General features: G+C 37.2%; 3 protein-coding genes and 1 pseudogene across 3 annotated transcripts in view; 2 read left to right on the top strand and 2 right to left on the bottom strand.

Moving 5' to 3' along the window:
* LOC113100857 (sodium-coupled neutral amino acid transporter 5-like) overlaps positions 1–2,538 on the bottom strand; it is a 7,836-nt gene extending 5,298 nt beyond the window's left edge. The window contains exon 1 of the mRNA XM_026265377.1: positions 2,437–2,538. Within this exon, the coding sequence (XP_026121162.1) occupies positions 2,437–2,528 (92 nt within the window). The 5' untranslated portion in view covers positions 2,529–2,538. The remainder of the gene's footprint in view (positions 1–2,436) is intronic.
* A 23,809-nt stretch (positions 2,539–26,347) lies between these two features.
* LOC113100853 (serine/threonine-protein kinase 38-like) lies at positions 26,348–35,114 on the top strand (annotated as a pseudogene).
* A 721-nt stretch (positions 35,115–35,835) lies between these two features.
* LOC113100856 (transmembrane protein 81-like) lies at positions 35,836–38,392 on the bottom strand. The gene is made up of 2 exons (XM_026265376.1): positions 38,319–38,392; positions 35,836–36,662 (listed from the first exon to the last, which is right to left on the bottom strand). The coding sequence occupies exon 2, from the start codon at positions 36,616–36,618 to the stop codon at positions 35,836–35,838; it is 783 nt and encodes a 260-aa protein (XP_026121161.1). The 5' UTR covers positions 36,619–36,662; positions 38,319–38,392.
* A 1,950-nt stretch (positions 38,393–40,342) lies between these two features.
* On the top strand, positions 40,343–70,197 carry LOC113100855 (phosphatidylinositol 3,4,5-trisphosphate-dependent Rac exchanger 1 protein-like). Its single transcript, XM_026265375.1, has 9 exons — positions 40,343–40,947; positions 61,134–61,199; positions 61,299–61,421; positions 63,810–63,914; positions 64,244–64,345; positions 64,865–65,026; positions 66,856–66,989; positions 67,188–67,303; positions 70,022–70,197. Exons 1-9 carry the CDS (start codon positions 40,792–40,794, stop codon positions 70,195–70,197), a joined length of 1,140 nt encoding a protein of 379 aa, XP_026121160.1. The 5' UTR covers positions 40,343–40,791.
* The last annotated feature ends 1,892 nt before the right edge of the window (positions 70,198–72,089 follow it).

Here is a 72,089-nt window from a genome sequence, read left to right as displayed (position 1 = left end):
TAAGTAACCCTAGAAATTTCCCTTATTTTCAATGTTGACTTAAGCTATATAAATTAGTATTCAGATGTTATGGTCTCCGTGATCGCGCCTCCAAGCAGGAAAGTGGTGTAAAGTTAATCCATTCTCATTTTATTTTCCCCATGGCGATTATGTGTTGCGCTATTACACCCCACAATACAGCAACGGTTTACCATGGTTGAAACAGATTTTTAATTAATCAAATTAAGACACACGAATGAGAGGGAGTATGTCTAAACACTGCGCAGTAGACCGAGTAGCAGTAAAGGACGCTATCAACGTGGCGGCCACGCCAAGTAATGACGTCACGACGCCCAAGCCTTATTGATACAGACAGACATACAGAGAGAGAGACAAAGATACAGACAGACAGACAGAAAGAGATACAGACAGATTAATAAAATGTAGCCAAATGCCAAAGAGAGATTTATTAGGGGCCGTTCACATGTCGCGCCTAAAAACGCATGGAAAAAGCTAGGCCCGCCACTTTCTCCTTCTTTCCAAAGCGCTCGGGCAGTTGCGCCCCTGAGGCTCTGCCTTTGCTAAGCAACCATGACGTGCTCTCTCCATGAAGACACGGAAATTTCAGCAAAAGATAAAAGGATTTGCAGCTCTAAAAATCGCTTGCAGTTGCTCTGCTACTAAATTTATTTAAAAATGGCAATCCATATACAACTATATTCAGCTGTTCCTTCATCTTGGCTGAGCTTTCGACGTTGTTACGGGAAAGAATGAAGCTGATTGGTTGGTTCTTGTCACATGACCCGCGGTGCGCTTGCGGCATTCTGAAAAGTTGAAATGTTTTTAACTCGATGCAGTGTGGACGCGTCCGTTTGAGCGCGTCGCGACCGCGTCGCTTCCATTATGAGCGCACATACTGCGAGTCTGCATTGGAAATAACGAACTTGAGCGTGCAAAAGACGCAATATGTGAACGGCCCCTTAAACTTCTCCAGAACCTGAAATGTTCTGTTTACATTTGTAAGTATGAGCACCAGTGTTGGGTATAGTTACTTTGGAAAGTAGTTAGTTAGGTTACAACGTTACCATCAATTAAAAGTAATCAGTTATGATACAGCGTTACCTATTCATAAAAGTAACGCGTTAGAGTACTCATGCGTTACCAAAAATTAAAAGCCGTTTGCAGCGGCTCACACATGACAGACACAGCCCCTGGTCCCTTTAAATGCACCTAGAAGTCGTGACTCCCGACAATGAATAACGTCAGTCATCCGACTAAATTAACACTGCAGGATAACAATAACAGGAAAGACAGTCAGCAATCGGCTATTCCACATGGCGTTTTATTTATTTATTATCACAGAACATATTATTAATCAAAATTCGCACCTAACGTTACCCAGCCCGGGTATCCTAGGCTACTGTATATTATGATCACCACAAGATAACTGCTGATTTTTCTTTAACTTTAAATAATGCAGTTATCAAAGTACAAGTATGCTTACTTGTAAACACAACCTTAAACAGGCTTGCAGATTTAAATCCATTTAGAAATGATGAACAACCAGCCAGCCAATGATCTAACAGAAATTAACAGCTGCCTGTCAAACAAAAATGATAACAAACAGAATTAAATCCTTCACTGCCACACAGGCAAATGACAAATCGCTTAATAGCCGAACTAATTATTATTAAAGTGTCACTCACAGTCACAAGCCTAAATTCGCTTTAACACAGTCCTCTTACATTTACTCTTCAAAGTAGCGATTAAAACGTAGCGTTAAATTTGAGGTAGAATTTTTGGCGGTCGACAGAAGCTTTTCACCAAAGCAGAGTGTGCATTTTACCGTTATGTTCTTTTCTTTTTCGTTGACAAATTGAAAATAATGTGCGTACTTCCATAAACCAAACGCTGTCCTCTCTGCTATCTTGCCGGGAGTTCGAAAAAAAAAAAAAAAAACCCACACACACACAGGGTCAGGCGCAGGGCACAGACGCATCACAGCCATTGACTTTACGATCACAGAGCTTCGGCTCCGCTGATACTGTACATCCGCAGGTGGCACAGTAGACCTAGGCCTACTGTCTGACAAAAAGCAGGCTGCAGTCGGGATTTTCCTTTCCTTAAAATAACGGATTACTTTTTTTAAAAAATAACGAAGTTACTGATTACTTACGCACGAAACTAACGCGTTAAGTTACACATTTCAGGAAAAAAGTAATTAGAGTACTCTAACGCGTTACTTTGTAACGCGTTACCCACAACACTGATGAGCACATACCAGAAAGACTCACAATTTACACACAGTACTCATTATGTTTATGACATAAAAGAAACACTTATTTGTTAGAACTAATTTTTACTAGCACACCTTTAATAACCTTTATTTTTATTATCTATTTATACCATAAATCAACCTAAATGCAAATGCTTGATTGGAAGTGTAGTTTGACTTACACAAAAAGGATGATTCCGGTGTTGGCCATGGCATAAGCCAGTCCCAGAATTCCACTGCCTATAACGGCGTTACTGAGGTTTAAAATAGACATTCCGAAAGAAGTCTTTTCCTTGAACTGCGATAAAAGTTGAATGTTGTGTTAGTCAAGGATTGTATGTCAATTTATATGAATAAGTTATTTTAATTTAAATAGTAGATTCACTTTTTCTGTGTATTAACGCCACAAACTATTACTAGGACAGAGTAGTTAGAAGTTATTCCTACTGTTACACATTATACTTAACTGTAATATAGAGAGGGTCTATGTTTGTGAATCTTTTACATCATTCGAATCAGTTTCATCCAGCTTTATTCAGCAAGTTTTTGTGAAGGCAGTTCTGAAATCTGGATACTCACATCTGTAAATTGAGTTTCTGTCTTTCCATTACTCTTACTGGGGAGGAAGGTATCACCCTCTGTCATGTTTTCAAGGGCATCAGATCTGTGTAATATAAGCAAAATAATTTATTTATTTATTTTGCAAAGTAACAATGGTACATTTTAATTACTCTGTTTTGAGCTCTATTTCATCTTGCATTGAAAATGTTTAAAAACAAAATGCAGGAAAAGCTACTGATTCTCTTTTTGACCAGGTGAGGACCATCAAGATATAAGATTTATCTCTAATTGCATTAATGCAGCAGGTTTGTGAATGCTGTATTAATAAATGCGTTTAAAACAGTGGTTGCAGGCTCAAATTACCAAGTGATTACTGGATTGCTTTTTATTAAAAACAAAATGGTTAATTTAAATGTTAATAAAGCTGAAAAAAAATATAAGATGAAAACATGTATAATAAGCTTAAGTACTAAAATTACTAACTGATAACATATCGATTACGAATTGATCCTAATGGAAATAAAAACTTTAACTAAATATTTAAATGATATTTTATTAAAAACGAAATTTAATAAAACATAATATTACTAGATATTACACTAAGATAAAAATGAAATAGAAAATATAAAAAGTTAATTTAAAATATTAATAAAATACTGATTTGGTGTAATATATTATATATAAAAAACATACATGAGATAATATTACTAGCTAAACCAACATGCAAGTGAAAATTGAGGTCTGATTTAATGATAGTCTAATAACACGTGAGTTTCAGATCCCTAGTATCAAATCCCCATGTCAAATTTGTGAACTTTTTAAGCAGTAACTTTTTTTTTGCAAAAGTTCCTCTTGTTTTGAAGTTGAAACTTACCCATTCTCAAGAATTCTGTCAGAGTTGAGAACATAGTGACCGTTTGATACATTCTGTAGTTCCATTTTACACTGTAAAACACTTAACAATCCTCCAAAGAACACTGTCTGCAAGCTCAAGCTCTGTCAACACAATCTGAAACACAGGGAAAAGGTTCTGGGATAAATTATCATTTTACTGACAACTGAAATCAACATGAAACATGAGTGCTTTGCTGAAAATTGTTCAAAAATGTCCAAAATCCAGAACATAAATTGCAGATTCAGTACATGCTCAAATCTGCATAAGCATTGAGATCAGTGACAATAACTTTCAACAGGACCATATCCTTCATGTAAATAATATTAAGGTCGAGGACAAGACAGGGGAAACGTAATGGTAAAAACATTCTGCAGAGCGTTACTGCATGCTAAAAAACACCTAATGGAAAGATTAGCCTTGATAGAAAACAGCTTTGAGTGTCTGTGTGCATATTTTTCCTCTTCATCATCAGATTTAGGCTGGCAGTACAATGCTTTGTGTTTTTCACAAAAAAACATTTGATTACTTTAAACAAAGTAAAAATACACTATAATTTGAATATGTGGGAGGTGCAATTACATACTATATAAAAACTAAATATATTCAGATCTTCCCAAATAAGAAGAGTATCATGCTACTGAAAATTCTGCTGACTGTTTTCACACAGGTTTCCTGTACACAATTGCCATTTGTCAGGTGAATGGATAACTCTGCCTCCAAATTCTTAATTTTGTTTAAGCCATTGTTGCTGTTTTAGTTGGTCTGGATGATTAACCAGGAGGTCAAGGTTTTACTGTTTAGCATGGCCCTATGGTAACAGCTTTCTCTAAGTATTCTCTAAGTATTACAGGCCTATAGGTCAACTAACAATTAACAATTACAATCAAGTACTTAATATGTATTTACAAATCATAAAAATTGCCTTTTATTTCATTCATTTTATATTTTCTTTAAAAAGAATACTTTTTAACAATTTGAAGTACACTAAAGTGCACACTGAATACAATTTAAGAACTCATCTGTTTCACAAGGGTTATTAAAGAGATACTTCACCCTAAAATGAAAATGTAGTCATTAATCGCTTACCCCCATGTCGTTTCAAACCCGTAAAACATTAGTTTGTCTTCAGAACACAATTTAAGATATTTTGGATGAAAACCTGGAGGCTTTAGACTGTCCCATAGACTGCCAAGTAAATACTGTGCTGCATATGCTTTTCTACATAAACATAGAAACAGTGCATCCTTGTGGCGCAGATGACACAGAAGAACACACGCAGCACGGTGATATGGAGTGACACAGAGGAGACTGTTGACAAAGGAATTATTGAATAAAGTCGTTATTTTTGCAAACATTTTCCCGTCGCTTCATTTAACCCAGATTGCATGTCTGATTGTAGATGGAGTATTCTGATGACAACTTTTCATACCTTTTATTAATCTTGACACTGTTATTTACTTGGCAGTCTATGGGACAGTCTCAACCCTCCAGGTTTTCATCCAAAATATCTTAAATTGTGTTCCAAAGAAGAACGGGGCTTTTACTGGTTTGGAACGACATGGTGATTATTGAAAAAAAATTCATTTTGGGGTGGAGTAACCCTTTAAGCATGAAGCTATAGTGTTGATGGACACACCACAGTGTGAGTCATATGTTATTATTATTAAAAAAATCAAGAATTGTATTTGTATATCATATAGGCATCTTTTAGTACAAATAGCATGGCTGATGCAACTTTTTTTAAGCTTGCACTCTCGGCATGACAAGGAAACATTGTGAAAAATGTGCCAGTTCTTGTATGTCAAGAAATACTTAAATCTTAATCTTCCATTCAGGATACGGGCAGTAGCCTTATAAGAGAAAATGTCTGTATTCATTCTCTGCTATATTTGGGTTTTGAATCATAATTCCCTGAATACTTTAAGTCTTGCTAAAGCTTGGCAAGCACAGAACTACAGTCTTTAAAGGTCAAGCTACTAGCAAAATAAGTCGGTGAAGATTAAAATATCAGAAATATATTTAGCTTTAGAGCCACATATTAATTAATGCTCCATTTAAAACACTATATTAAAGACCATCATACTCTGCACAATCTATTTTGTGCTTGTTTAAAGTGAAAGCAAGACAAGAGATATACAGTTCAACTGAAGTTTACTTTAACAGTATACCATCATTCATGATGTAAAATATGTAAAAATATGTGATGTGAATAAAAAAAATCTTACAGAAACTGTAAAACAAGGGAAGTTAATCCTGTGAGGCAAGTTTTGGTTACATGACTCCTGTAGGATACAAGACTTTATCGGTATTGAAACAGAATGAACCTCCCTACACACCCTTATTCAAACACACGCTTGTATTCAAGCAGTAAAGAGAAAATACTCACACCTGTTGGATAAAGAGAAACCTTGAGAAATTAAAAAAGTCTCTAAGTGTAGCAACAGTGGTATCCTGAGGTCAGAGAGTCCTCATTCATTCGTTTGTTAATGTGTTAAGTGAAGCTAAGCAGCTTGTGTGAGAAAACATTCAGAGCTCACCTGTGTTCTGAGACAGGAAAGGGGAGGAGATGAACTCCTGTGTGGAGGAGTGGACATGTGTCTGTGTTTAGGGACGCCCTGGTCTGAGTCTTCCATAAAATAGTTTAAAATCGTGAATCGGCAGAGGTTTTTTTTTATGTATGTGTATGCTTATACATGAATACAAATTATACTATGGTAGAAAAAAGACATCCAGGCATTAGAGCACTGAAGAATGATCATGCCTGAAATTTATAACAGTATGGGGGATTTTTTTACTCTTTCACCTAGACTGTGTCAGTTCCCCGAACTAGAAAATACAAAAAACGTCCAAACCAAGTTAAGATTAACAATTTAATTGAGGTTCAACAAATAAAAAACAGATGCAATATGGATAAACAAATGATAAAGCTTGGCTTATTGAATATCAGATCCCTTTCTACGAAAACACTTTTTGTAAATAATATGATCACTGATCATAATATACATGTGCTTTGTTTTACAGAAACATGGCTAAAACCTGATGATTACATTATTTTAAATGAGTCCACCCCCAAGATTAGTGTTATACTCACACTCTAAAAAACACTGGGTTAAAAACAACCCAAATTGGGTTGTTTTTAACACAACTGCTGGGTAAATATAGGACAGAACCCATATGGGGTTAAACTAACCCAAGAAGTTGGGTTATTAATTTTAACCCAGCAAATGGGTTGTTTTTTCTACCCAAAAATTGGTTATTTTTACAAAAATAATGGGTTAATTTGATTTCATAAATGGGTTATATTTTCAAAGGAATTTTTATTCCTTTTAACATTAAATATACCACATAATAAACAAACAGGACAACATTGTATTATCTTTATTTTTCTTTCAGCATATTACACTTTGTAATTACACTTTACCTCAACCAAAAATTCAAGAGATCATACAAAACTAAAAAATAAAATTCCATTTATAAACAGCATTTAAAACAATTTCTTTCATTTTTATGGTTTGCCTCTGTAACTTTTCTAAACTGTAAATGTTTAGAAAAAAACATTTGAATTCATAAACTCCAAAGAACCACAAGGTTTAGTAATACATTTAACAAATAATTAATATTATTTTTAATCCATATGCTCATGAAATTCATGAACTCCAAAAAAACCTCAAGGTTTTTTTTAAATATACAAATAAATACTTATTTTTAAATAATCCATATGAACATGAAATTAAAACTAAAATACTTTACCTCAAGAACTGTTTGTTACAAAGCACATTTGTTTTAAGTCTACATTATGGACCTGTTGTTTTAAGTCTACAAAATGAACACAAAAATAAATCTATGAAATACAACGTATTGGCAGTAAAAGATTTCTACATAAAAATGGAATTGATAATCATCAGTACGCATAAAGTAATACTCTTCCTCAAGCAATAAAACAGTTGTTTATACAAAAAAACCAGAACAAAAATCTCATGTGCAAATAAAACTTAAACTAAAATGCTACCTCGTGTTCTTGAACCACTGTTTGTTCAAAGAACCTCTTATAATCTACTTGCAAGAATGTAGTGCCCAGTGCAAAAATTTCACTGTTGGGGATTCACTTCCCTCCAACTCAAAAATATTATGAATAAACTCCCTAATATAGAAACAATGTTTCGGTTAGTTTACATCAAAAACATAAAACGATTTGAAACCTACATTTACTGTCCCAATGAAGTGAAGTGAAAGTGATGTGACATTCAGCCAAGTATGGTGACCCATACTCAGAATTCATGCTCTGCATTTAATATCCCGGAGTAATTCATGTACTCAAACAGTACATTGACTGAACTGCTTTGATGAACACCAAGCCGAGCCAGATAACGAACAATAGACTGACTCGTTCACGAGTGAAGAACCGGTTGCATCGGTGTTCGGATCACCAGTAGTTCTTTCGGACAGTTCGATTCAATAAACCGGTTGAAGAAAACGGTTCACCAGTTCTTTTGCGCTCGACGTAATGGCGTCATTGGCGATGATTGCCCTTGATTCAAGCCTTCGGTTTACCCGCACCCATAACACTAGCACAGAATCAGTTCAGAATCAATCACCAAAAGAATCAGTTCAGTTCAGACGCTCTGTGTGTCGGTCTGCTTCACGCTGAATCACACATGCGCAGTATCATCAGCTCCTCGGTTCACGAATCGGACACGTCTGACAGAAACGGTTCTTCACTCGTGAACGAGTCAGTCTATTGTTCGTTATCTGGCTCGGCTCGGTGTTCATCACAGCAGTTCAGTCAATGTACTGTTTGAGTACATGAATTACTCATGAATTATATTGGTTTGTTTGAACTCAGAGGGAGTGTGAGCCACATTAAAAAAGTTAACAGCTTAAGTCATTTGTGGATTAATGCGTATTAGAGATGCGAACCGTTTAATCACCGATTTGGTGAACTGAATGATTCGTTCGCGAACCGGAAATCCAGCTGCTTTGATTTGAACTCTCTCTCACACAGACACGGAAGAGAAGACAATGCTGAATAAAGTCGTCGTTTTTGCTATTTTTGGACCAAAATGTATTTTCGATGCTTCAAAAAATTCCAACGGACCCTCTGATGTCACATGGACTACTTTGATGATGTTTTTCTTACCTTTCTGGACATGAACAGTATACCGTACACACAGCTTCAATGGAGGGACTGAGAGCTCTCGGACTAAATCTAAAATATCTTAAGCTGTGTTCCGAAGATAAAAGGAGGCCTTACATGTTTGGAACAGCATAAGGGTGAGTTATTAATGACATAATTTTCATTTTTGGGCGAACTAACCCTTTAAAGGATTTTTAGGCTGCATTAATTAGGTAAACCGGAACCGGGAACACTTCCCATAACACCCTATGTACTTGCTACATCATTAGAAGAATGGCATCTACGCTAATATTTGTCTGTTTCTCTCTTATTCCGAGGTCACCGTAGCCACCAGATCCAGTCTGTATCCAGATCAGAGGGTCACTGCAGTAACCCGGATCCAGTACGTATCCAGACCAGATGGTGGATCAGCACCTAGAAAGGACCTCTACATCCCTGAAAGAAAGCGGAGACCAGGACAACTAGAGCCCCAGATACAGATCCCCTGTAAAGACCTTGTCTCAGAGGACCACCAGGACAAGACCACAGGAAACAGATGATTCTTCTGCACGATCCGACTTTGCTGCAGCCTGGAATTGAACTACTGGTTTCGTCTGGTCAGAGGAGAACTGGCCCCACAACTGAGCCTGGTTTCTCCCAAGGTTTTTTTTCTCCATTCTGTCACCGATGGAGTTTCGGTTCCTTGCCGCTGTCGCCTCTGGCTTGCTTAGTTGGGGTCACTTCATCTACAGCGGTATCGTTGACTTGATTGCAAATAAATGCACAGACACTATTTAAACTGAACAGAAATGACATCACTGAATTCAATAATGAACTGCCTTTTTTACTGCATTTTGCATTATTGACACATTGTTTTCCTAATGAATGTTGTTCAGTTGCTTTGACGCAATGTATTTTGTTTAAAGCGCTATATAAATAAAGGTGACTTGACTTGACTATAAAGTTGGGTTAGGGGTTATAAAATATGTGGGAGAAAGCAGGGGTTTGTGGGTTGTGGTAAGAAGTGGGATTAGAAGATCAGTGCTTTGTTAAGGTTAACTGCAAGCATTTGGACAAAACCATTAGACATTGTAATCCATGTTAAGCAAACATGCTGTATTTTTTATTATTAATTTTAGACACCATTTTTGTCACAATTTCAAGTCATTCATGGCCAAATATTTTCAAGCCTCAAGTTTGAGTGCAAATAAATCCAAAATCCCTTTTGATTGTTTAATGTGCTACAAGTTTTATGAACCAATTAATTTAATTAATTTAATGTATTTGTAATGTATAATTTCCTGATTAATTAAGTCATGTTTGTCAAAAAAAGTGTGTGAAAAGTCAATAAATGGTTTAAATCTTTTAAAATCTCTTAAAATTTGCATTTAAGTTATAGTTATAGTTATCTTCTACATTGGCTATTAAGAGACTGTTTATATAAAATGAAATTTAAAAAAGCATTGTCAATTTTTCTTTCTTTCTGTAAATGCCCACTCATACACAAAAAAAACATTCTATTGGCTTATATTAAGGCAGCCCCTTGATTATTTATGTATTCATTTAATTAATTTAATTTAATTCATGTTTTTGTTTCAAAATAACAAGAAAAACAACAACATATGTATTAAATGTTTAGTAATGCTTGATTGGACGTCATGTTGTCCTGTATATTGTGGTTTTAAAGACATGCATGGCGCAGAATTACCAAAAACAGCTACTGTATTAAAAAGGTCAGGAATCTTCACTGAGACTATACACCACATAGCACAAGATGTAATTCCTATGCATATACTGTAAATCCATTTAAGGAGAGCAAAAGTATACGTTTTAAAGGTGTAATAAAGAAAACAAAGGCAAAGTATGAAAAACGGTATTCACACACACACACGTTTGTTTTTGTGAAAAGTGGGTTCATCCCATAGGCGTAATGGTTTTTATACTGTACAAACTGTATATTCTATCGCCCTTCACCAACCCTACACCTAACCCTAACCCTCACAGGAAACTTTGTGCATTTTTACTTTTTCAAAAAAAAAAACATTCTGTATGATTTATAAGTGTTTTGGAAAATGGGGACATGGGTTATGTCCTCATAAGTCACCCTCTCCTTGTAATACATGTGTCATACCCATGTCATTATACAGAGTTGTGTCCTGATATGTCACAAAAACAAGAGCACACACACACACACAAGGCATTATGCCAGTGTTTGCAGGCACATGGCCATTTGGTCACATTTTAAGCTATAATAAAAATATTTATTTAAAAAATGTTGTGTGTTTATCGTCATCAAACAAGATGTTGTCACACAAAGACTAGCATTTTGACAGGAACTTGTTCGTGTGAGTGCAAATAGCCTAATTCTGATACCTGTGATGACTATCCATTATGACATGTAGGCAAATATATATAAAAAAATCTTATGCATTGCAATCCTTTAATTTTTAATATTTGGCATGTTTGTGTGCTGCTGTGCGTCCCTGTGCTTAATAAGCAGCATGTACGCTCCCAACACAGTCTCACTCTCTACTCGTCAAATGTCTGACGCATGGTCAAGTGATCTGGCGTCACTTTTTTGACGCACTGGGTATACCTTTGGCGTTATTTTTCAACGTGCAGGTTAGTCCGATAGACTTCTATAGAACTCAGCAGCGTTTAAATTTGACGTCTTGGTTCAGCACACCGCAACGACACTGAATAAATAAAAATAAGTAATAGGCTACAAAAAAATTATATATGACAGAGATCGTTTTTATCTGGCCCTCCAACTTGTTTTTGAGGTTTAAATATTCTCGCAATCTTTTATCAAAGTGATCTCTGTGCCAAAGCTTAGCGCGTTCATCAGTGGTGAGTTTAACAACACTCAACTGCAGGTAAAACAGCATTCATCGGTGAGTTTGACCAAAGCAACACTCAACTGCAGGGAAAACGGCATAAAAAGGTGAGTTTAACAACGCTCCAAGGCGCGTGCAAGTAAGCAGTTTAACCGTTTTCTTACCACCCATTTCGCTTATCGCTTATTCATAGTTCATCATCTCTATGAAATCACGTTCAAGAAGTCTCATTCAGGACACATCGCGATACTTGCCATCAGTTTCCATGTGCCACAGGGTCGGTGAGTAACGTTAGATATAATTACGCTCTTTTAATGCCTGTTATAAAATGTATTCTGTCTTCTTTATTAATCAGATTAGCGCCGTATTGTTTACTCGCTGTATTATATCAGTCATCCGAGGCTGTCTTTGAGTTTCATTGCGTTTAACTAAATGAACACACCTGCTAACTAGTGTGATTAAACCCTGTCGGTCACGTGACGTGCCATAGACTTTTAATATATTCATTTCATGTCAAAGATGTAAATTTGTAGTAAAATCATGGTAACCACGGCACGTACAATAGTAACAAATTAAATTTGAAGTTAAAACCCAGGAACGGGACATTTACCATGTTTTTACCTCAGTAACTGTAGTTCTACTATGGTATATTAATAACCAATACAACAATACAATAATCATCAAACTAACTTTGGTTGTACAACTGTAATTGTCGTTTTTGATGTGCTTTTATATTACAGATATCACACATTTACTGTATCATGCTTTTGATACCTTTTTATGTAAATCCAAAAAAAGTAAATAAATAAAAAGACACATTTTTCCCTTCCTGCAGTTCATTCATATCAGTTTATATTTTAAATATTTTGCTCACAAAACATTATTAAAATTCTGTTTATAATTTTATTTTACCCCCCTCCCCCTTTCTTATTTTTATTATTTATGTATTTTTTTTTAGCTGAAAAGATGTAAAGGAAGCAGTCATCCCTGTGGTGTTTGTGGAGAGGTTTTCCTTCAGAAATGGAGAAGACTGAAAGCTGAGGAGGCAGACATTTGCAGCAGTAAGTCTGTGTTGGTTTTACCTTTTTATCAAACTGCTGTTATAAATTGCACAGCATTTGTTGTTTCTTAAACTTTTGCACTGTCCAAATACCCACACTTGCCATCTTTGCACTTGACCAATCGATTATTTATTTGACGTATTTCCTAAGTTTAGGCCAAGTGTTCGAGTGAGCATGGTGACCACAAGTGTGTGTCGAACTTTTCATGACCTGATGACAGTGGTTCCCAATCCTGATCCTGGAGAACCCCAGCACTGCACGGTTTTGGTGTCTCTCTTATCTGCCTTGGAGTCTTCACTGATGAGCTGATGAGTTGAATCAGGTGTGTTTGATCAGGGAGACATCTCAAATGTGCAGTGTTGGGCTTCTCCAGGACCAGGATTGGGAGCCACTGCCTTATGGGACACACTTAAGTGTTTACAGAGATTTTTAGTTTGATTATTCAACTTTGCATTTTAAAATAAATTTATTGAAAAATTATTTGCAATATCTAATTATTATTATTATTATTATTATTATTAATATTTTACATACATTGTAAAGGTTTCCGTGACCCCTTGTGAGATCTCGACAAAAAGTCTCACAATTTATTCCAAAAAATGATGCATGATGGGATACACTAAGCCTGGTATAGAGCTCCGGAGCGGTATTGGAGATAATTTGGGTTTAGTGTTCATTAAGGGCACTGTGCTTTGGCATTATTAAGACTTGCGCACTACTGATAACAGTCCTGTTAGCTCGTAATATTTTTTTTTAATATATATATGAATATAGCTGTATAATTACACACACACATACGCACAGTAATGTATAAGATGCATGTAATGTAGTAATATTTTTCTTTCTTTCTGTCTTACAGGATTGTTTGCAGATAATGCTGTTCAAGCTCAACAGCTATTTTAAGAGCCAACCCTCACAAACCTTCCTAAAAACTAAAAGAGCTATTACTGAGTCTCAGCGAATCTTGCCATGATCAGCTCTTCCCAGGTACATTTGTTTAAAATATTTTTGAATCAACATTTACTCATCAAATGCTCTGGTCTGAATCTTATTTTAAATTAACTTAATTATAGACGGTTTCAACGGCAACAACATAAACAAACGTTACTGCGCATGAGCGCTTTTGTGGACCTAACTTAACTTCCGGTAGACTTCCAAATAGAATCAATAACAACAGCCAAGTCCCTCTAGAGTAGATATTTTTTGATAACAAACAAAATGTTTTTCTGCGTGGATCAGGCGGACTTAATGAAAATGCAAATTCTTTATTTGCCAACAGGAGATGTTTTAAAGCATAGACATAAAGCGCGAGAAATAGAGGTTTCCCCAGTAACAGCTGTAAACAAAGCAGAGCTGGTACGCTCATACGCTGCTATCAGGCATATAACATGCAAGTCTTCCTTCAGAAATACAGCGATATAAAAACACCTGTGCCTCGCTTTGATATTTAAACATATAAATGTAAGGAATTATTATTATTAAACGTGCAGTAAGTAACGTTACTCATGTTTATTCAATGAAGCCTTTTTGAAAAAAAGATCAGTTTAAAAATTGTGGCGAGTCTCCAAAAATAAATAAATGTATGGGAAACACATCCCACAGCACAACCACCTGAGCCCAACTTCAGTCTACTCATCACCTTGCCTTTAACTGCATTTGTAGATGGCACCGCAGCCAGACCGATATACACAACACAGACCGGAAGTTAACTTAGGTCCAGGCGCGTGCGCCCGATGAAACCGTCTATATGTTTAATGAGCAATGTTAATTGCACACAGAGTAAGATTATCTTGTTTTTCAGAAGAGAAGGAAGACCAAGGAAATGATTTGCTCATGAGGAATGAAGACGGCCATCTTGAGCCCAAACAAAGACAGAAGTCCTCTGGTATGTGTGTGTGGAAGCAATGCTGTGCAATGCTGTGTTATGTGTTACAGCACTTTATGATTTTATCTCACAGGACTGTTCATCTCAGCCGTAATTTATTCTTTCAATGTTTTTATTCTTAATAAAAATAAAAAATAAATTATATACAGCTATTACAATTACAGCATGTTGGCAAAGTGTGACTGGAATATTTTTAAACTTTAAGTAAAGAAAAAAAACAAAAAAAAACAACTGTTTGTCTTAAATAAAAGAATACAAGTTTTATAAAAGTGGTTTACATTATTTCATTGTTTCATAAATGTTGTATTATAAATTGTGGATTGATAGTTGATTGGTTTGAAGCCAGGCCTTACACTGCACAGACTAAAACACATTTGTGAGAGAAGTCAGGAACTTTGAAGATAGATTAGAGAGGGAAAAAAGACACATTTACTGCAACAATAGATGAATTATAGAGGCAAAAATTTCTGTCACATGCTAAGGGGTGTCTCATGAGCAAGTCCTTTGCCTTAATTCTTGCAGAATGTAATTTTTATTGCAGTATTTTAATTTGTACAGATGATCTCATCAGCCAAATGAGGGGTTTTGACCAAGTGATGCTCTTGAAAGGACTGAAAGAAAGAGAGAAAGAAAGAAAGAAGAGGATGTGGTAAATTGTCTTCAGAGAAAAACCTTCTCTAAAGGTCTTAAAACAGCTTGAAGAATGGTAAGTGTATAATACTACAAGGGTCATAGTTGCTCACCCTGCTAAAATCACACAGAACATAAGCTGAGCTCTCTGTCCATTAAACAACTTAATCTGGATTGTTTGTTTCACTTTGACCAGGTCTGGGATCTTAGGACTGACAGATCCTCTGGCTGAGAACAAGCTACACCACACCAGTGCTGGATATCAACCACAAACTGTTTCCAGACACGAGAGAAGAAGAACACGATGGGGAGATGAAACCAGTTTAGATGTGATGATGGGAATCATTATTTTCTGGAACAGTATCACATGTCTTATATGTATCACATGATCTGTATCACAGTTGACTGAATGGATTCTTTTTACTTTTAAGGACATTTCATCACTCATCTGTGTGAACTGATTAATTTATGATATTAATGAATTTTTGATCCTTTATTATTTTCCTTGAATTGTGTTTGTCTTGAAGCTACTTTATCAACTTCATAGTCTATGCTTCAATAAAATTAATATGGTGAATATTGTGTGTTGAAAATTCTTGGTAAATTCATAATTTTACTAGATACTGTAGGCTACTATGGGTTTATTCTACACTTGAAAAACTACATATTAATTACCAGGATTATTTTTTGCTTAAACATTAATGACATCTGGAAGAACAATACACCAGAAAGTTATTATTGTATATATTTAATCACAAATATGCCTATATATATCTATATAAAGGGATTTACTAGATGAATTATTTTGAAAAGCCATTTACTTTATAGTTACAAACACTTGAGGGATAACTGAGAATGTAGCAGGAATGATCAACATGGATCTTGTACTGCATTAAATCCAAGAGCATGCACATTACTGATGTCCAGCATCTGAGGACCCAGATAAGGGGATGAGGAGGACATTTTTACACTGATTGTTGCTAATTAGTTAATATATATAGTATTCTGAGTACTCCATGAATTATTCCTTGTGGAATAGTGAAGTATCACAATGTGTATAAATTCCTTTCAAGTCCTTGATTACTGCTTAACAGTGGGGAATAGATAATGGCAAGTTGTTGCAGGTTTATCTATTATATTTATTACTGTTAACTTCAGAAATAAAATAAATAATCTATAATTTTTATTATTAAATCATTTCTTTCTAATTTTGCCATGTTTCATCAGATGGCCTCACCATGTCCTGTCAAAAGCTTTACTGCTCATGACATAAGAATAAGAAAAGGTTAGTCTGTGAAAACTGTCAGATATAAATGTGACTCAGCTCAGTTTGTTGTCCATGATGGGGAGAATACATATATGTAGGTTTTACTGCCCTTCTACCCCCAGGGGCCCAGTAGCACCCCCCGGAAGAGCCAAAAACTGTACATTTGAAATGGCTGTAAATCAGAGTCCAATTAATGAATCAAAGAGAAAACCAGAAGGATTTTTACTTATGCTATGCTGATAAAATAATGTCGGGCACAGTTTTCAGAAATAAATGGAAATGTTTCATAAAGCCATTTTAAATATTGCTCACTCTAAAATACCAAATTTCACTCTGTCTTTCAATTATATCATAGAGGTTTACACAATTAAACTATTCATATATCCAGTTTTCCATTAAATATATTATTTCTTTCATTTCGTCAATAAAACGATTTAAACTACATTACCCACAAGCCTCCGTCGTTCTATATATGGAAAGGCGAAACTAGGGGCTGTTTTTTGTAGTTCGTCGAAGTTATGATTAGGGTTAGGGTTAGGATCTCGCTAAAGAGGTAATTTTCCTCAACATAGCAACCCTTAATTATTGACTTAATATATTACTAATGTGATAATAGTAGCAAAACGTACTTTTGTAACACGATGCGCTGTTTAATATGGGTTAAAGGATAGTCCAACCACAGACAACCCTGCGATCACAAGGGACATTGACAGCCAATGATATCAAAGCTGAGCAGCGGCGTCACGCTTCCTTATCCATTTATGACCGATGTCTTTCGTTTTTCGGCTGAAGGGATAGATTGGTTAACAATCAATAACATTTGCTACCTATTAGATTGTGTTTCATTAACGTCTACACCTTCCTCCAACAATAATGCAAATGCGCTAATTATTGTTTTCAGCTTTGGGCAATATTGGTGAGCACATGGCCAGCATTTGCAGTTCTATCGAACCGATTCCTCTCATTAAATCTATTTTTTTTTTTTCAAAGACAGGTGCATTTTCTAATCAAATGATTAGCTTGTAACATTTAAATTGCATGTTATGTTTTGTTTTAAAGCTATAAAAATTATTCACTTTTGTTTTTCTGTGATTTGCCATTCTTTACCAATTGAACTCTAGCAATAAAAACAGAGTTCAAAAAACTGATTCAAAGACAAATTGCCCATATAACTGCACTGCATCCTCTGTCAATAAGTTGTTTTTGCCACTATGAAGAATAAAAATTCTTTGCAAATACTTTTATTTAAAAAAAAGAAAGAAAAAAAAAGTAAATACAGATAGTCTTTCAGAGAACACTGGAGAATTTGACCAAAAAGTGATACAACACACTGTTTCAAACTCAGAAAATAAAAACCATGAAGACATGCATGTCAAGTGTGCAATATCAATCTATAAACCTCCATCAGCACAGCATTAAATAAACACTGATTGTCTGAACAATGGAAGAAAGAGAAAGTGTTCAGGAAAACAAACACCTGCTACATAAAAATGCAGAAATAAAACTGACAATAACATCATTCACTTCATGACTGGAACTAGGGGATGGCTGTGCATGAATACGTCCTTTACGAAAACTCCTGATGAGAACTGATGTTTGTTTTTTTATGATAAAAGCACCAGAAGTAAAGTTTACTGTATGAAGCTTGAAAAAGAGAACACAATGCTTTATCAATATAAAAATACTATTTTCAACCATTGTTTTGATCACTGGTTCTGTATACAATATATGGGTTGCTGGAAGGTCACAATGTATTCATTATAAGCTTAGAACTAAAACAAAATTGCACTGCAAAGTCTAAACACTGATAAAGGGAGCATTTCTGTGTGTGTTGGGAAGATAAAGAGTTAAAGAGGTGAGTCCTTGTGCATGATCGAGAAGAACATCATTATCTGCGAACAATCCTGAAAGACAGAAAGGAAGGAAATATTATTACATGCTACTTTTAGACCATAAAAGCAGCCTCTGTAAAGATGCTGTATAATTAAAATGTTAAATGCATCTATTATTAAAAGCTAGTCAATAATAGCAAGCTATATTCATATGAATTATAAAAAAAAAAAAAAATATTACATGCTTAAAGGAATGTTATCAGTAGTGTAATTGATCTCCTCACGGAAACCTTTCCAATGTATGTGAAATATTATTATTAATAATAATAATAATAATAATAATTAGATACTGAGAATAATTTAGTAAAACAAAGTGTTGCATGTTTTCTTGGTGTACAGAAAAGTATATTTATTTTGTACATCATTTGCAACTGCTTTTTTTTCACTTAATTAGAAGCCCCAAAAATTAAATTGTCCTCTGTAATAGGGACTAATGAAAAGAGAATTAGAATTTATTTTAAAATGCAAAGTTGAATAATCAAACTAAAAATCTCTGTAAACACTTAAGTGTGTCCCATAAGGCAGTGGCTCCCAATCCTGGTCCTGGAGAAGCCCAACACTGCACATTTGAGATGTCTCCCTGATCAAACACACCTGATTCAACTCATCAGCTCATCAGTGAAGACTCCAAGACAGATAAGAGAGACACCAAAACCGTGCAGTGCTGGGGTTCTCCAGGATCAGGATTGGGAACCACTGTCATCAGGTCATGAAAAGTTCGACACACACTTGTGGTCACCATGCTCACTCGAACACTTGGCCTAAACTTAGGAAATACGTCAAATAAATAATCGATTGGTCAAGTGCAAAGATGGCAAGTGTGGGTATTTGGACAGTGCAAAAGTTTAAGAAACAACAAATGCTGTGCAATTTATAACAGCAGTTTGATAAAAAGGTAAAACCAACACAGACTTACTGCTGCAAATGTCTGCCTCCTCAGCTTTCAGTCTTCTCCATTTCTGAAGGAAAACCTCTCCACAAACACCACAGGGATGACTGCTTCCTTTACATCTTTTCAGCTAAAAAAAATACATAAATAATAAAAATAAGAAAGGGGGAGGGGGTAAAATAAAATTATAAACAGAATTTTAATAATGTTTTGTGAGCAAAATATTTAAAATATAAACTGATATGAATGAACTGCAGGAAGGGAAAAATGTGTCTTTTTATTTATTTACTTTTTTTGGATTTACATAAAAAGGTATCAAAAGCATGATACAGTAAATGTGTGATATCTGTAATATAAAAGCACATCAAAAACGACAATTACAGTTGTACAACCAAAGTTAGTTTGATGATTATTGTATTGTTGTATTGGTTATTAATATACCATAGTAGAACTACAGTTACTGAGGTAAAAACATGGTAAATGTCCCGTTCCTGGGTTTTAACTTCAAATTTAATTTGTTACTATTGTACGTGCCGTGGTTAACATGATTTTACTACAAATTTACATCTTTGACATGAAATGAATATATTAAAAGTCTATGGCACGTCACGTGACCGACAGGGTTTAATCACACTAGTTAGCAGGTGTGTTCATTTAGTTAAACGCAATGAAACTCAAAGACAGCCTCGGATGACTGATATAATACAGCGAGTAAACAATACGGCGCTAATCTGATTAATAAAGAAGACAGAATACATTTTATAACAGGCATTAAAAGAGCGTAATTATATCTAACGTTACTCACCGACCCTGTGGCACATGGAAACTGATGGCAAGTATCGCGATGTGTCCTGAATGAGACTTCTTGAACGTGATTTCATAGAGATGATGAACTATGAATAAGCGATAAGCGAAATGGGTGGTAAGAAAACGGTTAAACTGCTTACTTGCACGCGCCTTGGAGCGTTGTTAAACTCACCTTTTTATGCCGTTTTCCCTGCAGTTGAGTGTTGCTTTGGTCAAACTCACCGATGAATGCTGTTTTACCTGCAGTTGAGTGTTGTTAAACTCACCACTGATGAACGCGCTAAGCTTTGGCACAGAGATCACTTTGATAAAAGATTGCGAGAATATTTAAACCTCAAAAACAAGTTGGAGGGCCAGATAAAAACGATCTCTGTCATATATAATTTTTTTTGTAGCCTATTACTTATTTTTATTTATTCAGTGTCGTTGCGGTGTGCTGAACCAAGACGTCAAATTTAAATGCTGCTGAGTTCTATAGAAGTCTATCGGACTAACCTGCACGTTGAAAAATAACGCCAAAGGTATACCCAGTGCGTCAAAAAAGTGACGCCAGATCACTTGACGATGTGTCAGACATTTGACGAGTAGAGAGTGAGACTGTGTTGACGCTCCTTAAATAACAAAGAAAAAACATTGCGCCAGACTTTAGACCAGGTTTGAGTTGGTCTATGGCGCATTCTATTTTCAGCTCCTTAAAATAGCAATGCACCAGCAATGTGCCTGAACACACCTCTTTTTTAGACCAGCACACCCATGTGCGCAAAAATGAGCGCAAATGGGTGTGCTAATTAAACGACGTGGCGCTGGATGGGAAAATGCGAACGGTGCCGGACTGAAACTAGCAAACCCACTTGCGCTGCACCTTGCATCACATTGTGTCAGGTGTATTATAGAGTCCTAGATATTATAAAGTCTAATGGTTTATACTTATTATATTGGAGGGAACTTAATCTATTGTTATTTTCTGGTAACGTACCTAAAACATGTCAAACTCTGAGAAATTCAGTTGAACAATATCAGTGATCCAACTCAAGATAAACTCTGTGATATCTCACAAGAACAGACTGTTCAAGAATTGCCTCTGTCAACATTGACTGAAATGGTATAACTGGTCACAAAGTACCATTACGTACTGTTGACGTGAAACACCTTTATGCCAAAGTGGAACTGAAATCCTACAGGTCTGATGCATTTTAAACCAGTAAAGTGGCTTTTGAAGCTCTGACTATATGTGGAAAACAAAACAGTTGCAAAGAAATGTGATGCATAATATTCAATCTTATTCCATCACTTCAACCACTATTCACCCCACATCCTGTCCACATCTCAAGTGAATCCAGTGAAGCTGAAATTTGTTTGTGAGAATTGGCATATAGTGCCACTGTAAACAAGGGATATTCAAATTTATATACTCGCGGATCTTAGGCGACTGTTCTGTTGCGGACTACTCTATCGAATTCCGCACGCTGGCAGCAGAGTTCACACTTGCGGAAGCACTGGAGTTCGAGGCAGCAGTACGGAGAACACGGTCAGTCCCGTCGTCAATCACGAGCCCATGCAGGTGAGGAGAGCTTGGCTCCCCAACATCACACTTACTACTGGTCCCATAAGCCTAATCACCTCCGGCAATCACACAGAGACCATTCCAGTCCTCCTCCAGGACTCCCCTGTTGCACCCATTGTTTTAGGCCATCCTTGGTTTGTGAAACATAATCCTCAGGTGGATTGGGGCTTGAACACCTAAAGGAGGTGTTCAGTAAGCCTTGCACTGCTTCTCTTCCTCCGCATCATCCCTATGACTGTGCTATAGAGTTATTACCAGGTAAGTCTTCTTCTAAATGCAAACTTCCCTTGCTTTCTATCCCTGAATAGAAAACCACTTTCATTACCCCCAGAGGGCTTTTTGAATATTTGGTTATGACATTCGGGCTCTCCAAATCCCCAACGGTTTTTCAGGCACTCGTAAATGACGTGTTGAGAGACATGGTAGATCAATTCATATGTTTACCTTGATGACATAGATTTTTTCTTTGTCTCTCCAGGAACGAGTTCAACACGTCAGGCGAGTGCTTCAGAGGTGGCTAGAGAATGGACTTTTTGTCAAGGCGGAGAAATGCATTTTTCATGCACAGTCTGTTTCATTTCTAGGTTACATATTCTCTTCTGAGGGAGTGCACATGGATCCTGACAAGGTTAAGGCTCTGATAGATTGGCCAAGTCCAGATTCCCGTAAGGCCCTACAGCTGTTTCTGGGATTCGCCAACTTCTATCGGCGTTTCATTTGTAACTTCAGCCAACTAGCCACACCTCTGACCGCCTTGACCTCCCCCAGAATTATGTTCAGGTGGTCCGATACAGCCGCCCCTGATCCCACATGTCAGTTCATGGTGGAGGTCGATGCATTGGGGGGTAGGTGCAGTTCTTTCCCAACATGCTTCCTCAGACGACCAGAAGCATTCTTGTGTGTTTTTTGTCCTATCGTCTATCATCTGCCGAACATAACTATGACATTGGTTACAGAATTGCTGGCCGTCAAGTTGGCGGAATGGTGTCATTGGCGGAATGGTGTCATTGGTTAGAAGGGTCGGAGGTAACTTTTTATCATTTGGACCAACCAATCAGACTCTTTAATATATAGATCTGCTAAAAGACTCCAGTCCCGGCAAGCTTGGTGGGCACTTTTTTTTTATTCGGATGTTTTGTTTTGATGAGTTGGGTACCTGCTAGGGACATCCTGGATCACTCCCTTATTGATGATTACAATCGACAGGTAGGTTCGTCTGGGAACGCCAGGAGGCGTTGTTTGTCAGATCGTTGTTTGAACGTCAACGTCAGATCGTTGTTTGAAGTCTCCCATGTTCGTGCCTGGTCTTTTAGTCCCTGTTTCCTGTCTCTCTCAAGATGGATCTACTCACTCCCGTGCTCACCATTGGTTCTTCACTCGTCAGGATCACCCATCTCAATCCCTGCATCACGCTCACCTGCTGTCTGGTTCTGGACCTGATCTCTGGCGGGGAGAGATCTGCCCTATATTCATCATGTGGCTTTCTGTTTATTCTCTGATGTTCTGTGTGAACTTGGTTCATTACACTTGCATTTGCTTCCGCTCCTATTTTGTAATTACATCTATATAAAGAAATCATTGGACAACTGTCCACTATGTTGTTTATTCTGACATAGTGTTGAGGGAATAACTGAGAGATAATGTAGTTTTCTTACCTTTTAATACTTTAATTACAGTTTTTCCTTAATTACAGTTAATACAGCAAACTAAACACACTCTTATGCTGGCGAAACCGTTAAGTATTCACTGCACAATGAAACACAGCATTTTGTTCTAGTAATGCATTTATTAAAATTCAATATTAACATCAAAACTAAAAGTGGGTTCTCTATTGATTTTATAACAAATTCAGCTAAAGATTCACAAAGAAATAAATGAAAATACATGTTTTTCATTAAGTTCTTTAATGAGGAGTTCAGGTGTATAACAATAAGTTGTCACCCCACACACACAAAAATATATATATAATGCAAATAAGTACATAGGTAAATAAAAAATAGAGTGATAAATGTACTGCATTCATTGCCTCTCAATTACATCTGACCAGAGAGTTTCATCAACATCACAGAAAATATTTTCACGAGTCATGCTTGTACCCCAATATCTCCACAGGCCTCTTCCATTACTTGAAGAAGACTTACTTGGTTGTAAGGGTTGCGATCATATACTTTCCATCTCCAAGAGGAGAAGAATTCCTCAATTGGATTCAGGAAAGGAGAATATGGTGGAAGAAACACCATCCTGAATTGTGGGTGATTCTCAAACCACTCTCGCACTAGTGCTGAATGGTGGAATAGTATGGAGTAATTTTAACGCAGTATATATACGCAAAAAAAATTATGTTTTGCAAAAGAAAATAAAGTTTTGCAAATGAAAATAAAGTTTTGCAAAAGAAAATAAAGTTTTGCAAATGAAAATAAAGTTTTCCAAACGAAAATTAAAGTATTAAGGAAAATAAATTTTCTTTTTGCAAACAAAAATTTTGAATTGCAAAACAATGATTTGATCACTTGATGATCACTTTTCTGCACGTCTCTCTTTGGCACTGTTTTGACGCGGGGGTGGAGTCAAGGGACGGGGACGTGTACAACATGCCTCCCTGGAAGTGATGTCATGGGCCCGAGACGCTGCTCATTGATCCAGGTCCTGTCATGATGAGCAGAGACTTTCGAGTGGATCGTTTCATTTTATTCAATAGCATAAAACTGTAAACATTTTCAATATAGGGAACAAAAAAAATCTTCCAGTGTATATTAAAAAGAGAACAATTATGGTTTGGTACTCCTAGATGGTTCTTGAGTATGGCATCTAATACAGACAGATGTATTGAAAGGGAGAGAGGGAGCTATGAAAGATAGAAACATGGTAAGTTTTAAGCCATGCCTTCAGTTCTGAAAAAAAGTGGGACTTCCAGTTTGTCTTGCCCGCCTTCTCAAGTCAGTTGTTCTGAATCTCATTTCTCTTTCTTTTTCTTTGTGTGTACATACCTAGGAAGCGAGCTAAATCAGACAAAACCTCATTATGAAGGAATCTTATTCTTGATTGGGAGAAAAAAAATGGACCATGTTCTGTTTAATTAAGGGCATCATCCAGGAATGTGAACTTTTTTTTCTAAATGTTTATTGTGAGCATTCTACTCACATTATTTGAAGTATTGAATAGTGCATAAATATGTGAATTGGGATAATCCTCTTCTGTTGCAGTTTTACTGCTTTTGGCTTTGTAAGGCAGAACAGTAAAGGAATGTGACGCCTCTGGCCAGGATTTTCAATGAAGCTCGTTTATTTGGTATTTAACAGACAAACAGTAGGCTTGTAGAAGAGACAGTCTCTCAAGGGCACAGTGCTGAAAAGGCTCTCTGTAACTTTCCAGTCATCACCTCTCAAGGCATCTAGTCAGAAACCCCAAAAGCACCTCTTCACTAGTTCTATAAACTCATAGTTCTGCATGCAGAGAAAGGTGATATTTTAATTCTCCCATGCAGCATTTATGTACAGTAGGCTGTCATCTAACATGGACAGATAAAAAATCTGTGGTGTATGGTAAAACCAAGAAGTTTCAAATCCTCATTATTTAAGGATCATCTTCATTTGCACAACTTTCTTAATATGTTACATTTGTTAAAAGCAGTATTCTCTCATCAACATAATAAGAAGCATGCATCTAATATTTAATTGTAAATGTATTTTGTCATACTGGTACACTTTAACAAAAGCTGTCACTGGGGTGGTAGTTACCCTCTTAAAATGTACTAACATTTGGGTACCGATATGTACATATTTAGGGACTGATATGTATCCTTTAGGTATTAATATTTACCTTCAGAGTACTAATATTGTACTCTTTAAATGTATCTTTTGATAGGGTACCACCCGAATCTTTGTACCTAATTCTTTCTGAGAGTGGAAAGTTCTGCAGCTGTACCTCACCTGTCCGGCTGTGAATAGTCATGATGGTTTGGAGGCTGATCTAGTGTCCAGACTTCTTTGAACAATAGCGCCCTCGGATGGGGATGTGTTAAATTGAACAGCTGTTACAGTTGTTACCACAGCAGTGGTTTCGATTCTTTTCAATCCTTCAGTCCTTCATACAAACCCTACTAAAACTAAAATAACTAAACAAAAATTCCAATATCACCATATAAAAAAAAAAAAAAAAACGTATCTATTGGAAAAATAAGTGACCTTGGTAAAACTATATGCTGACATGACAAAGAGTCAGGTCGTTGTAAGTAGTTACGTGTTTTATTATGTTATACATTTACACATTTCTATTATTTATTATTTTTTTTTCCCTTACATTGTTTTGTCAAGAACTTATTTTAATACATTTTACAAAGAAATATTTAGTCTGATAGCTAGACCTTGAGTCCCTTCTGAAAATCATACATTTTTCTTCGATTATATTCTTTGACCATATAAACAGAACTTTCTTCTGTTGTTGCTGCTATTGTTTTAGTCAAAAAATGGGTATTTGTTTTACATTTCAATAAAACACAAACAAATATATACCTATATCAGTGTTCAGGCATAAAATAAAAAATGTATTTATAAAATGTATGGATGAAATGAAGAATAATTGTTTTCAGTAGGTCAGTTAATCAAGGAAATGGTGATTAAAAAAAGTATCTAATTTTAATAATAATATTTTAGAAGACAGAAAGGGGACTTTTATTTTGTTCTCTTTTCCACTCAAGCACAAACCCGGAAGACGGAAATAATGTCCGTCGTCGTCCACTAGAGCAAGTCAGTTTGAGGTCGAGTGGAAGGTAAGTAAACAAGGATTATTTCAAACAAACACATTGTTTACAAGAAGGTAATAGTTTGTTTTCGGTAGTTGTTTATACTTTGCCAAAGTCGCTTGAGCTCTTATTAGAAATTAAGCTGGATCTCAGCCGTTTCACACTTTGCTTTGAGAGCAGACGAGTCTGAACAGACAGTTAACGTTAGCGGCTGCTGCTAGCACACTGACAGTCTTACTAAGTGAGAATAGTTATTGTGTTTTTACTTTACATAGTTTCTCTTTAGGACTGTAATTATTATAATTATAAGAATTTATTAGCCTTGGTTTTGCTTTTAAAACGGCATAAATGTTAAATAAACAAACACACTAAAAGCGTGGCTTTGCATGCACTGACAAACTTTAGTATGCGTGGTTACGGTATTTTTGTTTTGTCCGTTTTTCTGTTTGTTGTGTCTTTCCATTATGGACTTTATAAGTATTAAGTTTTGTTCATCCGATGGTATGTTTATGTCATTATGATATTCGTTGTCAACTTGGTTTCATTTCATTGTATTAGTCAGACGATTTATTCAGAGTAAAATTCCCCTTGCTGTCTGCAAACGCCTCTTTCCCAGACCTCAGTCTCAGTGACATCAGCTGTGGAAGTTGAGTCAGATGACAAATATAGCGTTTGTTTGAATTTCCAAGCAGAAATGTACACAAATGTACGTTTTTAGCCGGTATTTAATGCTTGTTTTGGCCACGGCGCAACAAAGGTCCAGTCAGACCTTACAGGCGTGGAGCTTCTGGGAAGTGGAAGATTGAGTGTTAAAAGACTGTGGCTTGCTGTGTAAATGTTGTTAAATGCTGCCTTTCACTTTCAAGAAGCCCCCTGGGAAGCTGGTAATGGAAAGCATGGTGGTATTTGGGGGTCCATGGCATCTGAAAACCCCTCATAGATTAAAGACTGGGAGGCATTGTATCTAACCATATCAGATTCAGAGCTCTGATTTGTGAAGTGTTAAAACGACCTGGGCTATTTTGTATCCTTTTTGTAGTTATAAACATGTCTAATTTTGTCCATTCTGATGTAACATGGTTTTCCTGTCCAGTTTACCATGGCGATGACAAGTCAGACGTCCTGCTCCTCGATGAGCAACCACACTAAGGAAAGGGTCACCATGGCCAAAGTGACTCTGGAGAATTTTTATAGCAACCTGATCTCACAGCATGAGGAAAGGGAAATGAGGTGAGACCCAAAAAGGCAAAAGACTTTTCATTTGTTTTCATGTTATTTTTAGATATAGACTTTTCCATTTTCCCTTGAACATTTGTTGTAGCCCATGTGCTAGTTAAAATAAGTGAGACACATGTAGTTTTGAAACTTTGGCTAGTGAACAGGTTTGGCGGGTCTAAATGAATCCGTAAGCATTTGGACACATGCATATAATTCTTCACATACTGTAGGTTTGAGTCAATATGGTGTGACGACTATCTGTCATTATCACACATTGTTTCTTTAAGAACCTCCCAGATTCCAGGGGCCCTTTTAGACGGTCTGTACCGTCCCTCTTGAAATGATGTCAGACTAGAAGACCACACCTTTCAGTGGTGCGGTGAAGCAATCTGCCTCTTGCTGCTAGTGTTTCATCACACGTCTGAACGTTATTCTTTATGTCTTACAGGCAGCAGAAATTGGAGAAGGTCATGGATCAAGAGGGACTAGGTGATGAAGAGGTGAGCATTTCTGAAATGCTGGCCTTTTTTTCTGAAACCATTTCCTCGCTTACATTAACAAACATCTTGGTCTAGATCCTGGTGGTTTTGTTAAATATTAAAGGTGGGGTAAGTGATTTCTGGTAGCCCAATGTTGATATTTCAAATCACAGAAGAAAAACTGTTTTTGTTTTTATCCGCCATCTCTATCTTTCTGTTGTCGCTCGGCCAATGTCTGTCCTGTGCACTCATGAGTAGACACACCCCTTACTGCTGATTGGCTGCAAGTTTGTTTTGGTATTTGGCCTGACTCCGTTTTCTAAAGCGTTTTTGAAAAAACACACCCCATATGTTAAAACAGTTCAGAATGCAATTTCATGTGATCGGTCAATTTAATTTCTGCCTTTTCTGGTCCTGCAGAAGCGTCTCCGGCGGTCTGAGCATGCCAGGAAAGAGACAGAGTTCCTTCGTCTCAAACGAACACGGCTTGGATTAGAGGACTTTGAGTCACTCAAAGTGATTGGCCGAGGAGCTTTCGGAGAGGTATATGTTTCTTTCTGTTAAAGACCTCATGAATAAATTTTTTTGGTCGTTTTTAGCATATATGTTAGCTGTGAGACAGTTTGTGTATTGTGTATACTCTACCACTGTATTATCATTTTTTCAATATTAAAATAGAAAATTGTAACAATTATATTACTGTTTTTACTGAATATAATTGCAGCCTTGGTGACCATGAAAGACTTTTTCATGAAAACAAAACAGAACTGTAGTGTATTTTGTGATTTTATTACATTTAAAATCCGCTTTATTTCTCTAGGTGCGGTTAGTTCAGAAGAAGGACACAGGACACGTTTATGCCATGAAAATCTTGCGTAAGGCTGATATGCTTGAGAAAGAACAGGTGAGTCTTCACTGATGGAGTCACTTATGTCGACACATGTCATTTAAAATGTCCCCCTGTTTCCGCACTGGTCTTTCAACAGTGAAGCTTGCTCTGGTCCGAATGTGAACTATTATAATCCACACAGTGACGGCTGTTAAACTCATTACAGCGTTCAACGCAGAAAACACTCATGCACACTCCACATGTTGTTACATATTAAATATTGTTACGGTTATCTTTACAGAGATAAACTGGAAGCTCGTTCATCAGGTTTGAATTCTATGCTGTAAAATAACTTCATGCATAATACAAAAGTGATTGGATCAACATGGGAAAAACTTGGGAAACTGTTGAAGTAGACATACTCTTCAGCCACTCTGAATTAAAGCATATACATCACTTTTCGTGATATAGATTGAACTTTTCTTTTTGAAACAGAAGAACGAAATTGGTCCAAAAAATTAAAAATTACCACTTTTCCCTTAATAGACATAATGAGTGCTATTGTTGTTTTCACTGATGTGCAACCTGTTCGTATATGTTCACATATCAAAAAATGTGTTTTAGGGTTTCATGACACTTTAAAGTTCTTTGATTTGTTAACAGGTCTCTGTTTTCTGTTCAAGGTTGGCCATATTCGAGCAGAAAGGGACATCCTCGTAGAGGCAGACAGTCTTTGGGTGGTGAAGATGTTCTACAGCTTTCAGGATAAGATGAACCTCTACCTGATCATGGAGTTTCTGCCTGGAGGTGAGTGCAGGATGTCAGATCCCTTTACAGTCAAAATGATGGTAGGAAAGCCACGCCAAAGGATGATTGATATATGCATGTGTGTGTTTGCCCAGGTGATATGATGACTCTACTGATGAAAAAGACACTTTAACAGAGGAGGCCACACAGTTTTATATTGCAGAGACTGTGCTGGCTATTGACTCCATTCACCAGATGGGCTTCATCCACAGAGACATCAAACCTGACAATCTCCTGCTGGACTCGAGGGTAAAAAAATATATATTAAACTGTATTTGAATAGAATCATCAAACTCAATTATCTTTAGCACAATAAAGTATTTTTGAAGTAGGACATTATTCTGATCAATTTAGGCATTTGTTTTAAATTAATACCAATAACAGTACCAGATACATTTCACTTTGTTCTACTGATACTGCATAAAGACTCGTATCATTACAATATTTTTTTTTTTGTATATTGAAAATATAGGTAAGATGTGACATTATAGCTCAATCTAATAGCCTAGCAGGGTCACATAGCTTTGATCTAATGAGTGATTCTCATTCACAATGTCATTTTGCTCTTTCAGGGCCATGTGAAGTTGTCTGATTTTGGCCTATGCACTGGTCTGAAGAAAGCTCACCGCACAGAGTTCTACAGAAACCTTAACCACAGCCTTCCCAGCGACTTCAGTAAGACTTATCACGGTCCATAACTCCTGTCACATGATCATTCAGAAATCATCCTAATGATTTGAAAACTTTTCTGACTATTATCGATATTGAAAACCGTTGTGCTGCTTAATTTTTCTGGATGCTTAAAATTTTTTTATTTATTTGAAATATATATTTTTGTAGCATTAAAACTGTCTTTTCAGCAGTTTAAATGTAATGCATGCTTGCTCAAAAAAAAATATATATTTTTTTTTTTTCAGCATTACAGAACATGAACTCAAAGAGGAAAGCAGAAACATGGAAACGAAACAGGAGACAGTTGGTAAGAGATTCCTCTTGACCTAGCACTGTTCTACACACAGTGGGTGGGTACAGATTAATCCAGTGTTTTAGGAAGTTATTGTGAAATGAACATGTTCTTAATATGGTAGACGATGATTGTAGAAGTACCATGGAAGGGGTTACGATGTACTCTTGTGTAATCCAGTAGATCTCACAATGTTTCTTGTGTTGCATCAGAAGAAAAAGAGTAGACACATTATTTGTGGTTTTTCAGGCTTTCTCCACTGTTGGAACCCCTGACTACATCGCTCCAGAAGTATTTATGCAAAATGGGTACAACAAGCTTTGTGATTGGTGGAGTTTGGGCGTCATTATGTATGAAATGCTGATAGGTGAGTTGATTTTTGGTTCATAAATAAAATGAGTATTTTAGATACCGTATATGGCTAAAGTGTTTGTGTGGGTGTTTTTCAGGTTACCCTCCATTTTGCTCTGAGACGCCTCAGGAAACTTACAGGAAAGTGATGAACTGGCGGGAAACTTTGACATTTCCACCTGAGGTTCCCATTTCAGAAAAGGCCAAGGATCTTATCCTCAGGTTTAGCCTCATCACTGCCTATCATTCTCCCATTCTTCATGTTCATCTCTTTTTGCTGTGGTTATTTTGTACTCTAACTTAGCTGTAGCACTTCTCTCAACCCGTGGATTTTGTTTTCATTAACCATGTTGTGAAACTACATGAGACGTGGTTTATATTTAGTAGGCTGTTTTTCTTCATGTTTTGTTGTCTTCCACCAGGTTCTGCTGTGAGAGTGAACACAGGATTGGAGCCACTGGAGTGGAGGAGATCAAAACGAACCCTTTCTTTGAGGGAGTGGACTATGACCATATCAGGTAAACTGTCATCACACACAGATTAAACTGGAATCATCTTACTATTCATGCATAATGTCTTTTGCGTTTTAATTATAAATATTTTAAACCGTTAATATGCTACATTGTCAAATGATCCCTCTTAATTTGTCACATGACCTTGACACATTGCATGTTTAATTCAGCACGTAGTATCCAGTATCCAGTTATCCAAGAAATGGTTTTTAGTTATTTATTTAATTTATTTGTATTTTTTATTCCAGTTTTGTTCAAAAATTATTTTGTTCTAATAATCAGACAGGAAGAAAACAGTAATTTTAGGGCTGGTATTACTGCTCTTTCATTCATGCTACAATTAGGAGCTCAGGTAGAGCACATTGCACTGTGGGATACATTGTTCCATGCAGTGTGCTCTTTAAATGTGGATACTGCTTATTTTGGTGAATCTAGGTTATATGGCTACTCTTTGTCTGACATTTGCAAAGCAAACATTTTTCAATTATTAAAAAGTTTGGGGTCAGTTAAGAATTTTTTTTTTCTCAACAAGACTACAGAGTCTTCAGTGTCACATGATCTTTCAGAAATCATTCCGGTATGCTTATTTGCTGCTCAATTTCCCCCCCTAGGGAGAGACCAGCGGCTATTCCAATTGAGATCAAAAGCATTGACGACACCTCCAACTTTGACGAGTTTCCTGATTCAGACATCCTCCAGCCTTCAGGTTTGTTTTTAGTGCTTTCTAAAATACATAGCATTTCTTTGGGACTGTTATGTATTTCAAAACATCTTATTCTTACTGTCCCTCCCTCTTTCTCTAAAGTCGCTCCTGTGTCCAACCACACTGAGGCGGATCTGAAGAGTAAAGACTGGGTGTTCATCAACTACACATACAAGCGCTTTGAGGGGCTGACAGCACGAGGAGGCATCCCATCGTACATGAAAACTGGGAAGAGATAGGCTTCGACAGCACTTGAGAACTTGCTGCACTCTTTCAGTGGTTGTTTTCCCAAAAGGAGACGTTCTCCATTGCTCCTCCTCGCATCTCTAGGATCCTACATCATCCGTTTCCTGTTTTGACTCGCCCATTTATGGATGTGGACTTCGCCCACACTCAATCCATAGAAAGACAAAAGTTTTATCTAAGGGCTTCTTTTCCTTTAACACCCTGAATGTGCTCATTTCATCCCTGAGCTTTTGGTTTTATACTTCTTAAGGATCTAACATTCAAGGGCAATCATATTTTAGGTTGCCAGATTTTATACATTTTGGAATGGAGATATTTTAGTACTCTGACACTGGTAAAAATAAAAAAAGGGCTTGAACGGAAGCTAGTTAAACCTCCTGCACTCATAATTGGTTTTAATTGCATTAGCAGAGGTGGATCATCAGTTGGTTATTTCCATAAACTAGTATTTGTGGTAGAAGCCCTGTCTCAGCATTTTTCAAGTCCACGTCTGCTGTACACATTTTAAAGACTGAAAACTTCCATTGTGTCCAATAAGATGGATGTTTTGAAAAATCCATACTTACTTTTTTTTCTCGTCGTCACCATCCAAGATCTCAGCGACAGTGGAAAACATGGGGCTTCATAATCAGTCTTTTCTGAATGTGATTCACACAAACCCCCGGAGCTGCAGATGATGCCTTACATACGGATCCTTCCTATACACCAGCAGAAACATCATGAATGCATTTGCCAATCAAACCAAATTGTTCATCAGCTTGCTAGCAAACATTACCAGCTGATGTCAAAGACCAAGCAAACTCTAGCAAACGGACAAGCGTTTGTTTTTTATTTAATGGGTCATTTTAGCCACTGACTGATTCAGAAGTTGCTTGGTGCTAATACTGTCGTTTCTCTTGAGAAATGGGTTCATTGCTGATGTTTGGGGAACAAAGTCTCATTTTTTTGCATCTTGAGGAAAATAACAACACTATTCAGGGATTTGAATTTGATCGAGTCTTCCATTTTAATATTGGGGATGATATTACCAAAGAGGCGCCACTTTTGATCGGCTTTATGGGCTTGACTCTCGATGTTGTTTGGTCGTGGATGCTTAAGCTTTCATACAGCATTAATTATACGTTCTTAAGCTGTTAACGTATGAACTTGTAGCAAAAGATTCATTCCATAATGGTTCCAGTCAGTCTGCGTTATTGGATGCTGCTTGTATCAGCATGTTGCTTGTGATGGCTGACTTTGTAAAAAATCAAACAAAGGTGTCCAGTACAATTTTCAGAAGTGTGTGAGATTCCAGACAGAGAATGACTGAGTCATATTTCAACAATCAGGACCCATATGTCTTCTTTCTGTGACCAAATTGAATGTATCTTGAAGATTAAAATAGGCTTCTAGAAGTTGCATTTGTTTAGGATTGGCTGCCCTGGAATGATCGGAGATTCCCCTGAATGCTTGAGTGAATGATTTGACGACTAAACAGCATGAAAAAGGTTTTGTATATGGAATTGCTTGTTAGATCTCGAGCTGAGCAGCTGTTGAACACAATATACTGCAAGAGAAATATTATCACAAGTAACAGATTACTGTATCGCAGAATGCTACAAATAGAAGTAGCATGAAATTGTGATTTGAATAGTGTTTTTTATCCTTAGAGCAATATGTGACCGTCTTAGGTCTGGATGTGTATTATTATTATTATTATTATTATTCTTTTTTTAATATATAAGAGTGGCTGGAGATTTTCATGCTGTCTGAGAGTCGGCCTGTTGCATGTTTTTGTGTGCTGGACAAGTCAAAAGAGCTATGAATGAGTTGGAGAATTTGTATTTTGATTTTTCTTTTTGCTGCTTTGTTTATTTGTTTCACTTGTTCTACTATTTTTGAATGGGAATATGTGAGGGTGATTTCATGGTTATCGCTTATGAAAGATGGCTTGATGAAATGATACACTGTCCACAAGAAGCAGATCACAGGCTGGGCTGCTTTGTATCTCTTGTTGCTGTATCTCGCATGCTGAAAATGATCATGAAACCAGCGTGTCATAATGATAGTGGGTCTGTTTTCAAATCTCACCTATTTTTCTGTGGGTTTCTTGCTTGCAACCTTGTCCTAATGTGAGGATACTCTCTTTGAATGAGAAAAATTACTTTTTCTTTTTTTCTTTTCAAAGATTAACAATGCACCTTTTGCTAGTTGTGATGTCATGTATATTTAAAACACACACACACACACACATTGACACATGGCAGGTTGTTAAATACACACTGAATGACTGTTGTGTTGTTTGCCTGTAAGAGTTTGTATTTCTTTTTGCAACTTTTTTTCACCTAACCAGATGTAGACTATTCTTAAGATTTCTGGGGTCTACATTTACTTGCTTAGAGCTAAAGAAATAACTACACCAATGTGTATAAAGGAGTTTATTCACACTGGCACTAGTCCTTCCAAACTATCCGGTGTTTTCTGTTAATCCAGTGCTGATGGAGGAACAGCACTCCTGCTTCTGGATGGTTTGAACACCGTTCCAGTTTTCACTGATGTCACATTCTGCTGTGGGAGGTGGACGTTATTCCTCTCTCTGCCTTAAGTTTGAGTTGTAGAGTGTTTGTGGATTTTTCCTGCGCTCACAGAGCACCTTTCACTGGTTTATTTGTTTGATAGAGAGTTTGTTTTTGAGGTGTGGGCACACTTTGACCTGTTAAACGTCCTGAATAAAATTCCAGTTCATTTAAATGAGTGTGAGGCTCTTCTGTTCCTCTTACATAGGAACATTTTGTTCCTTAAAACATATATTATATTTTTTTTTTTATTAATTTTAAAAAGTCCCCTCAACTATTCTAACAAATTGAATAAATCTATCTTATTTAGACCCTTTTTTCTTCTTTTTGAAGAACATACTGTACTAGAAATGTATTTTAATCTGAAAATATTTTGAATACTGTTGATAATCAAGTTAATGGCTACCGTCAACTGTTTGGTTACCAACATTCTTCAAAATGTCTTCTTTTGTGCTAAATGGAAAAAAGTAACTTGTGTACGTTTGGAACAACTTTTGAGGGTGAGCAAGTGAATATTTTAAGCATTGTTTCCTGGCATCCAAATTAGGAACCTGTGACTATACTCGACCCATTGTTGATGCCGTGAACTCTTTGACCTTTTAACACAAATGTAATGTGAATCTTTTCAGTTCACAGTTCATTAACAGCTCTGCTCTATAAATAGTACACAGATAGTCTGAACATGTTTTTCAGTCGCATGCATTTATGACTTGATCAAACTCATTCTTAACACTTTGCATCAGTGACTAAGGACTTTTTAATCTTTGAAGCGTTTTCAAACATTGTTCTGGGAAAGTTGAGCTGTTCTTCTAAGTGTTATCCGGTAAAACCCCCACAAGAGCAGAAGGATGAGTGCTGCTATTGCAGCAGATACGGACACACTTATCAGTGCCATGTTTCGGACGATGCTGCTGGGATACGGGTTTCCTGTGCTCGTCGTGTTAGGAAACAGACTCTCAGGGTTTTCCCAGTGAATCAGACCTTTAGCAAAGTCTAAACTCACTTCTTTAGGTGATAAAACTTTCACCCCTTTATACATCCTCTTCACTCTTCGTTTGCCGGTGTCTAGTACGTCACAGCGGTATGTCCCAGAATCCTCTTCTCTAAGGGGGTCTAGCACCACCTTGTCAAGACTCAGGGCTTCATAGCGGCTGAATAACGAGTCATCAGAAGTGATGATTCCAGGGGCAAAGCGCCAAGACACCACAAATGCAAAGCGGCCCATGGCTTCCATCACTTCCTCTAAGCAGTCTAGCACCAGGCGCTGACCAGCAGTTGTTGTTTGGGTCTTTAGTCCACACTGCCAGGTGTCTAGGCAGCGGATGGTCCTCATCTTGCAGGAGGTGCTGGAGATGTTTCGGTTTCCCCCAGTAGGGCAGAGCTCTTGAGTGCGGAGGCCAAGTCCGCAGGTGGCACTGCAGGGAAAACTGCGGGTGATGACCCAGGTGCTGATCATCTCCAGTTCTTGCAGTTCGGCTTGGGTTAAATTGTTACACTTGCTTGGAGATTGGAGGAACATCCAGTGCAACAACACCAGCCAAAGTGCTGAATGTGCCATTGTGACTTCTGACACTGCTGCCAGAAAATATCCAGAATGAGAATCTGTAAGCCCAAATATTAATATTAATTAATGAATTAATGTATGTATATATAAATGTATATATATATATATATATATATATATATATATATATATATATATATATATATATATATATACTGTTTTTTTTTTTTTTTTGCATATTTGCCACAGTTAAGATTCTGATCATCAAACCAGTTTTAATACCACATAAAGATAATGCAAGTAAATACAAAATGCAGTTTTTAAATTATGATTTAATTTATTAAGGGAAAAAAAGTTATTTTAACATTTTAACATACCTGGCCTTACATGAAAAAAGAATTGCCCCCTTCTGTTAAATCATGAAAGAACTGTAAGTAACCCCATTATTTTAGAAAGCCGAGTTAAATTTCACTACCCACACCCGGGCATAATTACTGCCAGACCTGCTGAATCAAGAAATCATAAATAGAACCTGTCTGCCAAAGTGAAGCATGCTTGAAGAGCAACACATCATGACGCGATCTAAAGAAATTCAAGAAGAGATGAGAAACAAAACAGTTGACATGTATCAGTCTGGAAAGGGTTATAAAGCCATTTTTAAGTTCAGAACCACGGTCAGAATCTTTATCCACAAATAGAGAAAACTTGGAACAGTGCTGAACCGTCCCAGGTGTGGCCGGCCTACCAAAATTACTCCAAGAGCGCACAGACGAAGAACACAACAACATCTAAAGAACTGCAGGCCTCACTTGCCTCAATTAAAGTCAGTGTTCATGATTCAACAATAAGAAAGAGTCTGAGCAAAAACGGTCCAAATGAAATGGACTGATGAGACAAGTGTTTTTTTTTTGTTTTTTTTTTAATTGTATTTATTTATTTTTTGGGAAGGTGTTTGTACCATTACATCTGGCGTAAACCAACACAGCATTTCATAAAAAGAACATCATACCAACAGTCAAACGTGGTGTGATGGTCTGGGGCTGCTTTGCAGCTTCAGGACCTGAACGACTTGCCATAATTGATGGAACCATTAAGTCTGCAGTCTATCAGAAAATCCTGAAGGAGAATGTCCGGCCATCAGTTTGTGACCTCAACGTTGTGAAAGACTCATTGCCAGATATTGTAAATGCTGCAGTTGTTACTGCAAAGGGTGCAAACAACCAGTTATTATATTTAGGACGCATTTACTTTTTCATGCAGGGCCAGGCAGGTTCTTAATAAATGAAGTAATTATTTCGAAACTGCATTTTCTATTTAAATGGGTTATATTTGTGTAATATTAAAATTAAATTTGTACAAACATTCTTAGCATACATGTATTAAATCAACATATTAACTAATGTAAACATATCTATAGCACACCTGAATATTTACAGTTGTGGTCATAAGTTTACATTATCTGCATTCTGTATACTGTGTTGTTACCTGGATGATCCTTGGATCAAGAATCATGTGTATGTTAACTTTTGAATGGGTTAATTTTTATGAGTTAAATTATTATTTTCTGTTGTGGATTATATGTTCATGTATTTTATGTGAAATATCTTATACAGGTCAGTACTAAATAAAAAAAAAACATGCATTTTGTATGAAAATGTATGAAAATGTATGAAATTTTGCAGATATTGTGGAAAGAAAAAGATGTATTTGATATGTTCACTTGTCATTCAAAAACAAGAATATATGGGCCTTACCTTAATTGCGGTGTTCAAAAGATATGAGAAGTTAAGATAAAAAAAAGATAAAAAGATAACCCTGCAACTTTTAAGATTCGATTCTGCATTCTCTTTATCGCGTCATATTGGACGTCTGTTGCGTCTATCACGTGCGCTTGGATTAAGTAGGGAAAGCACGTGCTTAAAATAATATTTTGCTGTAACTGTCGGATAAAACATGTTTATTTGTTGTTAACAGTTAATATATTTTATTTGATGAATATTGAATAGTGTTTTTTTTTTTTTTTTTTTTTTTTACAACGTTTGTGTTCGATCTTGCCACAAGATGGCGCTCAGTCTCACAGAACGAATGCAGTGTGATTAAATGGTTTGGATTACGGTTGTAGTCGTGATAAAATAACTGTTGATGATATTATCTCTGTGTCACCTATATTACTTTAAGTTACTGGTAAATCACACATTTTTAAGTTATGTCAAAGCAAGCAGTGGTAACTATAAGGCTACTCTACAGTTAGTGTAGGCAGCCCTTAAGCCAAGTAAAGCAGAACTAGAGGTTACTGACACCTCTCAAATGTCAGACAGCAATGATGCCTGGGGCTGAAAGACTCCTGTGGGGTAATAGTGATTCAGACCAGGCCAACAAGTCATTCTTACCCTTTAAATTTTTGCCCATTCATTTGGTGGAGCCTGGTGGTTTGGTGGCCATATAAGTTGTGTGTTAGAGAGGGATAGATAACTTAGTCTTTTGTGATGGGGTAAACAGGATGTGGACAGGCTCTGATGGCTGTTTTTTATCATGCTGAGGAAGCATCACCTCAAGGGCACAGACAGTACGAAGAAAGAAAGACAGACCAAACAAGCATTAAAGGAGTAGTTCAGCCCCGAAGAAAATTCTGTCATCATTTACTCACCCTCATGTTCTTCCAACCCTGTATGTTTTTCAATGTTCTGTAAATCACAAAAGAACACACACACATATATACACATACCGTATACATGCAAACAATGCTAAATGTAATTTTTTTCACTTTTCTCACTAGAACTAGTAAAAAATAGGATTTTAAAACCTTCTTACTCTGTTTAGCCCTCTTACCATTAAGGAAAATACATTCTTGATGGCTTTAATGATTAAATTAAACATATCTGAGTGTTCATATTTAATTCTGTGGAAACGTTTTTTTTCACTTGATTTTTGCTTACAGAAGTGTTTTGAGCTTTGTCCAAAATAAAAAGCACATTTTAGATAGTATGATGAATGCATGTACTATGTAATACAGATGAAAGATACATTTGTCTTGAAATTGTCATGTGGCCTGCAATTCCAGCATTGCTGCTCAGCAATTAAAACTTCTCTTCCATTGCCTCATGGGATAGTAAAGGATAAACTCTTAAGAATCTTGCCAGAAGTATTCCAGATACTTTCTGTCTACTTTTTTATGAATACTGTAAATTCAGACACACTGCCCCTTTTAAATACTTATTAAATACTAAATACTTTTAAATATTTGGAGGCAGCCTTTGTTCACATCACTGGTTCACATTTGTCTCAATAGTAGGCTACAAACAGGATTTAGATTTAGATATACTGACACCTATTGGCCTGCATGCATTCAAGTTTATGCACCTCTAACTGCTGTGGTTTTACACCAAAACAGTTTGTTTACTCATTAAAAATTTCATTAAATTTTTGTTATTCGTTATTGGCGTTTTGTGCTGGTACATGGTAGGTCATTTGATATTAACATGGTGGCACCATGTTAAAACAATTATGTCTAAACTAGAGTCTTCATCTCATGCTAGTGAATATCATTTTAAACGCTATTAATTTTTATTTTATTTTTTCTTAATATATTAAATAAATAAATAAATAAAATACTGAATGCATCAGATGTGATGCCAGAGATGAAAAGAAACTATCTTCTCACAACACTTACACATCTAAAGATAGCAAGGGATCAGTTCAATTCAAGAAGACGTGATTTTTAAAGCGGTGCAACTTGCAGACGGTCCCTTTAGCGGCAGACTCGCTTCTTTCTCTACAGCTCCCACAACCGACTCCCTTTTCATGTAGTCCACACTGAGCTCTCGTGATCTCACTATTTTGGCTTTTACTGCACGGTTTTGCCAGTGATTTCATGGTTGCTGATCGTTTCAAGTGCACTGCTTTTTTTTATTTTTAACATCATTTCGCTCTGGCCACTTTCATCTTTTATGCTGCATGCAGTCGGTGGGCTACTTCTCTAGTTGATCTTTTAATTTGAAAGTGTTTTAATGAGATGCAATTTGCTTTACGATTGAATTCGATGTTGCGCGTTGCTACTTTTACAGAAGTTTCTTCAGTTTCAATATAACATTTTCCCTCGCCGCATCCTGGTTGTTTGCAGCGCGCGACGGATCAATGGATTAATTATCACATCTTCACATCAGTTTACACACAACTGGCGTGTACTCTTGTTTGTTTGTAAGACTCTCTCTCTAAGGGTTTTTAAAAATGAGCGAAATAAACACCGAGGAGGACAGTCAACAAGAAAACGGAGACCTCGGCAGCAAGGACTCGGAGCGTCAGCTTCGCCTGAGACTGTGCGTTTTAAACGAGATATTGAACACTGAACGGGATTACGTGAGAAACTTAGCATTTCTGCAGTCGGTAAGTAGACTGAGTTCAATCTAAACTCTGTGAATGTTGCAGTTTGAGCACCCATGTGGCTGGTGACATGTTGCAGTCGTGCGGTTATTGTTACAGTCTCGTTTGCAGTCTCATAAACTGGAGATAAGGTGAAGCTGTCAAGCTGTGTTTTAGTCACTGTACTGGCGTCAAGAAAGAGGAAGAGGGAGAATATGTGAAACGGACAGCTTTTCTAAAACAAACAATGTTGTCAAGGGTTTTTTTGTGTGACATTTTATAACAAAACAAAAAACAAGGGACTGTTTTGTAGAGGGACTTCTTGGGGGGGTTCATTAATGATGCTTTAAAAGGACTCGAATGTTGTTTTTCCAAGTGGGTGTTTTAACTCAACCTTATTTTGCTTCATATATCCTACAGCCCAAACAATAAGGCTCAAGTACCAATTCCATCCTTTATTTTATTAAACACACACAAAAATGATTCTGTGGGTAAAACATTTGTCAAAAATTGAAATCAAAAGCCCCTTTAAACCATATTACACACACATCTGATTAAGAATAACTTTTTAACTGACTCATTCTTATTTGTTGTACTTTTCCGTTCTCCGTAGGTTGGAGATGACTGAAGTGTGAACACTTTCAAACCGAGAAACAAGAGTCTGTCACTTTTACTGCCTTTTTAGTCATTCAAACAAGCTCTCTTACATTAGAATATATTTCCTGGTCATGTGCCATTTCCTTTTATAAGCTCTGTCTCATAAAATCAGCAGCGACTCACGTAAGAGGTGGGATTTTCAGGGTCTAGTAAATCCCCTGTAACTTTCAGAACACTTCTTTTTTCTTTTTTTTTTTTTTTTTGGTAAGACCGGTTGTGCTCATCAGCATACAATCCTGCTCAGCTCAGAGCCTGTGTTCTATAGTAACAACCCTCCTGGAGCATCACTGACCCTCCACAGTATTTCAATGCCCTGATAACGTTTCTTAACAAGTAAAAAAATAAACACAGAAAATGTTTAAGGCTCCAGATAGTAATTTGGCATACTTGACGTGTTTTCTTGCTCTGATTAGCATCAGATCAAGACATAGCATGCCTGGATTTAAGAACAGACAATCGTGAGCCCATTCATATTCCAACCTTACTACATATTTCAGTGTTTTAGAACTTAAATAAACCCTGTTCTTCAGTTTTTCGTGCATTCCCAAATGCATTTCTCACATTCCACACCAGCACATTTGTCCCAGTCCAAAACCTCTTGATCCTGGGATAAATTTAACAAGATCGAAGCAACTTGAGAGGTTTTACAAACACGCCAATGAAGGGTTAGCAGCCTTACAGTTATTAAACCAGTTTTATAACAATCTCTCATAATCATATTGGCCTGTTAAGCTTCTGGAGTACAGTGGCTTTGTGTGGAAGCTGCCAGTTGATGACGTCGAGACGACTGTGGCAGTTTAAGATTTAGGAAAGGCACTGTTTCTGGTTTGCTGTGAGAGGATGGGTTCACTTGTCCTAGTTATTGTTCTTTCTCTGCATATGGGAAGAATCTTAGGTCCCTGTCATCTGCTGAGTCTCAGAGGGATTCATCTCCCAAGCGGTGCGTTTGATGTTATCTGATCTGGAAGCATTAAGTGAAGCGCGACCAATCAAATTAGTCCCTGCAGATGCACCTGACGGCCTCTCGTCAAGATGTGCTGACGCAGGTGAAGCGAAGCGGACAGGGGTGCATCAGGTGAAAGGGAGAGGAAGCCGCTTCGTCTTTCAGCATCTGTGTCTTTCCAAGGGCCTCGGTGTGAAAAACAAGGCCATGCTTGAGATCGATATCAGAGACGTCTGCCTTTCAACTCATGGATGGCACTCTTGGTGGTCTTAATGCTCCTTTGTCAGCACGCACAGTCATTCCAAACATCACTGGCTGCCACACTCTAGGGAGACTGATAATTGCTTCATGAATTTGTTTAGATATTTAAGTAAGATACCCCAACAACTTTTATTAGACCGAAAGGTTTCAGGGCTGTGGCTTTGTTGCTCCCTGAATGGCTCTTCATGCATCTGTTTATCTGTGGAATTCCTCAAGGAATCTCAAAGATATCACAAAAGGATAATGTCATGGTTTCAAAGCAAGAAACCAGGCTGTGATGTGAAAACGGTTGGCAGAACCGAATATTCCCTGATGAGTCTTGTTTAGGCGTCATGCCAAATAATGATTTTTTAAAAATTTGTGTATATATATATATATATATATATATATATATATATATATACACACAGAGTAAGGTTTAGATTTTAGGATTAGGAAAACATTCTAACCAGCACATTTTTAATGTTTTTTAGAAGACTGTGCAATCTTATATTTACTCTGAGTGAGATGTAGGGAAAGGGGTGTGTAGAAGAATTGAGTCAAAAGTTCAAGTTGCTCCCAGAGTGACCTGTCCAATCAATGGCATTTTTTTTTTAACTCCAATGACCAAAATTTTTGGCAATATTATTAAGAATAGCAGATGGCAAATGCTTTTTACAATTAAAATATTATTAATAATTTATTATAATTTATTGCTTTAGTATTTTGAATAATTGATTAAATATTGTAATGTTAAATTATTTATTTGAAAATGAATTATATTGTTTTATTTAAACAAGCTTTTTTGAGCATCTACAGCGTTCACGTGGCCATGTAAAACTGTAGCCTTTTTATTTTTATGTGTGAATTATTTAATTGATAAATCATTACTACATCTTATCCTTGAAAAAAAGTGAAGGAAATAGTGAATACATTACAATTCAAAACTTTGTTTTTTGAAAATATCTCTTATATGCTCAACAAAGCTTCATGAATTTGATCAAAAATACTGTAAAAACTGTGATATTGTGAAATATTATTTTAATATGAGAATTTATATTAATATTTTGATGGTAAAGCTGAATATCCAGCAGTCATGCCTACAGTCTTCAGTGTCACATAATCCTTCACAAATCATTTTAATATGCTGCTTTGGTGCTCCAAAAATAATAATTATTTGTGCCATTATCAGTAATATTTACTTTCACTTTCATCAATTTAATGCATCCTTATGCATGAGCCCAATATTAAATCCTTTATTAGTTAGCTACATCCCATTCAACAGACCTTTTAAACAATTAAGATAAGCTGATTTCAGGGAAAGTTTCCCTGGAGAAACCTGAGGGTTAACTGTCTTCCACGGGTAAAAAAAAAAAAGTAGGAGATTGTGATTCAGTTAACTTTTGAGTTCCTAAATGTAAGAGCTTCAGTGTTTGTATATGACCGGGATCTGTTTCCTGTGTTGGGATCTGTGCCCCCTCTAATATCTTTGCTGCCTGTGCAGCTGTTGTTAGTTTGTGTGGCCCAGCTGGGCTCCTGTGGACAAGAGTCTGTTCACCCAAACAGAATGACATGAATGTATAGAGGAGCAGGGGAGGAAGTCAACCTGGCGCTTCCCGCTTGCTGATGATGTCTCTGTCTGAGTCCTTGCAGGAGGGACGCACAAGTGTAGGCTTTCTGTTTTCAGTTACAGACTTGATCTGCACCACAGTGTCACAACCTGCTATCCAGCAACCATATGGCTCAGCGGGATACACGTCTGCGCCCGCCAAACTATGGAAACAATCCTCAGCTTAGATAAACTGGTATTTTATATTTTCTGTGTAAGCTGCAACTCCATAGACCATATACCGAAACCAGGGCATGTGGGCCAGAGTTAGCCTGTGATGACATTTGGCCCTCCATTGTCTTGAGGGCCTGTTTCTCTATGCATTTATAAGTAGTTCATATTTAAAAACCATTAATTGCCAGTCCTTTGCAGTTATTTATGAAATTTACTACACCAGATTGTTTGTGTATTATTGCCTGCCTGATGTGTTTTAGAGGCTTGGATGGATGTACAGAATTAATCCATAAGAAGCTTAGATGGATGTATAGAATTAATCCACGAGAAGTTTTTTGCATGCTAAACTTGGGTTCTCTGACCCCTGTGGACCCTCCAGATGCACAGTAGTACTGATGATCATCAGTAGCGGCACCTGTATTAAAACAGTCTGCAGCTGTGAGCTCTTGCCGCAAGCTCTGCCGATTACTCTACTATATCCTTTAAAATGTCAGATTATCAGTGTTTTAAAGCTGTGACAAATCATGCGTTATAAGCCAAGCCCAGGACACAGAGGAACAAGTCAGCACCAGGAATTTCAGGAATCCCTTTAACTTTTCCTGAGTTCAGTTAGCTTGGTAGACCTTTCCTCGTGTTCAAGCATCTGATATCAAACAAACACTGGGATAATGTTGCTAATTATAGCCTCATTTTTAATGCTGACAAGATTTGTGGAGGGGGTTGAGTTTCCTCATGTTCTACTCTGATAACGCATCACTTGAGGGAAAAACAGTTGAAGGAAAAGTGCTTTTGTAGTTTGAGCTGTTTCCGATGACTTTTATGATGTCTGTACTCCGTAACACCCAAAGACCCAAGGATATCTGGAAAAGAACCAAACACAAGCATTCATTTCTACAGTAGTCGTTTGGTTCTGGAGAATTCTATAATCAGTCACCTGAGCCATATCTGTAATGCAGGGATGTCCAAACCTGCTCATAGAAGTCTAGTGTCCTGCAAACTGTAGCACTAATTTGTCACAATATACTATACCTGCCTGGAAGATTTGATTAATTATGAAGAATTTGATCAGCAGGTTCTGGTGTGTGTAATTGGGGTTGGACACTGACCCTCCAAAAACAGGATTTTTTCCCAATCTACAGCATAGACCTTACAGATAACAATCTAATATGCTGATTTGATGCTCAAGAAACATTTCTTATCAGTATGAATGTTGAAAACAGTTCTTTGATGAATAGAAGGTTCAGAAGAACACCATTTATTTGAAATATAAATACTGTATTAACGCCTGTATAGCTGAGTGGATTAAGCGTGCAGCAGCGGAAATACACAAGCTTGTAGAGTGAATATACATTTAATTACTGAAAACTTTATAATTCGGTCGTATATGTCAAAAACAAGTAAGTAAAACAATGCACAAGTTACTTAACAGTAGTGAGGGAGAAAGGGAGGGAGAGAGTGAGAGAGAGAGAGAGAGAGAGCACACTCACGCACTTCTGTTGTGTGATCTTTGATGTTCACTCACTTAGCACACATTTGGATTATAACTAAATCGTTAAAAAAAAAGACAGTTTATTGGGGCATTCACTAAAAATATCATTTATTTTCAACCTTAGGCAGACTCTGGCAAAAGTGAATCTAGCAGCCTGTGTGTAATGCGCTAGGCAGTACGTTACCACTGTCCCTATCGTGGATGACAGCATGCCCAGGAGACTACAGGCTGTCATTAAGGTTAAGGGTTGCCCATCTAAGTATTGATAGTAAATACTAACAGCTGTATGAATAATTTTTTGTTCATTGTAATCCATTGCATACCTTTCTATCACAGTTATCAAACATTATCAAGATGAATTTGTTCTGAGACAGTTTAACTATGAGTTCTTGTCATATTTTATTACCATCTTCTAAGCTATAGAGAATAAACTGTGATCATGTGAAATGTTGAAGGTGTCTGAACAAATTTTGGTTTGACTATATATTTAACAAATTAAGTTGACCAGCTTTTTACAAATGTAATAAAAATATCGGTATCAGTACTCGGTATCGGCAAGTACCAAAAATAAAAGTATCGTATTGGGCGAGTACTGGAAAAAGTGGTATCGGTGCATCGCTACTGATTGGTGAGTCACTGTGAGGTAACGAGCACAGCATGAAACTGATACAGTCATCTGTGTTCCTGACCACGCTGACAGAGGCCTGAGAGAGGTGTCGATGAGTTATTTATTCAGATATCAAAAACAGAAACACATTGGGATATGTAACCAGGCAATGGTGTAATAACTGTCCCCTGCTCTCACTAGATTCACACCTCTGATTTAATCGCATCTATCTAAACACGTGAATAAGGTATGCCTGTTGGCACCTCCTCATCTTTAACAAAAAAGCTGACAGCAAACAAAGCCATGTGTTAGATATTATGAATGCTATCAGACGGAGGAGAGGTATGCAGACCACAGGCATATGGGATAAGACTCTTAGCAGATGTTCCCAAAATGTTCAATAAACTTCGGATTACAGCTTGCAGCATTACACTGACACTTACATAACTCTGCTTTAAGCAGGTCTGTTTTATGTTCCTGGCTGTTTAATTATTTAGGTGATGAGGATTTATGTGCATGTATGGAGTTTGTTTTCCTTTGGATCTCTTTGTGGGATAGTGGCTGTGATTATTTACTTGAATCTGATACAATACTTTTGCTTTCTCACTCTCTCTTGACCGCCAATAGCCTTGATTGTGACCCCATCACAAACATTACTTCTGCAGCTATAGACAATAGCCACCTACTGGAGAGGCATGTTTTGCAAACAGAAAGGCAGCAGTAAATAGAAGGCCATAATTGAAGTATCGACCCTTGACACCTTTGTCCAGAAGAGCTCTAAGGAATTCCTCAGTTGTCCTCAGGGAATTGCCCCTGCGGTTTGTGGCCAGGGGCCGGCCGTAGTGTCATGACTCTTCAGATATTTTTTGCGGGGGGATCTTCAGATGTAGGCTATAGCTTATCCAGTTGCTTCTGAAAGGGAAGAAATATGAACAGCGTGATGTTAACTTATCCCACGTACCTCATCATTGGACAAACAAAGGAGCGTGTAGTATTGATGGATGTGAATTGTGTCAGAATGATTGGAACTGAATTATTTACTTGAGTCCTAAAGAACACTTGAAGATGGAATTAAGCCAGTTAGCTTGAACTAATGCTTGCTTAAAAATTCATTAAAGGTAATTAATTTAGTTAACTAAATAAGATATATCAGAGAGCTTAACTAAAGTAAGCCATTGGAATTCATTGACATAATGTTTACTGATTCTTAAAAAAAGGGATATTTCACCTAAAAATTGGTCTTCTATTTGTAATTTTTATTTATTTACTCACTCTCATGTTATTCATGTCACTTTTATTTTTAGGAAGCGAATGATAAAGGATAAAGAAAGCAGCTGTGAATTTGAAAACTGTGAATCAGACTTCTCACAACATATTCCACATTTTTTATGTTTCAGATCAGTAGGCGGAGAATAGACTTTTGTGTTTGAACACATTTAGTCACAAGTGTGTCTGTACTATGAAAGAAAACAAATGGTTTTAGACCGTTCACACTTGGATTTTGTTCTGTCGATTTACATATGCATATTAATACGAAGTGTAAACAGGGCAATTGTGTCAACGAGTTCAAGGCTGGATCAAGTCCAATTTGTGAACAAATCATTTGTTTGAGCTAGTTCTAGTTTGCTCAGGTTCCAAAATTAGAAGAACCGTTTGTCCACAAATTAATTAGTTGTTAATGGCTTAAATTTGGGGTTGTTCCCTATGTAATGATACTGCATATAATCAAAAAGCCTGGAATCTACTAGTAAACAAGGAATTCTTGCTAATTTAAAGTTATTTTTGGAGCTTAACAAGTGTGGAAAAAATCTAAATGAAGATTATTTAAAATAATAAATCATATGAGTCATGTGGAATTAGTGAACTGTCGTTTTTGTATCATATGTAGAACTTGAAGCAAAACCTGCTGTTTGATTGAATTATTGCTGTTTGATAATGAATGAACTCATTCAATCTGTACTTTAATCAGTCATAACCCTTTAACGGATGTAAAACATCCGATGTTTTGTAATCTTGTGGGTGTATTTCCTGTGGTAAGATGGAAGAGTCTTGTCCAGCCACCAAAGCCACTCTTAGGATGATAATCAATGAATAAATGACAGAAATCGTGCATTTGTAATTTGACTCTAATGAAGCAATACTGCAATAATGATGATACACTTTGTGGCTTTTGGGCTGAATGTGCGTCAGTGATATTGAATCCATTATTCTAGAGGGAAGTAGGAATGACACATCAGTAAATTAGATAATATGCACACACGCATATGAGCCTGTGGTAAATGACAAAGTAAGCTGCTGCAGTTGTTCAAGGCCAAATAAATACCATTATGTGTCAGTACACTCCAAAGGTAATTAAACAGTATGTGTTTGTTTGAGTACTCATGCAAGTGTCTCTTTATGTGAAGTGATAATGATTGCTGTCTGTTGTTGTCGTATGGGCTAGCTCAGGGACCACTCTGTCCTTTCCCCCCTGTGGTGAATGAACCCCTGGCTCTCATGGCACCTTTCCATGTGCTCAATCACTCTTCCATGGAGATGAGCCCAAATGCCTTCCAGATGGCCAATCCAATCTGGACTGAGATCTTATCTGGACTACCACATGTCAGCACCAATCGTTTGTAGCATTAATGTTCAACGGTCAACCAGTGTTGGATTTTCCATACCCTCAAGCTTCTTAATGATATAGTAGGGTCACAGACAGGAGTTTTCTTGTGAATGAAGCCATTTTGCGTAATGCAATGTACACAACTACCTCACATTGGAAGCATATCTTTAATTATTTTTGCTTGGCAGATGAGAAAACAGGTGGAAAAATCTCATTACATTAAAGGGTAGATCAAAACCAAATTCCATAGGGCTGTGATGGTGGCAGATTTTTACTACTGTTGTGGTAATGGATCAACAACCGCTGGTGGTGTGGTGTTGATATTAGTGGTCAACTGATATGCGTTTTTTGACAGATAATGCTGATATCTTGGAAAGCAGGGGGGGCGATACAACAAAATACTTATTATAATCACTGATGCTACACTGAATACACTTGTCCTATTTATGAGCTACTGACAAATGTCCTGTAGACACAAGACAGACTCAACCTGTAGTGACGCGGCGGTGTCAGGAGCCAGTCATTTGCATCGTGGGAACTTATACAAACGCGGATGTGTGAACCACTCAAACCATCCTAGCAACAACTCAGAAGATCATAGGCAAGCACCACTCACAATATCCTCAGAGAATCTAGTTTGGAAAGTCATCTTAATCGGGCCTTTTCCAGATTGCCATTAGGTTATGTAGCATAATCTCGCTCAGTGCATCAGTGCTGAGTGTCTCGTCCCTTGTCACCCTCATTTTTTCTGTCTCTCTTCATGTCATGTCGTGCCATGGCTCGTTTCCACCCATGTGTGCAGCTCAAACAGCCGTGAACTTTGAAGCCCCTCATAGCGGAAGTGCGTGACAGGGGGTCGAACTCAAAGAGGACTTTGTTACAGTAGCCGCTGCTTGAGGGGTGGTGGGGAATCAGAGTCATGAAGAAAGAGGGCAGAGCTCGGATCCCCTCTTTCAAACCTCATCCTCCTGTTACTGGGCTCTTTGTCTCCATTAGCTGGGTTGCGGCCACAAAGAGAGGAACCCCCCACCCCACCACCCCGGTTTATTTATTCAATTTCACGCCATGCCGGCCAAAATGGCCCCTTCCTTGCGTCCAAAACTACTTCATACCCTTTTGCAGCTAGGCAGATTCTCACAGAGAGCCATGAAAGGGCCCTTTGGAATGGCTGGGGTGTGTTTTTAGCTGGGCATTCACAGGAAGCGTGAGCATCAGATTCAGTGTATTTTGCTGTTGCTCACGTTGTGGGAACCAGTTCGGGTTGTAAAGATTCTTCTCACTTGTTCTGGAAAAAGAGGACAAATGTGTGGTTTTGAGAACCTCGGGGGTTCTTATGTGACCCTTTATTGTTCATTCAAAGTTAAAGTACTAGCAAGTAAACACCATTGTTTGTATAAAGCTGGAAAAATCACCTTTAGGCAGGATGCTGTTAGTCCTTACATGTGCTGAGACATTTAACTTGAGGAAGGCTGGGTGAGTTAATGTCTAAGGATGTCCTAGAGTGGACATCCTATAGGTTAACATCCTGTCACTTAGCAGTACCCATAATATCAGACTGGATGAGTTTTTCATCAGGTACCTTCAGCCCTCACAGTGACACACATGGTGCTGTGGGTTTATAGTCAACATGAAATCAAAACTGACCATCTTTACTTTCATTACATATTCCTGGGCTTTTTGCAAGTGATTCAGCAGTACATTATTCCAAAGAAAAAATGTGTTTGTTTTCTTTCTAATGTTCTTCTTCTGAAATGACTTTCTTTTTCCACTGATGTCAAGCACGTTGCACAGGAGGCCAGTGGATGATGTTGACATTTAGACATTGTTTTATTAAACACACATTTGATCTGACTTTATTCTGGTATGTAACGCCCACTTTTTACAATCCAATCAGTTCCTGATGGGTCACTAAATATCCTTATCCATTCTTAAATAAATCAAATTATAGTGTTGGTGTTTCACTTTGTAAAGTAAGGTGGGTTGGTTTTGTTGTCTTTTCAGTTATTTACTCTACTGTACATGTGAGATTTTTGTAGCCTGGTGAATTCTGAACATTCAGATGAATTTGGTTTTTATTTCAAACTTTTTATTATATGCATGTATTTCCTTCAAACTGTCCTTGTTTTTACAGAATGCCCGAGCTCACTTTCTTGTTGTGCATTTGAAACTCCTCATTGTTGCTGCTGTAAAATTACTGCTGAATGAAAGCAACTATCAGGCAAATTGACTGTTAGCAAAGTGTCTGCAGAAATGTCTGCTGTCTATTTCTGCCTGAACGCTGAGTAATCACATTCAGTTTGTGATTGCTATAGAGTCTGACACAGTAGTCTAAAGGTACTATACTTTGAACGTAGAACTTTGGAACTATTGGAAAAAGTGTTGCTAATATTCAGGGATTGATATGTTTACATTCACTGGAGATGATCTGGGGTTGTAAATGTGAAGATATGTGTAAATGTGAAACATTCATGTTTGATGTGTCAATATACATTAGTCGTACCCTGACAGAGAAAGAACTTTGACATGCTTTTATATCATCCCAGCCCCTTAATAGTAGTGTAAGACATTGTTCACTTTGGTGCTAGCTTTTTAGTGTAAACGTGATATTAAAAATGAACTGAGAAACCAAAATCCTCTTGATCGATCTTTTGGCATATAAGAGGTCATTGTGTTATAAAAACATCCTGTAAGTTTCAGAACTCAAAACTTTGACTCAAACTTTTGACAAAAACATCTTATATTGAAGGAAGTTTTGTGGAATTGTGGATTGTGGAATGTTCTACTCTATGATGTAATGGGTGTGGATAAACCCCGCCTCTCGATTCGCACATAATGTTTAAGAGGGGGGTGAATACGCAGTTCTATGTGGAAACCAAAAGATAAAGATGGCTCTGAAGAAAAGAAGATGCTGTGCATTGCCAAGTTGTGGGAAAAAACAGTCTTTGCATTGCATTCCTTCTGATCCCAGCTTTAGAAAAGATTGAATGAACTTTATTTTTTATTAAGTTCTAGACTGTGTCTGTAAGAACTCTGTCTGTTCACTTCTTTTTTACTGCGGATTTGTTTACAATACAAGGCACAATTAGACGCAGGATTTTCAAAAATAAAATTAACATTATTATGTGATTATTATTGCTTTGTCTGTTAAACAGATCATTTGATATGTAGTGAGTATTTATGCATCTATCTGTGAAGGATGTAGACTGTCAAACATACACAAGTGTTAGCCAGTTACAACAGTGGGGGTTTACTTTTGAGTCTACTATCTGCCACGCCTATTCAAACAGAGCGCTCAGATGAGGGGGGTCAAAAACAGGACCGAAAATTGCCTATTACTTCTACATCATGATGTTTTTTCTATGTAAAAATCTTGATAACATTTTAAGTGGGCCTCTGAGAACAGTACTAAATAAAAAAAAACAGAGCATGTCCATGACTCCTTTTAAAGTCATATGATGCGATTTCAAATTTTCCTTTCTCTTTGGAGTTTTACAAGTTGTTCGTGAATAGACAAGGTATAAAGTTGCAAAGACTAAAATCTCAAACACAAAGAGATATTCTTTCTAAAAGTTAAGACTTGTCCATGCCCTCCTAAAATGCCTAATTTAACCATGCTAACCGTGTGTACATCTATGTCACTGTGTGGGAAGATTTGCATAACACCACCCAAATGTTTATGCAAAGAAAGAAGGCGTAACTTTTATTCTTGCTGTAGTATTGTTGTTGCCGCCACAGCCATGTCATGGAGACGCTGTGTGTTTCATTGTGAAAGCTAAACTACTTTGTTTAGCCTTCCAAAAGAGGATGATATCTGCTTTGTCATGCCTATAGCTGATCCATGCTGGTCACTGAGAAAATACATCAACTTCGCACTGTGGTTCGCCGGATCGACTTTAACCGTGAACGGAATGGAGTCCAGCCTCCTTCGTCGAATCTGCCGGCCGCGCCATTCTCAAGCCCACCATGTGTGACACTGTGTGTTTTGTTGTGAAAGCGAGAATACTTTGTTTGGTCTTCCAAAAGAGGACACCACTAGAAATCAGTGGTTAAGTTGTGTTTACAACACCGTTCCAGAACAGTTCAACCCAAATATTCAGATGTGTGCAGCGCATTTTATGAACCTGTTTCCTGAACCTGCAGAGTAGCCGACAATGAGTCTGTGCACAAAGAATGTTTCTGTGAAGTGGGGCAGTTCCAACTTTGCAAGGACAGTCTGGCGCATCTGACTCACAGTCTGTAAGTACATTTCTTATATTTAAAGAATTTGACATTGACAATTCAAACACAAGTTTTGAGCAGTGTGGAGTAGTGCTTGTTGTTTGTCGTTTCTCCAATCACAAATGCAGACATGGTTTTAAGTTTACGCTGAGTGATATGCAACACGTAAAAAGACCGTATAAGTCATTATAATCCATTATTTTGTCTCTACTGTATGCTACAATTGCCTCATTTGTAATGGGTTTTATTGTTTTTGTTTCATCTTGCTGGGACATGGAAATTTTTTTTTTTTTTTTTTTTTACCTTAAACCACATAAACGCACTGCATTACACCAAATACACAACATAATGTACATTTTAGCAACGTCATGTGACCCCTTAAAATGGGCCATTGTTGCATTTGAAAGTTTAAAGTATCAGAATATAATTTGATTATCATTTGTTGGACCAGGATGTGACCTGTAGGCTTAATGTTTGGCTTTGTTAGTTCAGAAATTGTACTTGTACACATTGTTCTGTGTAGCGCCTGTTAAAACCGCATATCACGGTTTTTCGAATGTCTCACTTCTGTTTCTTTGTTCAATTTAGTTGAAATCACATGCTACAGTGAAGGCTTAGAAGTGTGCCTTAATGCTTTTGCGTTTCTGCATCTTTTTTCCTGATCTGTAGCTTCCCTTATGGTGTTAAGCAATTTAGGCTCACCCAGACCAATGTTTTCTTGCTGATTTTGATAAGAATCTGACAGATTCTTGCATAAAATGGGTTCACAGCTGTTTCTTTTCTTTTCTTTTGTCAACAAATCGGTAGGTACAAAGGTAACAATCCCAAATGCAACACCTTTCGACCACTTGTTTTAGTCAATGACTTGGAGTGACCGTCTCGTTTAAAGAAATTGCTGAATTTACCCTAGTTTCACAATCAGAGGTTTAAAAAGAGCATGTTGCAATAGCCAGACTTTCCTGATTTCAATAGAGTGCCACTGTACTTGCCCTGTGTGACAGAATTCATGCACTTTTATGTGCGTACATGTGGTAAAAAAATAGGATCTCAGTAGCACATAAGAGAATATTCTAGAAGTCAAATAGCTTTGATATCCCCGGACATGTTGACTGTCCACCACACTTTCTTTCACCGTCTGTGTACTGGTGCTGCTAGGTCAACCAGAACAGTGCTAGTCTCGACGCCTGCTGATGGCAGAAGTGTTGGCAGCAGGCTCTTGACCATCAGTCCTGTTTGGAGAGGTTGAAGTCCATGACAACATATGGCCAGTCTGGTTTGGTTCACCTTACTGTCTGACCATCTTTGCCTGACTGCTTCACATCAAACAAAAGGCTTGTTGCCCATGTCTGACCTTCTGTCACTCCGAAATTCAGCATGGCTGATGGGTTAGATCTCTAGCGATGTGAGACAGTAAAGTATGTCAATCAAACTTTCACCCCTTTAGAATAATAATGTGAATTCACAATGTTTTTCTCTGTAAAAATGTGTTTTGTTGCTCTGTTCAGAGTCTTTACTTTTGTCAAATCAAGAAGAGCTACAAACACACTATACCCTAAAGGATTGAAGTCTTAGGGTTAGGGTCTAACCCTAACCCTAACCCTAAAGGATTGAAGTCTTTGGGCCTGAATGATACCTCAAGTCTGAGATGCATTTGTCCTCACTGCCTCAAGTTGTTTCTCTGTTTTAGCAGCACACTGGTATGCATGTGGCCTTATTTTTCTGCACTGACCACACAAAGCTTGTCAGACCGCACCGTTTCCTATCTAGAGTCATATCCTTCCTCTTTTTGTTTTTTTGTAAAGAGAACTCAACTTTATTTCCCCCTTCCACACAAGTATCACCTCAATTCATACATTGCTATGATTTCGAGGGTGTTCTTTCTTTAAAAAGGGTTATATTTTTAGAGGAAGGTTCTCATTTCCTAATTGCACTCACCATTTACTAATCAGTAGAAAGTGAAAACCAGATTGTTTTTCCTGAAGATTCTTAAAACAGAACATCCACGTTGCAGTATTAGCTAGCTGTTTTACAAATTGCCTTTGTTCAGAATCATAATATTAACTTAAGCATCCTGCAGTATACACTTTATACCGTATATAAACATATATATGTATATATGACGATAGCTTTACTTAAAAGAAACCGTAAAATGCTCATGAAGTGACTCTCATGGTAACTCTAGAGATTATGTTCATATGTTCATGTACTCATATATTGAGGTGGCAAAGGCCAAAAACACATTGAGCGTCACACGCGCTTCAGTATATGTGTCGAAACTGTGTGTCTGCATTATTCATTTACACAGAGACCTGCAGAACATGCAATATTCGTATTTAAAAGGTATATGTGGCTAAATGTATTCAAAAAGTGGCCCATATCGCATTTTGAGTTTTCTGATCTACTCTTGCTTTATCCATCCAAAATTAGGCACATTCCATATAATTGCATTATAAAGTAAATTCCATTTTTTTTAATGACTGGATTCCACAATTCTGTCTGCATTTTCCAAATCGCGGAAATCATAGGGCCCTATAAACATTTCAAACAGCTGAATTATGGATTATTACATAACAGCACTGTTTGTCACATGACCTCACCACATATTGCTTTATTGCATATATCTTGAAATTTTTTCCTGACATTTGGTATTCTGATGAAATGATGTTTTGAGAGTGAAAAATCCCAGTTGTTTTTACTTCCTGTTCACTTCGCACACTGGAAATGGAAGGTCAGGTTAAGCACATTGCAAGCAGTATTTCAGACTCAAGCAATAATAAGGTTTTATTTATCCGTACCGGCAGAAGGCAGCACATTGGCATTGCTAATATCAGCTAATTGAGTTGCAGTGGTGTTTGTTTATCAGAGAGGGACTAAGTGGTGTGTCTGTTTGCATGATAATGAACGCCTCTCGTCTGTGAGAGAGGCCGTAAAGGAGGTTATTAGAGTGGCCCATCGCTGTTCAGTGTCTGACTCCTCCAGGAGCAAGCAAGTGTGACAGAAATGGCTTTTCAGGCTCTTGAGGACAGAGATGTGCTGGACCAAAGTGAATGGTTTTCACTCAAGTCCTCCTCTCTGTTCTGAGACCTGGTAAGATCTGCCCATGTGTCATTGTTAGAACTGAACTGATGCTGGTTATAGCTGCACCTCAGCTGGATAGTTACATCTGAAGGGTTCAGTTTGTAAGTTGTTTTTACATTTAACACTGTGGGTTGACACTTTTTTTTTCGTGGAAAAGTGTATAAAACACTTATAAAAATTAAAAAAAGACTTAAAGATAAAGCTATATATCCTTACACAAGTACAAAAGAGGTTTTGTATTTTTATTTTGTGTGTGCATTATTTATTGGTACTTTTGTATTTGATATGTTTTTTGTATTTGATTCATATATGTTCATACTGAGATTTAGTTAAATTGAAGATAAAATTGTGATTTAATTTAAAGATTAAATGTAAGATTAATTTGAGAAATCTTCATATTTTCATAAATAAATAAAATTCTTTCCAGGGGCAATTACTGCACTTAATAAAAAATATTTCCTTATACATACTGAATATGGTTACTTATTGATACTTTTTTATGTTTGTGACTGTGGTTGTTGTGACATGGTTCAAGTTTCAGTCCAGCAAAACAAATTTGTTCAAGTTCTGGATATGAATTTATCATAGTGAGTTTTGAACAAATCTTATGGGTTAATGGTAAAGTTTAGACATTAAAGTCAACTTCCACTTGTTCCCCAATTGTGGAAACAAACACAATAAAATGTACTGACAGAAATGCACTTAACACGAATTTTTATGGGAAATGATTTGCCACAGATGCTGTCGATAGAGCTTCTCATATATTCCTTTAATGTACACATAATAGAAGCCACTGTTCTGTTGTGAAAGATATTGCAATCATTACAGGCCGTATAATGTCACCACAAGTACATATACTTTACATTGATGTTTTGTCCAAGCACATGCGTTTTTAAGGGGCTTACAGGAATTAGTTTACGGTGTGGTGGTAAAAACTGCGGTGGACATCATACATGGCTGTGGTTTGTCAGATGCACTAATGAGTGCATATTCCGTGCTCTGTGAGTGTTTGTGTGCAAGTATTACTTCACAGTTTCCATGCGGTATATTGTTTTTGGCAGTAGTCCATCCTCAATACAAGGGTGAAAGGCTGTGCAAGCTTCCGAGTCTTTTTTTTTCTTTTTCCTCTGTCTCAATAATGACAATCATTGTTTGATAACGTGCTAACTTAAAGGAAAACGCTCTAAACAATGAACAGTGTTGATGTATTGTGTGTGTGGGAAACAGCAGCCTTTTTGTTACGGAAAAGGTTCGTTCTGCCTTTTCCTTCCTGAAATGCAAGAGGCCAGGGTCTCGCTCCTGTCATTGAATTAGTGTCAGTGTTTGGTTAAGGTCACCCTGTTTTGCAGGTGGCAAAATTATAATGTCTGTTTCCTGGCAAAGCTTTTAATTGAGGGGGGAAAAGAATCAGCGAACAGCTTGTTTCCTTTGTGGGGACATATGGACACATTGCTGCTCTTCTACATCTAACAGCCTGTGGCTATTCTACTGTGTGTAATTCTATTCCCCTGTCCCTCTTACCAGCTGGACAGAACAGACAGTCACAGTCTTCAGATATGTAAACCTCATCAGAGTGCTTACAGTTTGTCAGTTTGCCTGTAGACTATAGATTTTCAGATTTTTTGCTGTTAACTCTTTTCCTCGCTCTCTGTTGCATCTGTAATGTCTGGAGCCCTCACACACTTGAAGATTCCATTTGAGAGTTCTGTCCTCTTTTAGTTTTGTTCCAGCTGAAATAAAACGCCGGATCATCTGATTACTGAAAGAGATTGAAGTCACAACAAAATAGCTTGTAAAGGTTGATGTGCAATATTTCATTTGCTCAGTGCCTCTTTGAATCAGAATGAATGAATTCAATTTTCATTTCACACACATGCCCCCGGTCGCACCTGTCATCCTCTGCTGCTGACTTCACACTCTCCGTTGCCCAGAGATACAGGAACCGTTGCCATGGAATCATAATGCAGCCTTGAAGTATCTGTTTATTTACTTGATTTTTCTGACGTGAGCATGATGCAGGGGAAAGGCCAGAGAAGGGCCAAATCATCCCTAGGAAGGAAACTCTTAAACACTCATCAAGGTGAATGAAGTGTGCCTTTTTTCAATGTAACAGTTTCACATATCCCGTCTTACAGAGATGGCTGTATGTAACCCATCTATTAAAATTGTTTGTTGAGCATCATGACCATCCCAACAAAGCAACACTGTCTCAACCAATGGCATGGGTTTGGGCGTGGGGTTTAGGAAACCACTATTCATTTTTTTTTTTTTTTTTAAATATTTAGAAATCTTTTCCATAAACTCCATCCATGTCATGCAAACACTCCTTTTACTCTTTACACCCTTCATTCTGTTTGTGTGGCATTTTGGAGATTCGCATCCTGTCTGTAACTCCACCAGCCCCTCGGGCTGAGTCGCATGGATGACCATTTTATGGATTACTGTGGATGGGCCATATAAGAGATTAAATTAGCACTCGCCTGAGGGACGGGCCCCTCGCATTGCCGCCAGGAACTGCAATGAACAACAAGACCACCATCATCACTACCCATATTACACTAGGTGTCAGTTACAAGTGAGTTCAGGTCCCTTCTGGGAAATCTGACTTGCTAAACATAAACCATTTCATTCCAAACCTGTATGACTTTCTTTTTTCTGAAGAACACAGAAGGAGATATTATTTTGAAAAATGTTTAGACTGCTTTTGTCCATACAATGAATGTCAATGGGGTCCAAAACAATGTATAGACTATAAACGCTTTCTTCAAAAATATAGTTTTTGTTTTACAGAAAATAGAAAACCATGGAGGTTTGGAACAATAGAAGTGAGTAAATGACAAAATTGTCATTTTTGGGTGAACTGTGCCTTTAAGTTGAATTGAGCATTTCTTGAGTGCAAGCATGTGATTTCAGATGATGTTTACAGCTAAATGTGTTGGAGAGTTTCTACAAACAAACACTCTTCTGAGCATAAGCTGCCATCCTAAATGTCTTCCAGAGACACAGAAGTGTGACCGAGAGTTAGTCTGTCATTATCAGAAGGATGCCAGGAGGAGATACAGCCAGTGCTTCTCATTAGCGAACTTTTCCTCCTGTTATGTGGTAAAGGAAAAAGAGGCATGACAGCCTGCATTTAAGCTCTCACTCGCCTTATATAATCTATGAGACTGGCGACGAGAGATTTTTCTACCAAAACAATCAGCCCTATGCTGACGCACAAAATCACCTCACATGCTAATAAAAGAATCAAAGAGAAAGATGGAATGAAAAAAAAAAAAACAATAGCAGAGGTGGCAAAGGTGAAACCGCTCAGGATAAGTCTTTAGCTTTGTGGTGGTGCTGTTGGAGATTGTCTGAGTGACAGGTAATTTAACAGACGCTGGGGCGGAGCGAGTCGAGCGCACTGTTAACAGATCGCCTCATTGCCACTGCTGCTGCTGATGATGAGAAGTGTTTTACAGAGCCAGAATTAGAAACAGTCAGTGAGTGGCAGACTGTCTTTCTCCAGGGGAGACTCTTCTAAAACTGTGCAAATCAGTGATGAAGATATTTATAAATCTCTCTCAACTCTCTGCTTCTGTTTGTATCTGCTTCTCAGCAAGCGAAATGAAGATTATGGGTAATGTGCCTCTCCACAGTTCACCATATATACTGTTTATTCACAGAGTCGGTCTAAACGTGTGTATATCAAAGCTTCTCAGGGAGCCGGGACCCACTAAGGGCCTCAGCAAACTTTCAAGGGGGCTTCAAGATGATTGAAAAGTACTTCAGTTATTTTAAAACAACAAAAAAATCTGGATATTTATTATGTTTTTCATAATAACATTTTTTTTAAGAATCAGTGTTCCCATCCATTGAAGTCATATAAATTAATAAAATATAGTAATAAAAACTCCATGTGCATTTCTATAATGAATATGTATTTTACAGGGTAGAAATTGTTAGTAAAAAATAAAATAAATGTTATGCCCTTAATCCTTATCCAGTGAATAACAAAAAACTGGAAAGGTCATATCGTAGTTGATAATAGGGGCCCTAGATTCAGCAGTTTATATGTTTATACAGTGTAGGCTGAAGATTTGATGATGACTCAACGTTTATAATGAGTTTTGCTATATTTACATGCAGTAAATGTAGATATAAATCATTAGTTTGAGATTTGTGTTTGTTTTGATAGTTTAGTGTGCATGTTTGTGTAGAAGGTCTACCGTCCTTACAGTTTTAACACATAGTCTGTCTGTATGCACAGCAGGGTAAAGTGCTGTTAAGATCTCTTTGTAAAGACTCTAAAGACTAAAATGAGTCTATGGCACTTCTGTTTATTCTCCCATCTCCGGTACACAGTGCAGTATGTGCTTGGGTTTGGCTTCATGTGTGTTTGTCACTGAAGGTTTAGTCTCTAGTCAGAGTTACAGGCAGAATGAGGGTGTAAACCTACAGGAAGTGTTACAGCTTTCAAACATTAACATAAGTGTGGGGACCATACAAATCTGCCCACCTTTATTTCACACCGCAGTGATTCCTTGTGTAAACACTAACTTTTTTTCCCTTTGTGTCTCTCTCTATTTATTTTATTTTTTTAATCAACAGGCTTTTCTCCAGAGAATAAGGCAGACTGCAGAAAACCAACAATGTCTCACTCCAGAGCAGTTCAAGGTAAAAAAAAAAAAAAAAAAAAAAAAAGATTAATTAGGTTACAAATTGTGTTATTTTTGGTGATTTAAAAATAAATCAAAAAATCTTCCTTTCATGCAGATCTTATTTTCCAACATTGAGTCCATTTTGGAAGTCCATCGTGATTTTCTTTCCACTCTGGATGCCAGTTTGCAGCCTGAACCCCAAGCACACCATTCTCTTGGACATGTGTTCCTCAAGTTTGTGAGTCCATGAGATTGCATTTAAAATCATCATTGAACTAGTGCTTCTCTGATTAGCAATTTATTTATTATGGCTTTTGGACTTTTTAAACCCTTAACCATTTAAAAATCTGAGCCCCAATCCATCCCAGTGTGGGATTCCCAGTATCCTAGATCTGTATGCGTTCACCTCCTCCATTCTCTCAAAATACAGTCAGCCCCGAGACCACCTGCCCTCCCTGTGGTCTTTCTCAAAAGTGACCAGTAGTTCAATAAAAAGTGTAGAAAATGCAGTTTCACTCACAATTTCAATTTTAGCAACAAATATTCAGTTGAAACAAAGGCAGTTAGTTAGCAGCTCTACAGGTTTAGAAGAAGATCTGTCTGCTTCACTTTATTTTGGATCTCAGTCCAAAGTCACTGCATGATGCATTAAGAAAACAGTGCACCTGATCCTTGATCCATTTTCAGTCAGCTGGTTTGTTACATTTTTCTGTTTCTGAAAGGATTGATATAACATTATGTGGGTTACTATTTAATTTTTATTATAATTTTGGGGTATTTAATAAAAAATTACATATAAATAAATAAATCATTTTTCACATGCATTAAAGTTGCAACTTTATGGAAGCATTTGTAATGTTGTCTACATAGCTGTCTACAATTGTAGCTTCTTTATCCATTCAAACAGTTCTTTATAAATTAAAATGAAAATATTTTCCCACTCTGAAAATATGGTCATAATGATGATTTGTGATCTGAACAGTGATTTAATTTATTTCCTAGTGTTGGCTGTCAACCATGCATATTAATTCTGGCACTTTAACTCTTTCTATGGTTCCCACAAGAAGCCATTTTGGGTTTGGCATTTGTATGTGACCTTCGACCAAGTTCACTGAAACATTCTGAGGTTTTTAACCTCAAACTGGATTGAATTTCCTCTTAATTGGACTCAGTGTGAATGTGTGTGTTTTTTGGATGAACGGTGCTCTAAAGCATATGCCAGGACAGATGTTCGCCTCGTTCATGGATGAGGTTGTGTGATGCTGCCAAACTCTCTCATTACAGGTGCTGAGGTCTGGAGCCCTGAGGGCCCAACCAGAGTACTGACACACAAACACACACACACGTTTGTTTTTGTGAAAAGTGGGGACATCCCATAGGCGTAATGGTTTTTATACTGTACAAACTGTATATTCTATCACCCTACACCTAACCCTACACCTAACCCTCACAGGAAACTTTGTGTATTTTTACTTTCTCAAAAAAACTTATTATGTATGGTTTATAAGCGTTTTGAAAAATGGGGATAAGGGTTATGTCCTCATAAGTCACCCTCTCCTTGTAATACCTGTGTCATACCCATGTCATTATGCAGAGTTGTGTCCTGATATGTCACACACACACACACACACACACACACACACTGCATACACTTTAATGCAAATACCAAACCCTCTCTAGACATATACACACAAACATATATAGATAACATACAGCTTTTCATATAGACAACATGCACAGACAAATGAAGAGGGTAAATGGAGAAAGAAAAGAGGAAAACACACAGTTGCTCTCTAACCACACAATGCCTGTGGAATCCCAGTATTGGTTTCCTTCTCTGTCAGGATGCCTCAAGCTCCCTCATCTGTCAGGATTCACAGTGTCCCTGTCAAGGTTACAGTGCCTACACAGACTATTCCTGTGGAACTTGGATAAATGACATCCTACCCTCGCCACATGCATCTTTAATAAATCGTCATCTCAGCCCTGATTTAAACCAGATGAACAGTTCTTCTAGACTTATTTTAGCCAGACCCAACAGATCCTGTTTAATGTAATTTATTTTTTTTTATATTTTTTTTCATATAAAGGTTAAGTTGGACCAGCATTTATTTAAAAGCATTTATTTATAGGTCACCAAAGCTGTGCTCTGCTCACTTTTAAATGTCTGAAGATGAGCTGCTGTTCTTTTTAGCTTATACCCTATTTCCACCTAGCTTTGCACACCACCGAGAAGTCAAAACCTATGCACTTTGATTTCATTTCCTGTGTTGTTTCAAATAATGTAGGGCAAAATGAAAGGGCCTTGTTGCTTCTCTGGCAGTTTCACTGCCTGAAATCACCCCCCATTTCACTTCACAGCTTGGTATTTGAGAGAATGGTTAAAGGAAGAGGCATATTTAGCTATGTAAAATTTCTTTAAATAGTTATTACACGTTCAGTATTTCCCATATGAGCTAAGCTCAGGTCCTAGGTGGATCAGAGGGCCTGCCAGCCTGGGACAAAGTTTATACCTGAATGTGAGATTTATAAATTGCAATGTGCAAAAACAGACCTCCTTTCTAATAAAAGAAAGTTTGACTCTTGAGTGTTTTGAAGTGTTTTGACTCTCCTCTCTTTACTGCAGAGGGACCGTTTCTCTGTGTATGGCGAGTACTGTAGTAACCACGAGAAAGCACTCAGACTACTGATGGAGCTTAACAAGATCCCTCACGTACGGACTTTCCTACTGGTAAGCACCTTTCCTCTTCAAAAAGTCCAGTGTATTTTATTTAGATTTGATCATATTCTGATGAAGATCCCTCACACATCTTAGTTTCACATATGAAGCCCTGCAACAGATTTCATTAGTGACAAGATCACATAAACATTAGTGGCTAGATCAGTTCATCATCTCCAAAACTGATTGAAGTGAAAGTTATACCCAAACTTATTTTACTGTACAAACCAGGATGTGAGAGTGTGCCTTTCAATGTTTTCTATGGAAACCCACTGTATTCTCAACATAAATCAGTTTAAAGGGGATGTTGTGCAAATCCAATCATGTGTTTGTTTTTTCAGCACCTCATGTTGTTAGGAGGAAAAAAGAGCACAGATGTTCCTCTTGAGGGGTATCTCCTCTCTCCCATTCAGAGGATCTGTAAATACCCTTTGCTACTAAAGGTACAACTTCCCTTTTTCCACAATGGCTATTGTCAAGCATGTGCATTATGAGTTGATTATTTCTTCCATATATATACAGGTAGTACTACTTTGCAACATTATTAAAGCTATACATTAACAGTAGCTTTGTGTATAACGGGACAAACAAATATAAAACTAAACCTATAAAATTACATTTGCAACACATTTTACTTCAATAATTAGACATATCCAAATGAAAGAAGACTTAGTTTTATCAGTTAGGATTTTTTTTTAAATGGCTGTTACTATTTAGAACTTTAGTTATAAGTTAACATTTTGTAGTGTCCTTAATGATGCCAGAGGAAAAAAAAAGAGCAGTGGTGTACATTTGTAATTACTAAGATGTTGTCTTTCTTGGGAGTAAGATCATGAAAGTATTAAAAGGGGTAAATTTTTATTTACTATTCATTTTAAACACCCCTTTATAACCCAACATATCAGCAGATAGTTGATGTGTAACTGTGTAACACAGGCATGTACCTGCTGTTTGTCCTTCAGGAACTTTTGAAGAGGACCCCTAAGAAGCATTCAGACTACCCGGCGGTAGAGGAGGCCCTGCAGGCCATGAAAGCCGTGTGCTGCAACATCAACGAGACCAAGCGACAGATGGAGAAACTAGAGGCTCTTGAGATATTACAGTCCCGCATAGAGGGCTGGGAGGTGAGTCAGATACATGATCACTCATTGTCATAGATGATGCACTTGGTGGATGGTTTTAAAGGAACAGAGCAGCACCAGTTAGTTGGGTTTAATATTTCTTTAAAAAACCTCTTTGTTTTTGGGAAGCTCCTCTTTGACAGAATGCTTTGTGTTTATGAGCATTTTTTAAGCGCAGCCTCAAAAGAATCACTGATGTGGACATGATCAGTGTTGTATTCTGTCTGCTGATGACATTTTCTCAGGACAGGAAGAGGATGTCTTAACACAAAGGCCCGTTACTATAGAGATCTGTTAGTTTTGTGTGCCACCACAAACTTTGTGTGCCACTCTCTCTCTTTGCTCGTCTTTCATTGCTTGTCTCTCCCCGCCTCCTTTTTTTCCATCATCTTCTCTATACCATAGTTACTTTGTTTCCATCCTCTCTTTCTCTCACTCTTTGTACCCTGTCCATTAACCCTCTTTATTGATTTATCTGATGCAGTACTGAGTGGTTGGACAAAGTGAGGCATTTTCTATAGCTGGCGTTAAGCTTTAAGTGTTGCTTAGATGGTTAAAATTTTCACCATTTAATGCAAACAGTGCATTTTTGTTTCTGTTGTGTTATTTTCTAGTCAAATCATGCCTCTGTGAACATTCGAGATTCCTGCAAATCATGACAGGATGGGCGTTATTTAACATATTTTAAAGTAGGAATAGGAATAGTCTGCCCATAAAAATAGAATTTTCATTGTTTACTCAATCTGATGTTGTTCCAAATCCATATTGTTTCCTTTCTTCTGTAGAACACAAAAACAAAAAAGAATGTGCAGGATACTGTTAAACAATTAATTATAGTTAATGTGGGCTGTCAAACTATAAATTGACATGAATAAATGCAAAATGTACAAGAAATCAAAAGAAAATACAAAAGTTAGGTTTTTAATACTTCAGAAAACTTGGAATATAGAATATGTTGGAATATAATGGAATGTATCTTTTTTTTTTTTTTTTTTTTTATACAAAGCTTGACATTCTGGGTATCACTGTACAATCCTGAACATTTCACAGAAGGAAGCAAATAATATGAGTTTGGAATGACAGAATTATTCCTTCAAGGTTTCAGTTCTTCGGTTCTCCAGAGATCATGTATAGATAACTATTAAACATTTAACACAAGATAAAATGAGGGCTTCAAGATCAGGCTTTATGTAACCCCAGACACAGAGTGTTTCAGGATGTGGGGTCTGATTGAAAAGCAAATGCATTAAGTTTCCATTTAGTCCAGAGTGTTTCACCTTTATAGGTAAATAGTGCAGAACAAGCGGAAAGCAGATTCCCATCTCTCTAACTGACCCGTCTGGGCATGCCATTGATTAAGCAGAGAAGATGGAGTCTGCTTATCAAACACACTCACACACGCCCACACCTGCCGAGCATAGAAAATCACATCCTGTACAGAGTCAGCACGAACCGCAGCGTCAGAGTCGAATCAGTTTTAAATGGTACTGGGTATGGAACAGAACACATTTGTGTTAACATGTCGGGCTTCCTTTGGCCCTTTAAAGAGAAAGGGGATGCTCCTATCTGAGGCACAGATGGAAGGTCTGGTTTAGTGACCAGATTGAAGTTGTTTTAAATTCAACTTGATCAAATAAACTGATAATATAAATCTTGGCAGCATCTTCATAATTTTTTTCAACTGCCACTACAAGAACAGCTAATCACTTCTAAATAAAATATTTATCATGGAATGTTTATAGGTGAAACTCTTATACTGTTCTTTTTCATGGAACTTGTGAAGATGTGCGTTTATCAAAATCAATGTAATGTTCCTTTGTTTTGTTCTCCAGGGGACGAACTTGACTGATATATGCACCGAACTGTTGCTCCAAGGCAACCTTTTGAAGATATCAGCTGGAAACATCCAGGAACGGGTCTTCTTCCTGTTTGACAACCTCCTAGTTTACTGCAAGAGGAAGTCCCGGTTAGGCCTTTAAGATGCTTTTGAGTTTTATATTAATCTTGTCTAAAATATTTGTAACCTATCTGCATAAACATGCATAAACATGATTTCTTGTAGATTACTGTTATCCCCAGTAAAATTTCACTGAAACAGCTATCAGAATCATGTGTAGAAACCAAACAATATTGGTCTCATTTTGTTCACTCTTTAAAAACCCAGAGTGTCTGGGAAGAAATCCACCAAAAGGACAAAATCCATCAACGGGCCGCAGTACGTGTTCAGAGGCCGCATCAACACGGAGGTCATGGAGGTCGAGAATGTGGAAGACGGAACTGGTAGGTTGGAGTTTGTTAGTGCTTTTAAACTGTTTTGTATGTGTCATGTATTTCTGTGCTGCTTAAAGTATCGAATTGTTAGCTTAGCAACATGCTAACTTCAAAGTCTGTTCAAATCAGTTGAGTTTCCTGTGCAGCTAAGTAGATTTTGAAACTATTGTGTTTGTTTCCTGCCACACAAATGTTTTAAAGATTTTTAAAGTAAAAAAAAAAAAGTCTGTTATGCTCTTCGTTGCATAGATGTCCATAAAAACACAGTAAAAAAATGATATTGTGAAATATTATTACAAAATAAAAAAAATGTAATTTATTCTTGTTAAAAACAGATGATTTTTTTTTTTTTTTTTTTTATCAGCCATTACTCCAGTCTTTAGTGTCTCATGATCCTTCAGAAATCATTCTAATATCCTGATTCGGTGCTCAAAAAAACATGTCTTATTATTGTCAGTGATGAAACAGCTGAACTGCTTTATATTTTTGTGGAAAACCTGATATGTTTTTTTCAGGATTCTTTGATGTATAGAAATTTCAAAAGAAGTCTAAAGTATTAATAATGCAATTCCGATCATGTTAAAAAATAAATAAAATAACTCAACTTTTGAATGGTAATGTACAGTACAAAGCAACATTTTTCTTGGGATGTTTAAGGGAGTTTCCTGTATGATGTCCTTGTTTTTGTTCCATCTGATCACCATGTGATACTTCTGAACTTCACAAGAAACAAACAACCATTTAAAGGGAACTTCAGCTGATGCAGTAGAAATTAGCGCCTCTATGTCCTAAAGATATATTCATGCAGGGTTGGTTTCTCAGAATCGAGCGCTTTGCATTTAGCACCTCTGTTGCGCTGACAGCCGAGGGAACTCGTCAAAGGTGCCGTTCAGCTGTCGGGCCGAGCATGAAATTCAACTCTCAGGAGAAGTAACGGCTGCTCTTCTCACCTTTTGCTCTTAGTCTTTCACCACACCTTAAGTAGCAGGGTGGAAGCGCAACTTTTCTCTCTTTTTCTCTGAGCCACATAGAAAAACATCCTTTCTGAAAAACAAGGCATAGGGCTGTCACAGTACCAGCCTAAACCACACGTGCCTTCAGTTGAACTGTGTTTCAGTCTCTCAATGTCATGTTTATTAGGGCTTGTGTCACATGACGCTCCACATCTGTGCAATTGCATCATTTAACTGCTGTGTTTTGCCTTATTGAATGAGGTTACAGATAAAATGACTTGCATGCTGGGGGTGAAGATTGAAGATAATGAGTTTGAAATTCAGATATTGGGCCTAATTGCAGTTTTATGATTACAGTGTTGTTTCAAGGGAGATTTCAAGACAGTTTAGTGATGAATAATTATTAGACGTGGTAGGTGTTATGACCAAAATCTTATATTAAGCTATGAGTAATCTTATGTGCCAGTCATTTTAATTTAAGCGGTCATATGATTTTGTGCTTGAACTGATGGTAAAACAAAGGACATTATAAACTGTCTTTACATGTATTTTAAAAGATGAAGCTCGTGATTGTGGAAAGGGGCGTTACATTTACAACAAGTGCTTGTGGTGTTTGGCCAATCACAATGCACTGTGTCAGTTAGCCAATCAGAGCAGACTGCACTTGTCGGACGGAGGGACTTTGTAGAAAACGACACGTTTGGAGAAAGGCGGAGAATAAAGGACCTACATTAATTTACAGTATTTGAAAAATGTCAACATACACAAAAATCACAAAATAATGATCTTTACATCATATGATCCCTTTAATATTTTATTCAGTTAGGGTTAGTAAACCATAAGATTTACTAACCCTAAAGGCTTATTTATAGTAAATTAATAACAATAAAAGACTGACTTTACTGCAAAAGCAGCACCATAATATGTAATGGTCATAATATGTAATATGTCTTGAGTGGAAAAAAACAAAAGTAATGAAATATATAGTTCTGACTCTAAATTTTTATTAGATCAGTCACATTTGAAGCAGTAATAAAATGGCACATCATTTGTGGCAACAGGAAAAAAAAGTATGGCAACCTTAAACATCTCATTTTTATTTTTTCACAGTACTCCATGTTTCTTTATTGCTCTCACATGCAAAGCTTGGCAATCTGATCTGCTTGTTTTGACTGAGCTATTGTTTTAATTGGAAAACAATCAGATAATGCTTAGGTGGTGTTTATTACTGAACCAGACGTGTGCCAAATACGATTACCCATAAATTCTCTCCAGTTTACATGAGCTAAAAGCCTTTGTCAAATCCTCTCAGTGCTCTGAAATCTATTTATACTACCGCACATTAACACTGCTCATTACCTATTCCATACCTCATTCATTTCTCCATATAATTCACCTGCTGTCAGGTCTGGGATAAAATTGGACCATGAGTAACAGTCTGAACCGCTCACTCAGACAGTCTCTTGTCAGGCTTTGGTTTAATGGTGGGAGAGAAGTGCCATGTGCCGAAATGCATCTTTAATGATTTCTGACACTAATAGGACAGTTGAACCTTTTTTACATTATTAATGCTTCTAGATTGTTGAAGATAATCTTTATCTTATTATCTGTGTCAGCATTTGTGTTTGGGTCAGTAACTCATTTAGTAATGGTTAGAGGGAACCTTTTTAACCTTGGTAATAAGCTGTCAAAATGATATCTCATGTTATTAGCTTTGATGGATATTTCTAACCTTTTTTGTCTTTTTTTGTGTTCTTTTACTTTGTCTTTCCAGCGGACTATCACAGTAACAACTACACAGTGACCAGTGGCTGGAAGATTCACAACACGGCTAAAAACAAGTGGTTTGTGTGCATGGCCAAGAACGCTGAGGATAAGCAGAAATGGCTTGATGCCATTTTAAAGGAACGTGAACAGCGAGAGAGTGAGAATTTTTTCTTTGGTTTATAATTATGGAGTATGCAACATATGAGCATAAAATAAGTAAAATGAAAAAAAAAAAAAAAAAAAAAAAAATTAAACCGTTATAACTCATACAAAATGTTTTGAATCAAACAAATGATAAAAAAAATTCTGATGACATGATGACTGGTTTTACAATTTAACATGTTGATTTAGTAAATATTTCTGTAAAACTGCTAATTATGTTTAAACTGGCCATATGATGTGATTTCAAGTTTTCCTTTCTCTATGGAGTGTTACAAGCCCTTGGTGCATAAAGAAGATCTGTAAAGTTGCAAAGACTAACGGGACATGAATCATATTACTTGAGGCATTTGGCCAATCACAAAGCCCTGAATAGCTGGCCAATCAGAGCACACCTCGCTTTTCAGAGCGATGAGTTTTGTAAGAATCAACGCGTTTCAGAAAGGCGGGCATAGAGCACATTGCATTACCCCAAATACACAAAATAATGTTCTTTTTAATAACATCATATGAAACCTTTAAATGATTGTATAGTGGTGATTTTCAAAAGTGATTTTAAATTATTTAAAAAATAATTTCTCAATAGCCAGTCCTAGTCACAACATTTACTAAATAATCGTACTTGTCAAAGCAAATATTTTTACATCTATTGAATAGGAATGAACTAATTTCTGCTGTGCTTTGTAATTTAGCATCCTTGATTCTGCTATCCTAGTATGTCTTTATGTGGATTTTTTTTTTTTTTGTTCTGTTGTGATATGAAGCACCTGTCCCTCGGCTGGGACACCTGTTCTTGTTTTATCTGGTTATGAGGCCTGTGTTTTATTAACAGGGTTGTTCTGGTTGTTAGGTCACATGATCATAGCAGTAAAACCCCCAATATACCACAGAGCTCATTCTGAATCGCAGCTCTTATGTTTCAGCATGAAGTATTAGTCTGCAGGATCGGTTTGCCAGTGTCCAAGGCAAAGTCCTCAGCCAGAGTATTGTAATGTGGTGTGAGTTGGCGGTAGGGCGAGACGTAACTTTAATGCTGCGTTTCCAGATGAAAGCAGTTTATGGAGCGTATCGGGTTTCCAACGTTTGAAATTGGAGCCCATTTCAACAGGTGCAGCATCAGTCACACCTCTCTGACCTTCCAGATCTTTAGCCAGCGCCCCCTTCGTTCCTCTGTGCAAGTCAAAGACGTCATTGAATTACATGTTCCAATTAATACTTAGCTTGGCATTCAAAAGTGGCTCCAATTTAGGAATTCTGGTCATCTAGAGTTTAAGATCAGAAATATATTTAATTCAAACTAAAAGAATATGAATCATGCATTACAAATACATGGTTGCTTAAAATATACTTTTAAATAATTAACGATTTTTTAAAATAATTATTAGTATTAAAAAAATGCATGTTAAATGGTAGCATTATTTAACAATTTTCATTTAAAATAAAGTATTTATTTATTTTTGAAGAATGAAGAATATTGGTGAACATTCCCTGAATTTATACCTATGTTCATCCATTTCGTGTTGGTGTGCACTTTTTGAAATCAGCAGTTCAAAATAAGTGGAAAAAAAAACAATCAAGATTTAGGGTTTGAAATGAAGGCTTGCTCATTTCTAAAATTGCAATTCAGCATCAGACCTACAGGTGCCACGGTGGAAATTACACTTCAGCAGGGTTATTTCTGAGGAGCCATTTTTAATGATGTGTTGCCTCTTTACTGAGACTTGATTGAATTGGAGCCTCGTACAGCTGCCACGAACACCTCCTCAAAAAAGTCTTTGTGAGCGAGAGCTGCAGCTGCCGGTGGCTTCCCTCTCTCCGGGGTCTCAGACACAGTAAAGAGCTCTGAATGAGAGCCATGCCAGCTGCCGACACATCTGAGCACGTCCCACCTCCTGCATCAGCTGCAATCCCATTGA

The sequence above is a fragment of the Carassius auratus genome, unplaced genomic scaffold (genome assembly GCF_003368295.1).
Source record: "Carassius auratus strain Wakin unplaced genomic scaffold, ASM336829v1 scaf_tig00217378, whole genome shotgun sequence".
Classification (NCBI taxonomy): Eukaryota; Metazoa; Chordata; class Actinopteri; order Cypriniformes; family Cyprinidae; genus Carassius; species Carassius auratus.
This window is presented reverse-complemented; position numbering and strand designations above follow the sequence as displayed.

Excerpts from the sequence above, each read along its gene's own strand:
- LOC113100856 (XM_026265376.1), bottom strand. The coding sequence starts at position 36,618 with ATGGCACATTCAGCACTTTGGCTGGTGTTGTTGCACTGGATGTTCCTC.
- LOC113100855 (XM_026265375.1), top strand. The coding sequence starts at position 40,792 with ATGAGCGAAATAAACACCGAGGAGGACAGTCAACAAGAAAACGGAGAC. Across the intron at positions 40,948-61,133 it reads ACTTAGCATTTCTGCAGTCG|GCTTTTCTCCAGAGAATAAG; the intron begins GTAAGTAGACTG and ends TTTAATCAACAG. Across the intron at positions 61,200-61,298 it reads TCACTCCAGAGCAGTTCAAG|ATCTTATTTTCCAACATTGA; the intron begins GTAAAAAAAAAA and ends CCTTTCATGCAG.